We start from the raw sequence: 72,089 nt of genomic DNA on the forward strand, positions 1-72,089 counted from the left end.
TTTCCTTAAGATCTTCCAGATGAGCTTCTTCCCTCTGGCTTTTGACCAGCATGTCGTCAACATATACCTGGACGTTTCTTCCAATCTGTCGTGCAAACATCTTATTCATGAGCCTCTGATAGGTTGCGCTAGCGTTTTTCAGGCCGAAGGGCATGACCTTGTAGCAGAAGAGGCCTTGGCTTGTTACGAACGATGTTTTCTCTTGGTCAGCCTCATCCATTCGGATCTGGTTATATCCGAAAAATGCATCCATGAACCTCAGCAGCTGATGTTTGGCCGTAGAATCCACCAGGGTGTCGACCCGCGGGAGGGGATAGCTATCTTTGGGGCATGCTTTGTTTAAGTCCGTGAAGTCGACGCACATCCTCCATTTCCCGTTGTTCTTTTTTACCATCACGACGTTTGCCAACCAATCGGGGTAATACACTTCCCTGATAAATCCCGCCTCTTGCAGTTTGCAGACTTCTTCTGCTATTGCTTGATCTCTTTCTTGGGCAAAGGTTCTTTTCTTCTGTCGGATGGGCGGGAAAGATGGCGACACATTCAACCTGTGCACCATGACTGACGGGTCAATTCCTGGCATGTCTTCGTGGCTCCATGCGAATACGTCTTTGTTTTCTTTCAAGAAGGTTGCGAGTTCTTGACGTATCACCGGGTCGGCCAGGGTGCCGATTTTTGTCGTTCGCTCCGGATGGGCTTCGTCGAGAGGTACGTCTTCGAGTTTCTCGACAGGCTCTGTCGCCACCCGACGTTCCTCTATGTTCATGGCTTGAATGTGACTGTCCATCTCCATCATGGCCACGTAACATTCGCGTGCGGATACCTGATTTCCTCTTAATTCTCCAATTCCATGATCAGTAGGGAATTTCATCATCAAATGGTATGTCGAGGTTACGGCTTTCCATGAGTTGAGGGTTGGACGTCCTATGATGGCGTTGTAAGTCGACGAGCAATCGACTACCAGGAATGTTACATTCCGGGTGACCTGCTGTGGATAGTCTCCAATGGTTACCGCTAAAGTGACAACTCCAAGTGGATGTACCCTCGCCCCTCCAAAACCAACGAGCGGGGCGTTAGCCAGAATTAGTCGTTCCTTTTCAATTCCCATCTGTTGGAAAGCGGGATAATAAAGGATGTCTGCTGAACTATCGTTGTCTACGAGAACTCGGTGTATGTTATAGTCTCTTGCCCGTATGGTGACGACCAAAGCGTCGTCGTGGGGATGATGAAGGCGCCGGGCGTCTACTTTCGAAAATTCAATGTGGGGATTGTCAATCCGTGACCTTTCAAACGCGGGACTTGTCATCTGGACGTTCTGGACCGTTCTGATGTATGTCTTTCGGGCTTTCTTGGAAGACCCGGCGATCATGGTGCCTCCTACAATCATCCTTATATCTCCTACAGGTTGCCTGGGGCGATCATTGTCTCGCCGAGGGGCTTGATTTTGTGACGGGTTTGCCCTCTCCTTGTTGACGAACCTCTGCAGCCTTCCTCGCCTAATGAGAGCTTCTATTTGCTGTTTCAAGTCGTAGCAATCGGCGGTGTCACGACCGTGATCTTGATGAAAACGGCAGTATTTGTCCCTTGGTCTCCTGTTGGGATCTCCCTTCAGTTTGCCAGGAAAGGTCAAAGTTTCCTCATCTTTAATTTGCATCAACACTTGGTCGATGGGTCATCGATCATCTCGTCGCTCTCTGGTTCTTGCCCTTTTTTGTCTTCTGTCTGGTTGTGCATCTTCCTGTCTTTCCCTTTTTCTGGGCTTGTCCTCTCGAGCGAGCAAGGCATCCTCCGCATTCATGTACTTCGTCGCCCTGTAATGTACATCGGACATAGTCTTTGGGTCATTCTTGCATAGAGAGAACAAGAACTTACCATTTCGTAGCCCGTTCATGAATGCTGCCACAAGTATCTTGTCATCTGCCTCGTCTATCGAGAGGGATTCCTTGTTAAAGCGGGCTATATATGACCTCAATGTCTCGTCTTCTCGTTGCTTAATACTCAGTATACACGCAGTAAACCTCTTATGTCGGTGACTTCCAATAAAGTGTAATACGAACTGTGCGCCTAATTCCTTAAAAGTGCCGATGGAATTAGGCGTCAGCCTACTGTACCAATCCCTCGCAGGCCCTTTCAATGTGGTGAGGAAAGCCCTGCACATGATTTCGTCCGGTACGCCCTGAAGATGCATTAGGGTTCTAAAGGATTCCCGGTGGTCCAATGGGTCTTTAGATCCGTCGTAATTCTCCACGTGTGGCATGCGAAACTTTGGAGGAAGAGGGCATGAATTCACGAGCGCTGTGAAAGGCGAATCCATCCTGTGGACTAGGTCGTCCAAGTTGCTGGATACTCGTCCTCTAAGGGCGTTCACCATTACGTCCATACGTTCCCTCATCTCCTACATCTCAGCAGCGATGTGGGTCGGCAAGGTGTCCGAGGCGGATGGTCGGTTGGTTTCTTATCGATCCGGTCTAGTCGGAGCGTTGTTGCCCTCAGGTCCTTCCGCGTTCCTCCCTTCCGGACTAGCACCTTCCTGGTCTTCCTCTGGTGCACTCGGGTGTGCAGTCCTTTGTCGCAACTGTTCCTCCAAATCATGATTCTGCTTGGTGAGGCACTCAACCGCCGCTGCAAGCGTTTGGACCTGCCTCTCTAGAGCTGTGGCATGCGGTTCGTCGCCTTGGTTGTTGTTTATTGCCATCGATCGAGTGAGTACCATGCAACTTTTTGTCTTAGGAATAGAGCAAGGCTGAAATACTCGAAAATGTCTTTCCCACAGACGGCGCCAACTGATGATGCCGAAGAAATCACCAGTAAGCTGCGAGCACTCTCCAGATCGAAACAACACCTGCGTAGAGGAAATAGAAGATCGAACAGAGAGCACCGGTGTGGTGCCGGCCAAAAACCCTCCGACGATCAAGTTAGAGTCTTCTAAACAACCCTAGAGTGTCAGAGTTGAGGTAATTGTGCGTACCTTTGGGTCATGAGGGTTTTGGGGTATATATAGTGGTATGGAGCCGAAATAAACGCCTTGGTGAAGAAGTACTTTCCTTTTAGAAGAGTAATTCGTGGATCTTTGCCTATTGTATAGAGCCCTTTCCTTATAGGAGTCTTCTTGACTAAGGTTGAACGTGTGCATGCTTAAGAACTTTCCTTATATTCACGTATGTAGAAGTCAAGATAGGCTAAGAATGAAGGTTGGATTACTTCTTCGACTTTTACTCCGAAGGTCGTCGACACGCGTGCCTCCTATACTGTCGTCAGCCTATGTACATCTCCAAAAAGAACGTCAGCAAAGGAACTTCACAATCAAGGTCGTCAGCCTTGACTCGTCAGCTTGATACTTTAGCCTAACGTCGCCACGTAAGGGGTGAGGCTTCGAACGTCAAAAGGAGGCGTCCTAATGAGAATGGCTGACGGGTTATATATTCCTGTCAGCCTTCTTAATGTATTGACAGCTTGTAAAAAACGTCATTATCAGCAATCATTGTATGAACAACTAATATTGTTAGAAAATGAGTGATATATAGTGATGGTTGAATAGACGCATGCGTGATCAGTCTCGTAGTAGGTACGCAGTTTCTTTGTTCCCTGAATTAGTTGATTTCAATGCTTTTACGAGTATTGGCTACATCACAATAGCATTAATACTCAATAGTTTATAAATATATAGTGATGGTTCAATACACGCATGCGTGATCAGTCTCGTAGTAGGTACGCAGTTTCTTTGTTCCCTGAATTAGTTGATTTCAATGCTTTTACGTGTATTGGCTACATCACAATAGCATTAATACTCAATAGTTTATATATATATATATATATATGCATTCTTGTCAATGGTAGTTTAACTGAAAAGAAAGGATGAGTATTCTTTTTCTATGAAATTGGATTATAAAACATTATGCATGTTGACAGTTTATAGCAAAGACACTGATTACCATTATTGGCTTCAGGCCATGAGATGAACCACCTAAGGGAATACACAGCTCCATTAGTTTATGTCTTTATGATACAGTGATAATTACCATTTCTGAAGGGCAAAGAGTGTTTTGTATATATTTTAATTTTTTGGGTCCTTAAAGAAATGTCAAAAAGGATTGTTACTAGAAATGACAGTGTCCAATGCAGACTGAATCAAAGAACACACTTTATCCAAAAAGATGACAAAAAAGAATAAAAATCTTCTATCCCATTTTTAGTATTGCACTCTATGATCTACTAGAGCACGAAACCTTAGAGACTGGAATGGATGGATGGGCCGAATTTTCAAATCTATCTTAGGTAGCTCAATTGATCAAATTAATGGCTCGATAGATGGAAATATTAAGGTCTCGCTCAATCGACTAGCATTTTTTTTTTTTTTTTGAGAAAGTCAATCGACTAGCTATATTTAAAGGTGAGGGAAAACAAAAATCAACATCGCGGAAATATCAGCACTAAGCAAAATTCGCTAATCAATTAATCTGATACAAGTGTATAACTATAGCATTACGGAACCGAATGTGACAATAACAATGAAAATAAAACTTGTTAACAAACCATCTACACAATCTAAACAACATTATCTCGATAGTTAAATTAAGAATGATTGCTAGACAGGATTCTCACACTGGAACATTAATTTAAGAGTCTGCTAATTAATTAAGATTTTTATGCATGCATTTATGTTGACAGAACTCTTAATTAAGAAGAAGTTTAGTTTGCTGTGATGTGCCCTTAATGTGATGCACATTACGATGATGTGATATTAATATTTTTGGTTTTTTTTTTTTTTTTTACATTACAATAATATAAAATTACAAAATATATCACATCATCTTAATCTCATTACCTTCCTATAAAATGTAATATTGTATTCTTGTGTTGAGATTATATTAATGTAAGATTATAATAATGTAATATTATGGTGTAATGTAACATTACGGCAAACCAAATGCTCCTTAAGAGGTCTATCCTATGTTACAAAGAATAGAGATCCTTGTGCATTATAGGCGACCTTATTTGATTAATTTTGTTAATGTTCTCTTTGGCGTTTGATTTGATAGCCAATCCTATTTCATTTTAGGGCGTATGTTCAGGGGCGACGCTACACTTTGTTTAATGGTTCATTCAATTATATATATATATATATATATATATATATATATATATATATATATAAAATATTTTTATGTTAGTTTAATACTTTAATTTATTCTTAAAAATATTATTTTTGCACACACTGGCTTAAATTTTATACACCCTTATTACAAGTATTTTCAACTCTAAAAGTAAGAGTAAGTATTTGTGAATTGAAAGTGTCATTCTTTATTATAAATTTATTTATAGTGTGTAGTGTGTCGAATATTGATTGTGTGCATTACTTTTTGTTATAATGTAATTTGTGTAAATAATGATGTGTGTGAAAGTTTGTGTATATAGTATAAATATAAGGGAAATGTTTTGATACCACTTTCACAGGATATATAGTAATTGCCCTAAGGGCATCCATTAACATAACCCTAAATATAATATAACTTTATATAATTTAGTAATTCGGAAATAGAAAGGGTTTGTTGCATGTGTGTGTATTGTTATCATTTTTTAATAATTTTTTGTTATAAAGTCAGAAAAATTCAAGAAAAAAATTGTAAAGTTAGTGATTGTTTAAGTATTTAATTGGTTAAGTAGACACATAGTATATTATTTATATATGAATGGGTGTGGTTATGTGCATCAGTAATTAATACAAAGCCAATAAGTGTTTATTCATTCAGTTTAAAATATTTTTATAAAAACAAAGAAAAATAGATAATAACAACTGCATAAAATAAAAATAAAAATAAAAATGTTAGACAAACTTAACGAAATATAATAGTCATAACTACCCACAATGACAATGAATACTCCTAATGAACTATCATGTAGTATTTCAAAATTTGAAAACTTGTAGAGGGAAATTGTAAACTTAATTTATTTTTTGTCGATAACTTGATATATTCAAGTTCTTTTTTTATTAAAAAAATTTTCATTTAAGTTTTTCAGTGACTCCGTTAAACAAAATTCCTAGAAACGCCACTACATATGTTAAACTTTTTAATTCTGGCATGCTTGTCAGCTTGTGATGATGTACGTGTTATGGCAATCAGTACATGAATATTGTTGGCAGATGATTACATATTTATAATATTAACGCATACATGATACATGCTTTGTTTGCGCGCATTTAGTTAATTCCAACTTGGATTGTTTAATCTACTAATCATTTAGTTATCAACGCATGCGTTGTCTTATATTGTGTCAAGTTCTTTGATGTCATTGATTCTAAAAGTAGGCCAAAACTTATTTGTTTTATTCCAGCTTCTTTGTTTCTTTTGCACCATGCATGTTGTTGAATTTAGTAGCATATATAGTTTTAGTCTGGTATTTGAGGAAAGACTTCAAAATGAACTCCTTACGAGGTACTATCTCTAAGCATGTTGGCAAGTTGCTTTCAATGCTTAATGTGAGGTCACTTCCCCAATTAATCGGTTATTGTCCGTTTTGGGGAGCCAGTCCCTCACGGTTTTGTCCTCGTCCCCGAGTGCAGGCAGGATTTTCACCTCGACCAAGGGCTGGCCTTGTAATCGCAGGCTTGACACCAAGTCCCACATCGGTTAGAGAACCCTCCCACTCATGGTTTATAAGCTTCTGAAGCGACCATGAGTGTATCACTACTACACTACATCACAATATGATCAATAGTATATGCATATATGCTTGTGGGAGTTGAACTGTAAAGAAAAGATGACTATTCTTTCTGTATGAAATTGGATATTAAACATCATGATGACAGTTTTATAGCAAAGGCACTCACCATTGTGCTGTGTACATTGTTGGGTTCTGGCCATCAGCCACCTAGGGGAATACACAACTTTTGTTTATAATACTTTGATATTTACTGTTTCTAAAAAGCAATTTTTTTTATTTGGTTCTTGAAGAAATGTCAAAAATGGAATGTTACTAGAAATGACAGTCTCCAACGCAAACTGAATCAAAGAAAGAACTGTAGACAAAAAGGAGAAGAGAAATATTATTATGAACTATAGACAAAATGGAATATAATTTCTATTATGCTTTTAGTGTGGTACATTATGATCTAATACCGGAAATAATAGAGGATGTCTTTTTCATTTTAGGCTATATGTTAAAAAAAAAAATGAAGAAGAAAAAGAAGAGACGCGATACGTTCAGTAAACATATTCTAGTATTTTTAACGAAGATCAATATTCCTAGTTCAAATCTCCCTTCCAACTTAGAATTATAAAAAACCAAAGTGAAACATTAAACAAGAGACAGAAAGCCAAGCCACCAACCAATGCAATTTATAATTAGGACCAATGCAATTTATAATTAATGAGGTCCTATATATGAAATTAATGCCTATATCGACTCGGTGTTATCATCACTACATAGAAATGAAGTACCAGCTATAATTTTCTATTACATGATATATTTATAAGAAAAGGGAAAGCTTGTTTTTTTTTTTTTTTTTTTGAGCACCGAGTCTCAGCAAGTTGTTGGACCCTCGATCGATGCTAGAAAGTATAATAATAATAATATTTCTATAGACTATGCCAACCACATATCTAAATTCACAATTTGTTAATTTATGCGATTATGAGGAGTGTATATTTTCTATCTAGTGTGATCCACCACTTTACATTAACCACATATAATTATATAAGTCAATAAATTATAAAATTGAGAGCAGAAATACTTGTACACGTAGGGCGTAAGAAAATTGGTATAACAATTGGGATTGTAGAACTTCTGGATTGTTGTCGACAAAACATTCCAGAAGTTTTTTTATGACTTGGTATAATAGTTGGTGGACAACTTTTGTGCCGTAACTTTTTTCATGACTTTAAGTGATTGTAAGTGTTAGTGAAAAAGAAATAGACTCATGTGAAGATGATAAATAACTATTTACAGTATATTACGTCAGAGTAGTAATGATAAAAGTTGTAATACAAAACTTGTGGTTCTACAATAACTCAATTTCTTCTAATCTTCTAGTCAAGTGAGAATGGGTCATGCTCATGTCCAGCTAGTATCATACACTTTGCTACAATTGTGCTGCGCAACAAATTATAAATAATTGTCTAATATTACCACTTAAACCTGCAATTTTTCTTCACAATTTATAATTTGTCAAATAGAAGAGTTGTGATAATTTTTTTTACCATTCATAATTTGTCAAATAGAAGAGTTGTGATAATTTTTTTTACCATTCATAATTTGTCAAATAGAAGAGTTGTGATAATTTTTTTTACCATTCACAATTTGTCAAATAGGAGAGTTGTGACCAAGTATGCCGTGCTCATGAGGCATGCCGCCCCTCTTTTCCGCCCTTTATCAAGCTCTTGTATATATATGGTATAACACGTGAGTCATGGCATGCGAAATCCAGGTTGTAAAATTCCACTAGCCAGTAGCATGCTACCATTTTTCATTTCTTAACTTGGCAGAAAAGAGTTTCGACGTTCTGCTTTTGTTTAATAATAATAATAATACCATCATTTTCATTAATTATAATTGTTGACAGAAATTAAGATAAGAATTATAATTTTTTAATGGAATAATGATTTGATGGGTTGTGGTTAGTATCTTTATTTATAAAATTAATTCTAAAGGCCCAAAAAGTATTCGAAACATAGTGTTCAATAGAAACGGCTCTCTTAAGTCTTAACCTTAATTTGCATGTCCAAGCACACCTTAAGTCAAATTTTGGTAAAAGACTACTAAGATTTAAATAATGGAGCTCATACTACAGAAACAACCTGTCCATATACATAAAATCTTATATCTTCCAAAGCCCGAGATATTTACTTTGAATAAATACTTTTGTGTGTAAGATGAAATGGACACGTTCTAAAACTTATAATGGAGTGGTTGAAAAATCTAAAATATTTTAGTTAAAACAATCTGAGCTGCTTCGATTTCGTCTGGATGCATGTTATTGCAAAATTAATTAATATTTTTCTTCGATCAGGTTCGAAGACTTTGTATTAATTAATGTATTGATTTTCTTTCCTAGTCTCTTTAGTAGTTGGTATTAAGCTTTTAAATAAATCCTATGTACATACGACTTTCACGGGAATCATATCTAAAAACTTGGCTAATCTGAAAGTCGTCGTACCCTGAATTGTTACGTCTCTAGAGCCTAGACTTCAAATATGGCGATTAATTCAATCGATGGACCCAGGTGAAATTGATCTCCAGTCCCTTCTTTTGGGTATGGACAAATGTGTAGTTAAAAATAATAATAATTTTGAAATACAAGTTGCAGAACTGTAATTTTTTATCAAAATACTGAAGAGGGAAAAATTTCATAGATTTGAACTTTGAAATGTCATATGTAAAAATTAAAAAATAAAACTACTTTGTCGTCATTTTGGACAATGACTAACTTAGAACTAGTTGCTTGTGTTCACGAAAATGGGGAAAAAACACAGTTGTTTGGAAAAAGACAATTAGTTTTTTTTTTTGGGGTCATAACTCATGACAAAGGTTGTGCTTTACGAGTATTTGCATTATTTTGTGCAAAAACATTTATATTAGGTTATTTATTTTACATTACATTTCATTAAATTTTTTTAATTTTTTCTCTTTCTTTACACACAACAATCATCATTCACTTTCTTTCTTCCTCCTCGGAATATGTAAAGAATGAATAAAAAATTAAACGCAAAATGAATAGTGTAAGTGCAAATTTACATGGTCATTGTAGTAAGGTAGCGTTTGGGTTTTGCGTTTTTTTGTGTTTTTGTTTTTTTTTCCAGGACAGCTTCTATTGCACTATTCATTATTCATGAACAGTGATTTTAGGCTTATGAACAGTGCCAAGCGTGTGAACAGTAACTTTATTATTATTATTTTTATTGTTTTTAGTTTTCAGTTATCAATAAAATAAACGGTATCCAAACAGACTCTAAATGTGTAAATTAACACAATTATACACGAATTGATGTGGGTCACTTTTAGGCAAAACTGAATAAATTTTACACATTTTTCTATTATACACTCATTGATGTGAGTGTTTTATCAATGAGTGTTTTAATTAGCACAACAACAATTGAGCTTAGATCTGTCGTGATTATAGAGCATGAAACTCATACCAAAACTTGATTTTCAAGACAATGATACAAATCATTATGACTTAAAAACTAGATTATTAGGGCAATGATGCAAGCTGTTAATGCCCAAAACCTTGATCATCAGGAAAATGAAGTAAATCATTAAAGCCCAAAAAAACTTGATTATCAGGGCAATTAGTGAATTTTTGCGAATTAACAAGGGGTAGTGAACATTTAAACAATGTAGCATGAAAAGAACAAGTTAAGAAGGGAGAGGGTGAGATTAAGATGACATGCCAAACATATGTTGACTATGATGGTATGTTTTAGAAGCCTGATGAAAAAACAAATATTGGAGAGTTATTTATTTTCCATGAGATGCAGGGGTGCTTGATATCCCTTGTCAATTTTGAAATCATACCATACTAATTATATTGAAAGATAGTTATGGCACTGGCTATTAAGCTGGTACAAATACATTCCCTAGAACATATTAGATAAAATATCAACTTGTAACAGAGGTTTTCAAGTGTTTTGTAATTAACTTTTGTTTGGTGCAGAAAGAAAAATTAAAATTTTTTTTTTAAAAAAGTTATAAAACATACTATAGGGGCTAATATATTGGTTTTAGCCCCAATAAAAGGAGGAGAGAATCTTCATTGATGGTTCAGGATTCTCTTCTGGTAGTTGGGGTTAAATGAAGGTAGTTGAGGGAAAATTATAATGCAGCCCTATCTAATGTGGAACCACTTTTCCTGACTACTACTCTACTAGCTGGTGTTGGTGTGTCCTAAGCTGACCTGTTGACCAAGTGGGACGTTGACATGTCAGCCCCTTAAAATCCACTTGTGTATTTGTTAGAAAAATATCTACGACTGCATCATTTTATGTCACAATATTGCCATAACTATGATGTGCCTAGTTGTGAGTCGTGGCGTCGAGGACAAAATTAAAAAATAAGATTGAAGGTAAAATTAATCTAAGAAATATTAATTGATATTAATAATAAAATAAATAAATGACTATATGTCAAAGTCATTGTCATACATAATCTAATATAAAATTTTACTTCAATTCATATTTTTTTCATTTCTAATTAAATATACTCAATTGAAAAATCTACTTCAATACGAGCTTGTTTAGAATTTGACCTGGACATATTACTATGAAGTTGTATATGTTCCTCAATGCCATGAATGTTTTTAAAATGTTATGTACACATTTGAGTTTATATCAAAAACTCAGGTTTTTTTTCCTTTCTTTTAGATCAGAAAAAACTCAAGTTCAGATTGAAAATGGTTGATTACAAGAGAAAAAAATTGTAAATAAGAGGCGGACTGGTGAGGTGCTACAGTTTGGTATCACTATATTTTTTTTCCCAGTCCTATTTAGCGAAGTTGTGTGCAAAATCAATGTACTAGTAGGTGGGACCCATTATTTAATAAAAGTGTTGCTTCAATGCTTTGTGAATGTAAAATTGTCTTCTTGTTGACAAGTTAGCTATACATATATAGTAAAAACTAAAAAGTTGTTTCAGTCAGAAGGGGCATATATCCTTTTACTACGTTTATTACTAATTTACTACTAATACATAGAGAATTTTTGAGAAGGTCAAGTGGGGCAGCTGCCCTCCCTCGACCCCTTCTCCCTCCGCCCTTGGTAGTGAGTAGTAGAGAAAAAAAGAAGTACGGTAATTTTAGGAACACACCATTTTACATGGAAAACTCTGATTAGTTATCTATCACTTTCACATTGACCAAAATTTTTTTTCTACCACTCACAACTGGACACATCATAGTTATAGCAATGCTGTGACAATTGATTAGACTCTTAGAGTTTTCCGATGTAAGACCGTATCTTCCTAAAAAAAAGCTTATTATATTATTGTTTCTCAAAAAAAAAAAAAAAAAAATTTATAGAGTTGGGCCATGAGCTACATTTGGTGTAAAGAATTTTGATGTGTTTGTTACCATTCGTATTTGGTAGCACTGACAAATTAAGCATAAGGATGGCCCATTGAGTACTTGGGCTTATAAAAGTAAATGTGACCTTGTAAAAACAGTCCCAAATTGGTTTAGCCCAAAAATAAACTTCACATTCTTGAACAATACCATTTACGATTGGCCCAATTTTACTAAAAATTTTGCCCACCTTTTTTTTTTTCATTTTCTTCTTCTTATCCTTTCCAGCAATGTGTTCTCTCTCTCTCATCTTGCATTTGCCCATTTTTGGATTTTGAAGTCTTTGAGAAGTTTTGCTAAGATAGGTATAATTTGAAAGAGATTTCTCATACTAGTACTGATTATTAGGTATTTTAAGTTCTCAAATACCAGAGTTTCTAGTAGCCCATTCTACCATACATTATATATATATATATATATATATATATATATATATATATATATATATATAAAAGTCTTTGAGAAGTTTTGCAAAGATATGAATAATTTGGAAGAGAATTCTCATACTGGTACAGATTATTAGGTATTTTAAGTTCTCAAATACCAGAGTTCCTAGTAGCCCATTCTACCATACATTATATATATATATATGTGTGTGTGTGTGTGTGTGTGTGTGTGTGTTGAATCCTTAAAACTTAAAATTATAAAACAAAATAACATCATTGTGCAGTAATTTCCAATTACCATACAAGCGAACGAATGACTTAAAAGTCAAATGGAATGAGGCGCACCTAGAGACTTCACTTGAAAAATGGAAGAGATGACTTGTTCGTGTATATATATATATATTCGAACCAAAAATTTATTCGGTTAAAAATTTAATTAGTCCAAACCCATCTGGAGACCCAACCCACTCGGAGAATCCGACTAGAACCGATTCGACACCAGCTGACCCGATTACTCCGGTAGTCAGTGACAAGTCTTCTCCACTAGAAACCGACTTCGGCGGGTTGGTTTCAGTTTCTCTCCCCCCAAAACCTGAAAAACCCAAACCGAACGGCAAAAACCCCATAATTCGACGAAAAACCTAGATTTCGGCGAGAAACCCAGATTCCGGTGAAAAAAACCTAGATTCTGACGAAAAATTTCTAGATTTCGGCAAAAAAACCTAGATTCAAGCGATATTTCACGTAGATTTGACGAGATTTTGATCGGATCTAGCAAAATCTCATCGAATCCGGTGAGATTACTGCCAAATCTGGTGAAATCTCATAAATTCCAATGAGATTTTCGCTAGATTTGGGTTTTTTCTCACTTTTTCTTGTAATTTCCCCGCCGTTTTCTTATCGTTTTCTCAGATCTATAACACTGACCAACCCGTCTGCCACCCGTTGAAGTCTAATTCGCCTAACTCGTCTACTATGACTGTCGGCAATGGGTGAGTTTTACCAAAACCCGATTCCATTGGGTCGATTTTGGGTTGGGCACAAACCCGACCCGGACTCACCTGTGGACAACCCTAACCTTTCTTAATATTTACCATTGGGTTACATTTTCTTCTTATACCTTACATGCTTGCAAAATTTCTAGAAAATTAAAAATCAATAGCTATGTCATCAATAAATTGCTTAAATTGCAATTTTTTGTAATTTAAAATTATGTATATTATATAATCTTACAAACTATATTGTAAATAATATCTTATTGACACAAAATTTGACATGTGTATTAAAAGTTTAAAGAACATACAACCCAACAGTTAGATTTTTAAAATACGTAATAATGTTAATGATATTGAGTAAGGTTGTAATCTTAGGTTACAACCAATTTTGTAACTAAATTTTGTCCATATTTTTAAACTTTGATCTTAATGTATAACGTTAGTTAACATTTTTATATTAGCCTCATTTAGAGTTGCAAGTTAATTAAGCACTAAGCCAAATTTCTTAAGGAAGGATATTCTTAGGTGGAAACCTTGGAATCAAGATCCATTAAAGCATCCCTAAGTAAATAAATATTTGGCTAAATTATTGATGGGGAATATTTGCATAGTCCCAAAAAAATTGTCTAGCACTAAAGAGTCTTCGGTCACTAAAGCGTCTTTCTTCACTAAAGCCTCTTCGGTCACTAAAGAAGTGCAACACCACATTGGCTCCATCTGGATCCTCTTGTATGGTCAGGCTTATTGACATCATTAGCTTTCAAGGCATCATCAAGTCCCCATGCCTCTGATAAGGGTCAAGATGGCTGTCAGACGCCCAATCATCGGGCATCTTGTATGGCCGACTAAGGGTCACAGACCAACAACCCTTTATACTTAGCTCCACACCTTTGCATGCTCTATTCACTCAAATAAAAAAGCTTATTATATTATTGTTTCTCCAAGAAAAAAAAAACGTATAGAGTTGGGCCATGAGCTACATTTGGTGTAAAGAATTTTAATGTGTTTGTTACCATTCATATTTGGTAGCACTAACAAATTAAGCTTCCGGATGGCCCATTGAGTACTTGGGCATATAAAAGTAAATGTGACCTTGCAAATAGAGTCCCAAATTAGTTTGGCTCAAAAATAAACTTCACATTCTTGAACAATGGTGAAAATAGCCAAATACCACTTTTTGGCAAAATTTGTGACAAACTAGCACTATTTCGAAAATGTTTAGCAATCTATTACTTTTTTAGTGCTTGAGTTTCACAAAATCGAGTTTTAAATAGTACTCAAGTTCAGTAAACTCGAGTTCCTAATGAGTTGCCAGTGTCTCACTGCTGACTTGGAATTAGTGTAATTAAATAAATAATGTGGTACTCGATATTACTGAAATTGAGTACTTCTTTATAGTATTCGAGCTTCATATAGTTGAATACCTTGTTTTTTTTTTTTTCCTTTTTCTCTCAAATTCATCGTCTATTTATAGCCAAAGTTCAACTAAAATATCAATAGTTACACCAACATGAAGCTTGTCAAGTCAAAGAAAATGGCAAGCATTTATGGCCAAAGTGTCATCCATTTTAGCCAAAAGAAAAGAAGCATGAATTTGTTTTGCATGTCAAGTGTTGTTCTTGGCCATCTTCTTTGACAATTCATGAAGAACATTTAATGCAAGCTCTTGCATTTCTTCACGCATGAAACTTCTTGAATATCATGCATCTTCCTGACATGGGCATGCAGGCCATTTAATTATTTGTTGGCTAATGTCAAGCCACTAAGTTTGACTATTCAAGCCATTCCAACATAAACAAAAAGTAGAAAAAAAGAAAGAAAAGAAAAACAAGGTACTCGATTGCGCTAAGCTCGAGTATTATAAAGAGATACTCAATTTCAACAATATCGAGTACTAGATTATTTTTTTTCATTACACAAATCCCAGGTCAGTAGTGCCACACTGGCGACTCACTCGAAACTCGAGTTCACTGAACTCGAGTACTATTTAGAACTCAATTTTGTGGAACTTGAGTACTAAAAAAGTGGTACTTTGCTAAATATTTTCGAAACAATGCTAGTTTGCCACAAATTTTGCTAAAATGTGGTATTGGGCTATTTTCATTCTTGAACAATACCATTTACAGTTGGCCCAATCTTACTAAAATTTTTGCGCCAACCACTCCCCCCCCCCCCTCTTTCTTTTTTTTTTTTTAAAATTTTTTCCTTTTCCTTTTCCGCTTTCTTCTTCTTATCCTTTCAGGCAATGTGTTCTCTCTCTCACCTTGCATTTGCCCATTTTTGGATTTTGAAGTCTTTGAGAAGTTTTGCAAAGATGGGTACAATCTGAAAGAGATTTCTGATACTGGTACAGATTATTAGGTATTTTAAGTTCTCAAATACCAAAGTTCCTAGCAGCCCATTCTACCATACATGCGATATATATATGAGGAAGACTTAAGTACAGTGTTTGGGTGCTTTTCCTTAGGTTTCCCTTTTAAGATTCTGCCATGTGGACTTTTTTCTAATGGGATGGAAGTATATTTTTTAGTTAAGTAGTCACATGACTGAATTTTAAGAGGGAAACCTAAGAAACAACACCTATGATACTGTACATAAATTTTGTCCTCTCTCTCTCTCTCTCTCTTTATATATATTCTAACCAAAAATTTATTGGGTTAAAAATTTAATTAGTAATTGTCGAGGACGTTTTTGCGACAAAGACCCAAAAATGCAAGATTAGCCTAAATCTCGCCATGGGTTCTTTAGAAGTGCTTATTTGTGGGTACAGGGAAGGTTCCCTTATACCCATATTTCCATCCCCAAACTTTAGAATTGTGAGAATATCTCCTAGCTGAGTGAGCTTTTGCTTCCAAGTTTCAGCTCTATGAGAAAAACGTAGTTGGTTGATTTTTGTGCTGAAGAGAGAGTATTATATAGAGTTTGGTGTGTTGCTAATGACTAGATTTTTGGTAGTAGAAGAGGTCTTTATCCCCCATAACACTAATTTGGTGTCTTGGCTTGGGTTGCTTTTGTTTAGGGAAGTGTTTGGCATGCTTTTAACATGATTTGGGAAATGCTTGACTAAACCCTCATTGACTCCCCTTTTCAATTGTTTCAGACCATTGGGAGGCTCACCTGAATGAGAGCTAACAACTGAAGTTGGCCAATGTGAGCCAACCATTTATAAAGGAAAAAAAATTTCGGGAATAATCTTTGGGCCACAGTCAGCCAGAGCATAAAAGTTGTTTTAGGATGAAAATTTTGGGTACAAGACCTCTTCCATGAGCCTAGGGTGCTACCGGTGTCCCTTACCCACTTAGTAGCACACATGTGTTGGGCTCATGTAAAAGGTCCAAAAGGAACCAACCCATATCCTCCAAATCACACTTCCTCAATTTCCCTAATAAGTTGCATGGGCTTGGGCCATGCTTAAAAGAATAAAATATAATATAATACATAAATTGAGCCCACAAGGAAGGCGGGCTTGGATGAATCGGGCTTGTAGAAAATATGTCGTGAAAATGGGTATCAATAGTAATTAAATTATGGCCAATGAGTATAATTTTAGTACAAAATTTAGCTACAAAATTTGTTGTAGTTTAAGATTACAACCTTACTCAATATCTTTTTATTGTAGGTGACAAATCCACTATTGAATTACGTTTTCTTCTTATACCTTACGTGCTTGCAAAATTTCTAGAAAAATAAAGATTAATAGCTATGTCATCAATAAATCGCTTAAATTGCAAGTTTTTGTAGTTTAAAATTATGCATGAAATATAATGTTATAGATGATATAGTAAATAATATCTAATTGAGAGACTACTGTGTGTAGTGTTTGAAATGAGATTGAGAAATTAATGGTTCAAGAGGAAATCATGTGGGCACAAAAGGCTCGAAGCAATTGGATTATTCAAGTAGATAGGAACACTAGATATTTTCAAACTGTGGTAAAGCAAAGAAGAGCTAGGAATAGAATAATCAATCTGAAGGGAGTTGATGGAAGTTGTATGGAGGATATGGTGGAGATAGAGCATCATTTGGTAGAAAATTTTAAGGAGCAGTACCATGAATCAGATGCCAGAAATGTCCAATCCCTTATAAAGGACTTGGAATCATTATCAATTCCAAAACTTGATCAAAATCAGCAACATCAGTTGAATAAACCTATTACTGATACTAAAATAGAATGGGTTGTACATCAACTAACCCTCAAAAGGCTCTTGGACCAGATGGAATTCCAACCTTCTTCTACCAGGACTTTTAGAGCTTGGTTAGGCAGGACATTCTAAGCTATGTTCATGCCTTTTTCCATTCTGGTGCTTTTCTCAAATCCCTTAACCAAACCTATCTTACTCTCATTCCTAAAACCAACTTCCTTGAGGAGGTAAACCATTTTAGACTCATTAGTCTATGCAATGTCACTTACAAGATTATATCCAAAATCATGGTATCTAAATTTAAACCTTTTGTGGATAGACTTATAACCCTCTATCAAAATGCCTTTATCCAGGGTAGGAGCATCACTGAGAACATTCTGATTGCTCATGAGATTTTTGACATCCTTAGGAAGAAGAAGGGTAGGAAAAAAGGTTTTGGAGTTTTAAAAGTTGATATGTGTAAAGCCTAAGACAAGGTTAATTGGAACTTTCCCAAAGCTGTCCTACTGTCTATGAACTTTAATAGTTCTTGGGTGAACTGGATTATGGAGTGTGTCACCTTAGTCCAATACTATTTTCTAGTCAATAGTAGCCCAACTCAACATTTTAACCCTTCTAGAGGCTTAAGACAGGGAGGTCAGTCCTATATCACCCTATCTTTTCTTGTTCTGTGCCAACATCCTGTCCTTAGCACTTTCAAAAGAAGAAGAGAAGAAAAAGATTAAAGGAATTAGAGTAGGAAGGAGCAGTGTGTCCTTCATTCATCTTTTGTTTGTTGATAACTCCTTATGTTTCTTTCAAAATGACAAGACTTCCCTTCATAATCTTAGGAAAAACTATTCAATGGTACTGTTCTTGATAGGTCAAGAATGTATTGACTCCTTTTGATGAATTAATCAATTAATTAGCCAAGTTGATTAATTAATTAGATTAACATACAATATGCCTGGCAGCACAAACAAATTACCAACTAAAATAAAATGCAGCTAAAAATAAAGTTGACACGGTGATTTGTTTACGAATGGGGAAAACCTCCAAGGCAAAAACCTCACCGGGTGATTTTAAGGTCACCATTCCCAAGAATTCACTATTATCACAACAAGCGGTTACAAGTAAAGAAATCCTAGTACCTTATACCAACCTAGAGTTGAACTCTTACCCTAATACACAATTGGACTTGTTCTGTAGTGACAATCTCTCCTTTTAATGCACAGCTCCTAGTACGTGACTAATTAATAGATGCGCGGATCCTAATACATGACTTAATCACCAACTTGAGAAAGATGTTTGTTGCAAAGTTCATCAGTTTATTAATATGATGAAGGTCAGGAAGCTACTTGGTCACAAAATCCAACGGCGTACAAACGCAGTAGTTTCTTCAAGAGAAATAAGAATTATGACAAATTAGGTTTCCAGTCACAATTTGCATGAACAACTCTTTGCTTCACACTTGTGCAACTGTGCAACCTGTGACGACCCTTAAAATAATCCTTATATATATTTAGGGTTGTGAGAAAAGAAAGCCCAAACATCTATTTACAGATTGGATGAAAATCAGAACTAAAAATCTGTTTTTCATAAACCTCGATAGATATCCTATCTATCGAGCAGCTGTCAAGCATCGAGCTAAAACAGTTTTTTAAACCTTGATAGATATTAGCTGTCAAGATTTAAAAACCAACACTTCATCACTTGTTTCTTGGATAGATTTGCATGGCTTTAACAATTGATCTTGAAACTTTGTTCCTTAAAGTATTAAACACATCCTAGATCTACCCAATTACAAGTAAAGTGCGTTTTGTCAAAAGATTAGCCAATACATAATGACATATGTTCCTAACATGAAACACATATCCTAACAGTTCTGTTTCGGGTCAAAGCATCAACTCCAACAAATCTGAGCTCTTCTGCTCCCCAAACATCCCTCAAAGTGATCAGGAATCCCTTGCTTTCTCCTTTCAGGTGAATCTTGTTCAGAATCCAAGCAAATACCTGGGTATGAACTTCAAACTTAGAGGGAGAAGAGTGGCTGACTTTCAAGATATCATTGATAGGATTCAACAAAAATTCCAAGGTTGGAAGGCTAAACTTCTTTCCCAAGCTGGCAGAACCACTTTGATCTCCTCTATCCTACATGCCTTGCCTTTGTATACCTTTTCTTGTATGAGAATTCCTGAGACAATATGTACCAAACTAGATGCTATAGCTAGAAGTTTTTGGTAGGGTCATAATTTGGGACATAGAAAATTACACTTGCTTAATTGGGAAAAGATTTGTCAACCAAGGGATAAGGGAGGGCTTAGGCTAAAAAAGTTCCACCTCATTAACCAACCTATGATTGCTAAGCAGTTCTAAGGAATACAACATTATCCCAACTTCTTGTTAGCAAGAACATATAAGGCAAAATACTTCCGTAGGACTTCCATACAAGAATATAGACGAAAACCCCACCATTCATGGACTTGGAAAAACATTGCTGTCCCACAATCCTCATTCTTACATCAAAGTAGATGGCTTGTAGGAAGAGGTTACCATATCCCTCTCACTCACCCTGACTATTTTCAAGCCACACATTAGGCTCTAAGTGACAATAACCTACTCAATGGAACTGTTGCAGATTTAATAGACCAGAACACTAGATCATGGAAAGTGGATTTGAGGAAATCATACAAATTCCTATCTTCAAAATTGCTGATATGAAGGATAAACTTATATGGAAGCACTCAAATTCTAGAGATTACAAAGTCAACAAAGCATATTATATGCTTCAACAGAATCTATCACCATCCCCACAAGACCAAAGAGCCTATGATATCCATAAAACCGTCTGAAGATTGCTTTAAAAAGTGAAACTGCCTATGAAAGTTCTTAACTTCATTTGGAAAATTTTACATGACAGTTTACCTATCTTTGAGATGCTAACGAACAGGGGTATCACAATCACCAGTAAATGCCTCATGTGCATCAAAGAAGAGGAATCAGTCAACCACTTGTTCATTAAGTGCCCTCTTGCTAGAGCTATCTGGCACGGATCCAATTTAGAGATTAGAACCTCTAACCTAAGTCACAATTCAGTTAAACAATGGGTGGAGGCCGCTGTTTTAGAGAATGTTACCAGGGACAATAGCAGGATGCTCTTTTTACAATCCATGTTTGCTATCCAATGGTCAATTTGGAATCATAGGAATTTGGTTCTTCATCAAAGGAGAATGCCTAATCCTATGGAAGTAATTCTAATTGCACATTCTCTTATCTGCAGGTACCAAGAAGCATTTCAAACGAATAGGCAACAGAGTATCACACCCAGACATCAACATATGCAGAACCTTACTAATCAAAATTGGCAGGTAATTCTCAAAGTGGCAGCCTTCAAGAACAAAAGATCCAAGAGGAGTGGTTTTTCCTTTAAAGCTTTGAACTAGGAGGGAGTCAACCTATTCTCAAGAGGCAGCAGCTGTGGGAAGAAGAATCATTACCTTGCTATCCAGGATGCTGTGAGTGAAGTTGTTTTTAAGGCCAAGGAGCTGGGTTTCAATAGAATTCTAATTTTGAGCAATAGTAAGGGACTTGATTAGGTTTGCAACCAATCTAGGAAGCCTACTTGGCTGGAGCAGACCTTCTTTTCTGATCTTCATCATTTACATCTTCAAGGTCTCATTGTAAACCACCTTTTTGTTCCTAAAATTGTAATCTCTCATGTTTTAGATTTGGCTTATATTACTACTTCTTTTCCTGTACATCACTATAGGCTAAATCCAGTCTATGTATAAGCTTGGTAGACTTTTGTTGTAATGTCTCCTTTTATTCAATGCATGTTTCTCTGGTATAAAAAAAAATGATTGGTACAAAATTTGACGTGTATTAAGAGTATAAAGAACATACAAACCAACGATTAGATTTTTGAAATATGTAATAATATTAATGATATTAAGTAAGGTTGTAACCTTAAGTTATAACCAATTTTGTAGCTAAACAATGTCCATATTTTTAAACTTTAATCCCAATGTATAATGTTAGTTAACTTTTTTATATTAGCCTCATTTAGAGTTGCAAGTTAATTAAGTACAAACCCGAATTTCTTAAGGGCAGGATATTCTCAAGTGGAAACTTTGGAATCAAGATCAATTAAAGCATCCCTAAGTAAATAAATATTTGAATAAATTATTGATGGGGAATATTTTCACCATCCCAAAAAATTTGGGTAACACTAGAGAGTCTATAGTCACTAAAGAAGTGCAACACCACATTGGCTTTGTCCAGATCCTCTTGCATTGTCAAACTTATTGACATCGTCAACTCTCAAGGCATCATCAAGTCCCCATGCCTCTAATAATGCTTAAGACGACTGTTAGTCTCCTAGTCGTCGAGCATCTAGTATGGTGATAACGCCTTAAAATGTATATTTGTTATATATTTATGTGGGAATTATCTCCTTATTTCTATACTTAACTTGTATGATTAAGCCATGATTTTCATTTGTCCCTATTATTTATCTTTACATAATTTCTTGAATAAGATATCATTCATTATTTGTAATTTTCTACTTTCAAGAAATTATGTGAAAAAGATAAGTTTACAGGAGTTTGTGAGAGAATGGAGGTCAAACTAGAATTAAAAAGGAGCTAAATGACCATGCTTAAATGTCTAAGGAGGTGCAGTTGGAGTGCTTGGATTGTCTACCATGTTTGGAAGCTTCAAATAAGGAAAGAAATCAAAGAGGTAGAATTTGAAAAGGAAAAATAAGATTTGAGCAATGATCAGCATTTTGGGCGTATCTCTCTCCTAAAAAATCCAATTGACACAAGATTAGATGGGTTGGAACCGTGACTTAAATATCTACAACTTTTTAGTTTTGAGTTTTTGGAAATTCACAATATTTGAAGACCGAAATTAAAATAGTAAAAATTTTATTTTCTTTGGACACTAGGACGTGAGGGTTTGAAAGGGAGGCTGTGGAGAACAAATTTTGGGGGAGAAAGACCTTGTATTTTCCTTTCTCTAATGGCAGCCTAAACTCTTTGCTAGGGATAGGGGTTATGTTTCTTCTATACGGTATGAATATTCTATGTAATTCTTTCTAAGATTTTAGACAACATATTTGATTGTTCAATTAGATTTCTTTTAATGTATTAGTTCTTTCATGCTTTCAATAAATTCAATCATATTTTTCTTATTGTTTAGATGAATTTCTAATAATTTCAAATAGAAATAACGTTTTAAAGTGAAGGTGTTTTTCTGAAAATTATTCTAACTGCATTATTAATCAAGGTTATCATGCGTTCTTGAATTGTCTCAGTTCTTGAATATATATTTTCTTAGGTCACAAATAATTTCATATCGATATAGGAAAACACTCTAATACCTTGGTATTTACAATATTGATTTAAATCAGTTTTTATTATTATTCTTATTAACAATCACCAAGCAAAAGTGTTTTTCTTCTTCACCCAATTTGTTGTTTAATTATATTGTCTTTGAATTTACCCTACTCCTTATGGTTCGACCTCAATACTCCGAAAATTATATTTCTAGAATCTCCTGCACTTGGGAGTGAGCAAGCAATTTCAGCGTCGTTGCTAGGGGAACTGCTATGTATTCAGGGGCAAAAAAAAAAAAAAAAAAGAAGAAGCAAAGTATAACTGGTGGAAATTCTTCTATTGGTAACTTCGTTCCATTTTTCCCTTATTTTTTCTATTATATATATAATGTTTAATTTGATTGATTTGATTGTGCATTCACTGTTGCATGAGCATTTGGGTTAGAAACGAGAGGGGCAGATTAGAAATTTTTGAAACTTATTTGGTAATCTTTTTGACACACCTTCACCTTCACCTTCTTCATCAATCATGGGTGATGAAACACGTAATAATCATGATGAGAATAGAAGAACTACTATTGCATCTCACACAAAATTTTGTTCCTTCATGCATCATGTTTCCATCTAATGCATCACATGTAGAAGTGAAACAAGGTTTATTAGCAATACTTCCTAACTTTAGGGGACAAGAAAATGAAAATCATTATGTCCATGTTAGAGCTTTTGAAGAGATAATTAGTAGTTTCTATGCATAAAATGGTTTTGAGATTGCTAAGTTACGTTTCTTTCCTTTTTCTCTAAAGGATAAGGCAAGAAGTTGGCTTTACACCTTGAAACCTAGGTCTATAGGTAATTGGGGGGAGATGGCCCAAGAGTTTTTTAAGAAACATTTTTCTCCCCACAAAGTCCAGCAAGTAAAAAGAAGGATAGCTAGTTTTGTCCAAGGAGAGAATGAGACCTAATACCAAGCTTGGGAAAGGTACAAAGATCTTTTCAATTTCTGCCCAACTCATGAGTATGAAGATTAGAAGTTGGTTAGCTATTTTTATGAAGGACTTACACCCAGGGATCTTCAATTTGTTCAACTCTTATGCGGAGGGGACTATTTACAAAGAGAACCCGAAGATGCAATGGATTATCTTGATGAGATAGCTGAAAACTCTAACACATGGGTTGGACCTAGCCCTATGGACTCTACTAATAGGATTAGAACTAACACTACCACTTCTAGTGGAAGTGTTTTCAAGTTGAGGGAAGATGATAACATGAGTGCCAAAATCAGCATGTTAACTAAAGAAATAGAGACACTCAAAATGAAAGGAAGTAAGAATGTTGGTACTGGCTTTAGAGAGGACCTAATGGAGGTGTGTAAAATCTGTCATGAGATAAACCATGCTACAAATGAATGTGCGTCACTCTCATCGTTCTTAAATGTGCCAAAAGAACAAATACATGCATTTAATTCATATTGGCCAAATAATTCTTCATGTTCTAACAATTATAACCCAAACATGCAAAACCATCCGTATTTGAGTTATAAGAGTGACAATGTGTTGAATCCTCCTGCTCCAAGGAATTTTAATTCACCACATGCATCATCATCATCTAGACCTTCCTTGGAGGATGCACTTAGTACTTTCATTCAAAGCAAAGTGAGCAAAATCAAAGTTTGAATCCATGCTCACTAGGCTTGATGAAGAGCTAAGAGAGACCAAGAGTCATATAACTAGGCTTACAAATTCATTGAGTGGGATAGAGAGGGGGAAGCTTCCTTCCCAAACTCAACCTAATCCCATCAATCAAAATCTAAAAATTGGCTCTAAGGATAAACACGAGGAAGTAAAAGCTGTGACCATTTTGAGGAGTGGTAGAGAGATTGATAAAAGTTCTCCTTAAGTAAAAGCTTCCTTCCATGCTTTCAATAAGTTCAATCATGTTTTTCTTATTGTTTAGATGAATTTTTATAGTTTCAAATAGAAATCATGTTTTCAAGTGAATGGGTTTTTCTAAAAACTATTCTAACTGTATTATTAATTAAGGTTATCATGCATTCTTGAATTGTCCCAGTTCAACCGAATCATAGGTTTTTAATTGTCTAAGAACAATCAATTATGAAATATATATTTTCTTAGGTCACAAAGAATTTCCTATCAATATAGGGAAACACCCTAATGTCCTGGTATTTACATTATAGATTTAAATAAGCTTTTATTATTATTATTTTTGTTAACAATCACCAAGCAAAAATACTTTTCTTCTTCACCCAAATTGTTGTTTAATTATATTGTCTTTGAATTTACCCTGCTCCATGTGGTTCGACCTTGGTATTCCGGGAATTATATTGCTACGATCTCTTGCACTTAGGAGTGAACAAGCATATGGCCGACTAAGGGTTGCAGATTGACGACCCTTTATACTTAGCTCCACACCATTTGCGTGCTCTCCACTCAAATATCTCCGTATGGAAAGAACTTGCACGCCACACTAAGATATCGTTCTATATATTCGTATCCTCCAAATATGGAAAGTTAGGCCCGAAGATCTCGGAGTCTTAACTCTATGCTCTCCCTATGAGGGAAGAATCTACAATCATGGGATCTTAGTCAGCCCTACACCACTATATAAGCGCCAAGCTCCCTCTTCTCCACAGTGCGTGAATTTTCTAACTCTCATACTTTTAGAGTTATTGGAGATCCTTTAATCACTGACTTAACCTTTGGAGGATTTTTGGTTGACACCCCATCGATGCTCTCTGTAGGTTCTTCACATTTTATTCTTCAGGGTATCTCCAGTCGTTGCGTGCATGGACAATTGATTCACTATCGATTTTGTGCATCATCAATTATAAACTACACTTTTTCAATTTTGAAATGTTTTTAGCTCAATTTTTTAACTTTACTATGTTTTCAATTTAGTCGTTCCATATAGTTCCATCTAATATCACTATTACTTAAGTAATTTAGTTTCCAAAATGACGTGAATTTGGTGGACCTAAAAGAAAGAAAGAAAGAAAAAAAAAATCCCTTAATAATAATGAATTGAAAACAAGTCAAAGTTAGAAGTTGTAATTTGTAATTTTGCTTAAAAATTTTCGAATATTTTTTATATTTTCAAAACTTCATAGTGTAGGGTTTTAGAATTTGGGAATTGTTCATAATTAGAAGGATTTAAGCCAATTGAATGTGAATACCTTCATACTTTGATGAAATTTTGGGTTTTAGGATTAGATTATTGATTAGAGGACGTTAATATCTTGATTTTTGGAGGAGATTAGAGAGTAAATTAGCCCCAAACTTGATCTTAAGATCAAAATTTCATAATTAGAAGGATTAGTGACTCTTTTACACATGTAAGTACGACATATGTTGTTAAGTGTGTGTGTTGTGATGATGAGGATGTTTATGTTGATATGAACTACCATCGCTTTTAAAGTCAACGTTTCTATATACTTTCCTCAAACTTGTCAAAAATTGTTTTTCAGATCAATTTGTGTTTTTCATAGGGGGGAGAGAATGTTTTTTAATATCAAACTGTCTTATTGTTGCTTATGACTCGAGCAATATAAGAGGTTACAATAAGTTTGTTTCCCCATGTGTTTACTTAAGAAAGAGATGGATGACACCAGCCTGTGTTGCAAATGGCACCTAAATCTCACTGTTTTTAAGCTGGAAGAGCCAAGGAGGACTATTTAACTTATAACCTTGATATCCACGAACATACAAGCCCTGATTATTTAATCAATTCAAAAATATATGAATTAAATACACATACACAGAGGAATTGACAAAAATTATGTGACACTGCATTTGAAATCAGTGACACATTAATTCATCTCTAAATTTCTCACCAAAATTCAATGACAATGTATGTCAAATTGTTTTTCTAACACACGGAAAACCATAAACTAGCCAACAAAAAAGATAATCTCAAAGTAAAATAAAAAGAAACTTGGAAAGAAAATCTACTGCTGCAAAATTCTAGTACCCTTAACCAACAGACTGGCCTCTGAAAATCACTCAACAGTACAGATCTTGATCATGGAATCAGTGTCAAGTCCATGCAACACCACGACCGAGTCTCCAGTATTGCAAAGTGCCTGACCCTTTGCATTTTGAATGGCCAATTCTATAGCTTCTTCGCTTGCCAATTCTGGGCATATATCAGGCACCAGACCCCTATAAATAAGGCTATGCCTTAATGGAGCTATAAAAGACCATGACAAGTCAATTACATCACTTGTTATCTGTGGAACCACCAGAGAAATTATTGGCACACTTGGCCTGTACTTAGCTACTAGCTTTGCTGTGTTTCCACCCTTGCTAATGACCAAAATCAGAGTTGCTTTCATGCAATGGGCTGTGTGCACTGCTGAAGCAGCCAAACTCTCTAATGAACTCTTAAGCATTGGTGCAGTTTCTATTGTTCTTTTAAAAAGGTCTCCATAATTTATGAAATTCTCTGCCTCTGCACAGATTTTGGCCATAGTTTGAACAGCAATTTCAGGATAGGCGCCAGCGGCAGTTTCTCCACTGAGCATCACACAGTCAGTTCCATCAAGAACAGCATTGGCAACATCAGTGGCTTCAGCACGCGTAGGCCTGGGAGATTTGGTCATGGACTCCAGCATCTGAGTGGCTGTTATTACTGGTTTTCCTTGTATGTTGGCACTTCGGATCATCATTTTCTGAGCCCAGAATATCTTTTCAATTGGAATTTCCATTCCTAGGTCACCCCTTGCCACCATGAATCCATCCGAGTTTGCAAGAATTTCATCAAAATTATCAATCCCTTCTTGATTTTCAACCTACCAGAAATAGAATGCCAAAAATCAGTCAGTAGAAAATTCTGAACTACAAAAACAATGCCTACTTGAAGTATATGTCTTTGTCAATCTCCAGAAAAGAAGTCATCCAGCTTATAAAAAATAATGGGATAAGAATAACGAGAACTAATTTTTTTTGTTTTGTTGATTTCAACAATTGAAGTAATATTATATGAGAAAGACATGTTTGTATTTAATTGGATAACCTTACGTACTAAGTTTTTCCATATCAGATAACATACCTTTGAAATAAGAAGGATATTGTTTGCATGCTTTCCCAGTAGTTTCCGGACCTCAACAAGGTCTGAACCTTTCCGAACGAAAGACAAAGCAATCATGTCAATCTCATTTGGAATTCCCCAGTTCAGTATATCATCTATGTCCTTGTCTGTTAAGGTTGGGAGATCAACAACAACCCCAGGGAGATTGACATTCTTCTTTTCACCAAGTACTGCAGAGTTTTCACAACGACACCTAACCAAACCCAATTCCTTGTCACAGTCAAGAACTGTGAGACTAATTGACCCGTCAGCGCACAGAATAACGCTTTGTGGCTTCAAATCTTTAGCTAGCTTCTCATAGCTCATAGATATCATAGTTTCATCACACTTTGTGTTGTAGTCTGTTGTGATGAGAATTTCCTGACCCTGCTGGAGTTCAACGGGCTTTGAATCTTTTAGAAACCCAGTTCGAATCTCTGGACCCTGTTATATAATTCGCAATTTTCAAAATTCAATTGTTAATCAAATTCCTTATAATAGGGTAACATTCAAAACACTACAAACTGATGACTTATTGAAGTGGGAGACTAAATCCATTATATTTCAAGACTGGAGCTAATTTTTTGCTGCAGAATGAGAACTTTCATGAGGAACCAAATAAAATTTGTTTACAGAATCTTGGAGAGCTTTTTATGTGCAACTCTCCTTTTAAGAATTTTTATCAAAATTAAATTTGTGTGTTACCGAGGTTTTCATTCCAATTTTAATTTTGATTCATAAAAGAAAGAAGAAAAAAGAGAGGTGATTTTAACCAAAAGTCAAGATCTGTGCATGCTTTTCAAAATTGAAAGTTTTTAATTAATCAATTTAACTATGAAACACCTTTTGTTTCTTAAAACTCAATACAGTTGCTCTCAAATCAGCGCACTCTATTTTAAGCATCAATTTGAGAACTTAGGAGAAATGAAAAAAACAATACATATATTAACTGAAGACCATATAGATCACCAACAAGCAACTACTCAATTCTTAGATTTGAAGCTATGGGATTTGGTTCGTGATATTTACTCTTTATTACAGCCCCAAGACCAGGGCCGGCCTAAGGCCTAGGCAACTTAGGCCTAGGCTTAAGGCCCCAACCACAAAAAACATTGTAAAATGCTCAAAATTTTTTATAAAAAAATATAAATTTGTTCAAATGGTTGTGCACTTTATATTATTAGTGATGTTAAGAACATCACAAATTTTACTATACATTTACAAACTAATATGTTACCAATCACCAAAAAAAAAAAAAGTATTTTAAATATTCATTAATTGTATTATTGAAGCTCATCAATCATTGCTTTGTCACAATATATTATATACATTTTGTAATACCTTTAATATTTTCCTTTTTTATTTCTAACAAGGCTTTAAAAAAAATTACAAATTTGTTAGATCATCAATGATGATTAATCTCTCCTAATAATTTGAAACTTTATTATTTGTAAACTAATGTACTACAAAGTCACACACCAAGATAAATTAATTTTCTTTTAAATTTTTTTTTCTTTTTGTTAAATTTATTTTTCAACTATAATATTCAATTCTCTATGTGAAATTAACCTTAGCTTAGTTAGTATTATTCATTAAATTATATATTTAATACATCAAATTAACCTCAATTTGATTAGTATTAAATAATTTTATTTAATTAATATTTATATATAAAAGGCCCTATGTAAATCTTTTGCCTTAAGTCCCAAATTAAGTTGGGTCAGCCTTGCCAAGACACCAATTGGGTTTTTTGTAGTTGAAATTCAAATTCAAGATAAGGAACCTTTCTAGTTCCGCTAATAACCCAATACTAAAAATCCCCAACCTACGTGACATCGTTATTGCTCACAATCTACAACAAGAAACTAAAAGGATCTAACTCCTAGCACCCGGCACATAGCACATATTTACCTATTCCTAAAACTAGTTTAAGATAGAAGGAGATATAGGGAACAAAGAAACAAACACATACACAAAACTAAGACTAATTAAAGAACCAAAGAAGAGTATAAACATTAAGAAACAAAACCCAGTAAAAATTTAGCCATAAAAAACCCAAAAAGACAAATATTTATTGAACAAAGAAGCAAGATAATGATAGTCATGTTTATACCTTAGTGTCCAACATGACAGCACAGTGAGCGCCAGTGTTGCGCATGGCAGTCCTGAGATTATCAAGGGTGTGTTGATGGTAAGCATGAGTGCCATGAGAGAAGTTGAAGCGAGCAACATTCATCCCTGCCCTAAGAAGTCTCTCTAACATGTCCACTGACCGCGATGATGGTCCCAAAGTGCACACAATCTTTGTCTTTGGCCTGCCCTGGGCTGCAGCACCAAGTAACTTCTCCATTGCACTATAACACTACTGTTTTCACGTAACAGGAACAGCCAAAAAACACACACACAAAGGCACCCAAGAGACTGTTGAGACAAATAGACAATGAAGCCGTTTGACTTGTTGGGTTTTTATAGGGTTTTGACGCTCGAAAACTAATCCCTTTTCTACTAGTGCTAGGAATAGTTAGGACCAAAATTTCGGTGATTTTCTACTTTTCTTGACACCGAAACAAACTATTCGGCGTATCATGCAAGAAATTTGGCTCCACTGTTGATTTTGGTGACCTATTGATAAAGGAGTCACGTGATCAGTTCTAGTTGTACTTAGTCAATATTATTATTATTCTTATTTGAGGAAGTGAATGAATAAATAAATAAATAAGTTGCAACATCAATAAATATTAACAGTATTAAATCATTGATATATCATATTATGATTCTAAAATTAATCATAATTTTTGTTAATTATTAATGTTTGCTGGAAAGATATTACCTCAAGCACTAGTAACCTCCAACTAAGTGTCTTTTTAATTCTACTCTAATTTGCTGCTAAGTGTCTTTATATTCTAAATAGTCTAATTTTATGCATGTTCTAATTGTATTGTAATATTCTATCAATTATATTTATATGCAAATTTATGCACCTACTATTTTTTATAATAATAAAAAATTCAATTCTAATTGTGGTTGTTCTTTCCTACATTGTGTATTTGTCTTTATACAAGAGTTATAACCTAGTTATCATTTACTTTGGAATTATATTCGTTGCACTTCTTAGAAAACTACTAGTTACAAACTTTATTGCTTGACAAGCTTTAGATTAAATCTGTATAATTGGTGCATGGTTTTGGAGACTTCAAACTTGCAAGCTAGGTAAAATTATTATATGAAACAACACATTGTGAATGATGGATTATTAAGCTTCACGCTTTTATCTGTGGACCAATTCCTTAATGCTTCATGCTCCTCTAATCTTTTGTTTAGTCCAATTGTGAATGAGTTAGGAACAGATGCGAGAGCCATCAACGAAGAAGACCCAGAATATTTTTTCTTTTTTTTTTTTTTTGAGGGGCAAAACCATGAACTTTCATTAATGAGAACTTTCATTAATGAAAACTTTCATATCGGACAACAGAAAACAAAGGTAGCGGAACATCCTCCATCCACAAAATAAAGTTTGTAATTCCTAAAGCATATCTAGCTAAAGAATGAAGAACATTATTACATTCTCTCCTTACATGAGAGTAACATGATTGATAAAATAAATTAGCATCAGACAAATATCATCCATCAGCAATCTAACAGTAGATAAAAAAATGATCATCCTCCTTAAGAAGGCCCAAAACTTGAGCAACCAATTTTCTTACTTTCCCCCATACATACATACATACATACATACATACATACATACATATATATATATATATATATATATATATATCAATTGATATTAATAATGAATTAAATAAACAATTGTAATTATCATGCAAAATCTAATATAAAAGCATGCTATAATTTATTTTTTAATACTTAGTTTAATTTATTCAATAACCCTCCACGTTTTTCATATTTTGAACTCATTATTAAGTTCAAGATTCTTCTTAATCTTAATTAACACACTCTCTCTCTCTCTCTCTCTCTCTCTCTATATATATATATATATATATATATATGCTAGGCTACTATTTTAAAGTAGAGGACTGTACTATTAGGGCGGTTACCCAAAAAAAATCTCAGCATCCAGTATGAATCAAAGCACCCGATACGTGCTGATCCCCTTGATAACAGTGGTAACCCTTTATCAATTACTTTTGTTTATAGTCAACCTGATCAGGCCAAAAGGGAAGAAGTTTGGTCTGAACTCAAACAACTTAAAATCACTGCTCATCCAAATTAGTTATGTATTGGAGATTTTAAACAAATCTTATCGCATGAGGAAAAATTCTCCTTTAATAATGGAAACATTGTAGGAGCTAAACTTTTTCAACAAACTTTGTCTGATCTGGAACTCTATGAGCTTGAGGCTAAGGGTCAAAGATTTACATGGATGAACAAAAGAGAAGATGAAGCCTTTGTTATGGAAAGATTGGACAAAGCTTTTGCCTCTGTAGAATGGATAAACTCCTATACACACTGTGCGCTTAAGATTCAACCTATCTCAAGATTTGATCGATTTTGAGATGCAACAACCATTCAAAGGAGGCCTTTTAAGTTTAAAAGAATGTGACTTACGCATGATGCTTGTAAGGATATGATTCAAAATGCTTGGAATGTCCATACTGAAGGTTCTCGAGCTTTCAAATTGGGCGAAAATAGAAAATTAGCAATAATATTCAAAAAATATAATTAATAGTTACAGTTTATAAACTATATTTTTTACTAGCATCTCGAGTCTTAAGGGCTCGATTTTGAGTCTAAAAATCGACTTTTTGAGGGTCGATTTTTAATGTTTGATGCGGCATTTTTTCCACGTAGAGTCTACCTGAAAATCGAGTCTCTAAGACTCGATTTACAAGCCCAAAAAAAAAAAAAAAAATCTAAGTCTTTTACCATTCGTTCCCTGAAATACACAACAACCACCAAAACCACCTATCCCACATCAAAATCCATCCATCACCATGGGAAGATCATGACTGAGTAGAACCCACCACACACAAAAAAAAAAAAAAAAAACCAATGTCCCCAGATCCGTGACTGCCTGGGTCGCGCGACCTAAGCGCGCAGCGGCCTAGGTCTCGCAACCTGGGTCACGTAGCCTAGGTCACACGGACCTAGGTCGTGCGGCCTGGGTCGCACGGATCTGGGTCGCGTGAATTGGGTTGCGCAACCTGGGCGCGGTGGCATGGGTCAGCGTGGGTCGGTGGCGATGGGTCTGTGGCGGCTAGGCTTGTGCAGATCAACATGGAGGAGGAAGAAACAAGCAGATGGAGAGGTAGTGATAAGAGAGACATGATGACCAGACGTGAAACGCAGAAAAAATAAGGAGAAAATAAGAATAGATATAAGATATAAATTGAGTCTTAGAGACTCGATTTCCAACTAGACGCCACGTGGAAAATATGTCACATCAGACGAAATTAGACCATAAATATCGACCCTCAAAGACTCGATTTATAGGCCCAAAATTGATTCTATTAGACTCGAGATGCTAGTAAAAAATATAGTTTGTAAACAGTAACTGCTAACTATGTAGTTGGAAAGTAATGGCTAATTTGCTATTTTCGCCTTCAAATTGCAACACAAAATTACTAATGTGAAGAAATAATTCATTGAATGGAACAAGCGAGTGTTTGGAAAGGTGAAAAAGGAAGTTAAAGACAAGCAAAAGAAACTCCAAGATCCCCAAGAGTCCATTCAAACCTTTGCTGATGTCAAAAAGGAAAGAGCACTTAGAGAAGAGATTGAAAATTTAATGACACGGGGGGAAATTATGTGGGCTCAGAAGGCAAGGAGTGACTGGATTATTCAAGGGGACGGAAACACTAGATATTTCCACCAAAGAAGAGCTCGAAGTAGAATCCTACACCTTAAAACTGCAAATGGAAATAAAATTGAGGAATTAGAGGAAATTGAGAGTACTTTGGTGGAGCATTTCAAAAATCAATATGCTGAGACAGACACCAAATAAATCCAAAACCTTTTGGAGGAACTAGCAGCTTTTCCTATCCGAAAGATTGATCAACACCAACAAACTTACCTGGACAGCCAAATAATAGATGTTGAAGTTGAACTGGCAGTTTATAAACTTGGTCCACATAAAGCACCTGGGCCAAATTGGATCCCAGCTTTCTTTCAGGATTTTTGGAGCATTGTCAAACATGATATACTCAACCCTGTTCATGCTTTCTTCCATTTAGCTTCTCTCCTCAAATCCTTTAACCAAACATTTCTTATTTTCATTTGAAAGGTCAATATTCCTGAGGATGGATCTCATTTTAGACCTATTTGTTTTGCAATGATATCTACAAAATTATTTCCAAAATTCTAGTGTCTAGACTTAAACCTTTTATGGATACATTTCCAAAATGCTTTTATACAAGGTAGAAACATTCCTGATAACATTCTCTTAGCTCATGAAATTTTTGATACTTAAGGAAAAAGACAGAAAGAAAGAAAGGTTGAAAATTGATATGTGTAAGGCTTATGATAAGGTTAATTAGAATTTCCCAAGGGCTATTTTACTTTCTATGAACTTCAGTCATACTTAGGTGAATTGGATCATGGAATGTGTCACTGCAATCTAATAAACCTTACTGGTTAATGGTAGCCCTACACAATCCTTTTGTCCATATAGAGGCATAAGACAAGATGATCTTATCTCCCCATAAAAGGCATCAAAGTGGGAAGGAATGGTGTCTCTTTCACACACCTATTTTTTGCAGATAATTATTGCGAGAGACTGCACCCCGGCCCGTTTTGGTGTTGGTCTAAACCCATGTGAATAGGTGAAGTCGTGTTATTACCTTTGAAAATGGAGGTTTGACTGATTATATTTTCCCCTTTAAATTAAGCGTTTTATAATGAAGTTACCACTTATTTAATTATTGGAAAAAATAAGAAAACCATAACTGAAAATTTTATCATTCTATTAATTTGAATTGAATTTACATTGATCATTGGAAATTACATGACTTTGGTCCTAGATACAATCTAAAATAAAGTACATGGCTTTGTTTCCTAATTACAATCTAGAAATTGAAAATTACAAGGATAAACATTGATCTATTAACCCTTGATATCTCTAAGTTCAGAGGCTATGTTACAAGATGAGAAGGTGTTAGACATCTACCTTCCCCGATAAAACCGGTCTTCTAGACTAAGGTGGCCAACATTCATGTCACATCATCCAACATGTTATCAATCAATTGCATGTTCATTGTTTTGCGTAAATTTAATGTGTGTGCATGTGATAAATCCTAATTCCATTTATTAAGCATTGCATTTCGATTGAAAAAATAAATTCTAATAAATATGTGTGGATGGTGACACCCTAGTTCCACTTTTGCAGATGATTCTTTATTTTTCTTCCAAAATGATAGCCGCTCCCTCACTAATCTGGAAAAAAACAAAAACAAAAACAAAAACAAAAACAAACAAACAAACAGTTCTATGGTATTGTTCAATCTCAAGACAAAGTATCAATTTTAACAAGTTGATAGAGTTCAGGTCAAACTCCAAGGTTGGAAAGCCAAGCTTTTATACCAAGTTGGCGGGACTACTCTTATTTCCTCAATTTTACAGGTCATGCCTTTGTATACTTTCTTCTGCTTTAGAGCTCTTGAAACAGTTTGTAACAAGCTAGACTCTATCACCAAAGCCTTCTGGTGGGGTCATGAGCCTGGAGTTAGGAAATTACATTTGACCAATTGGGATACAATATTTCAACCAAAAAATATGGGTGGACTTGGACTCAAAAAATTCATTCTTATTAATCAAGCAATGATTTCTAAGCAATATTGGAGAATCCAAAGCTCCCCCCATTCCCTTTTAGCAAAAACTTTCAAGGCCAAATAGTTCCCTAGATCTTCCTTACAGGATTATAAACCAAAATCCCATCATTCTTGGATTTGGAAAAATGTTACAACACCATAATTTTCTTCTTTATACCATGGTCAATGGCTAATAGGAAATGGACATCAAATCCCTCTCACTCACCCATCTTGGTTCCATTGTCCAAACCATATCTTAATGGAGAATGGACTCCCTAAAGGCACAGTGGATGACCTCATTGATGCAAATACAAAATCCTGGAAATATGACCTCATCCAAAAATTATACTCATACCCCAGTTGTATGGAAAAATCGTGTATCTTCCAATCTCAAAAACTGATGGCATCTTTGATAGAATCTTATGGAAGCATTCATCTTCAGGAGAATACACAGTTAGTGCGGCCTACTCTCTACTTCACCAAAACCACAACTCCACTCACTTGCTAAATTAGAGAATCTCTAATATCCCTCAAGTAGTTTGGAAGCTGATTTGAAAAGTTAAGCTACCTCTGAAAATAATCACTTTCATTTGGAAAATTCTATATGACAGTAATCCTATTTTGTAATTTTAAAAAGTAGAGGATCCCAGCTACTAACAAAGGTCTTATGTGTAATGAGGTAGAAGAAACAACCACTCATCTTTTCTTACATTGTCCCTTTACAAGAGCTGTTTGGCATGGTTTTATCCTAGGTTGCCCCGGCACTCCATTTTTGGCAAAGTATCGGTGTCTGACACGTGTCAAACACCAATACTGGGTAAAACTCGCCGGACTCCGGTGTCCGAGCGGTGTTTTTTTTTTTTTTTTTTTTTTTTTTTTTTTTTTTTTTTTTTTTTTTTTTTTTTTTTTTTTTTTTTCGCTTCTCTGACACAGCGTTGACATGCCAACAATGAAAAAAAAATTCATAGATTTTGACAGATGGACACAGTGTAGTCAAAGGCGTTTCAAGCGAGCGCCTAGGCACTCAAGCAAGGCGAGACAGCGTAAAAGCGCCTCAAGGTCACTAAAGTGAGGCGTCTTTAGTGAGGCGAGTGCCTCTGTCAACTAGTTGCTTGCTTTGAACAATTTTTCCAAGCGTAAGGCGATAGCCTCCGTCGCCTTTGTTTTCTTTCCGTCACTTTTGTTTTCTTTCTGGTGCAGAGGATTTGGTTTCCTTAAAAACAAGATGACTAGCTTTTTTATTTTATTTTATAACTCAATTTTGTCTTTTAGTAACATTAGTGGGGTTTGAGTTGACAACTACTAATATTTAATAAAAAGCACAACAAACTTCAGCTTTTTAGAACCACAAATAAATAATAAAATATAATATAAGTACATGGACCTTCAAGCCACTACAACAATTGCCCAACAATACCCTAACTCACCAGGTTTTATTTCTACTTTTAAATTTTATAACATTATTTTATTCCTATTTCCTACATGTAATTTTAATTTAAAAAGCTCTCTTTTTAACTCTTACTTCTCATTCTCTGAACCTCTTTTCTCTCTTTTAATTTAAATTCTAGACATAAATGTATTTTATGTCTAAAAATATTAAAAAATATGCTTAAATATAAAATTTAATTAATTATTTAATTGTCATACCCATGCCGTGTCGTATTCTTATTTTTCAAAAATTGTCGTACCCCCGTATCTGTACTCGTGTCTGTGTCGATGCAACTTAGGTTTTATCTTAGAAATCAGAACCTCTGATCTAAATCAGATTTCAGCTAAGCAATGGATAGTAGATTGTATCATTGCAAACAAATTCATGGAACAAAACAGGATGAATTTTCTACAACCCCTCTTTACCATCTTTTGGTCAATGTGGAACCACAAAAATCTAGTTCTACACCAAGGGAAACTACCTAACCCTACGGAAGTTATTCTAACCTCTCAAACTCTCATTTGCAGGTACCAAGAAGCCTTCTAGGAAAATCAAAACTTCTTACTCACCATGACTGGCAAATTCTTATCAAGGTGGCAGCTTACAAGAACAGAAGATCCAAATTAAAAGAAGTGGTTATGCATATGAAGCTATAAAGATGGATGGGAGAACTATCTTCAAGGGAGGAGCTAGTTGTGGAAGGAAACCTTACTACCTTGCAGTCCAGGATGCTCTAGTTGAGGCCATCCTCAGGGACAAAGAATAAGGATTCAGCTGAATACTAACTCTTAGCAATAGCAGAAGATTAGAGCATGTTTGCAATCACCTAAGAACTCCCTCGTGGCAGGAACAAACCTTCACATTTGACCTTAATCGACTACAACAACAAGGATTGGTCATGCACTCCATTTTTGTACCCCAAAAAAACAGTGGTCTCACATGTAATAAAACTAGCTACTTTGACCACTAGTTTCCCTGTTCACCACTGTAGACTAAATCCAGACCATATGTAAGCCAACTAGCTATATTTGGTACTCTCCTTTTATGAACATATGTTTATTTGGCATTAAAAAAAAAAAAGGTAAAAGACTGTAGGAGGATAGGTTTTTGTCTATTTCCCTGCCAGTTTGGTTATTGTAGAAATGTTCTCTTAAAAAAAAAAATTTCTCATGTTAAGAGGGTCAAGACCTTTACTTGCTCTTCATTGGTAAGAATTTAAAAGATTTTTAAGGGGAAGGGGGGGGGGGGGGGGGGGACTTGCCCCCTCTTGCCCGCCTTGGCTCCGTAAATAAATAAATATAAAAGTTGAGGCACCAAATTAGAAGGAAAAAAAGAATCAAAATTTTAGGGATGAAAATACAAAAAATAAAAACTTGGAGGGTGTAATTTGTAACTAAGCTTCTTTTTTTAATTAATCTAATTATTAATTAAACTTGTTTCCAACAAGTGGTAGAAATCATGCAATAATTTTCCTTTCTATCATGCAATAGTGGTATCACTTATCATGTAAGTTTGGCCTATCTTGTTTTTACAATTTATCCTATAAAAAGGTAAGGGGATTTTGTGATTGAAAATTTTATGTATAGAGAGGAAAAGAAAGAAGCATTATTTTGTTATCTCAAACGCATCACTTATATTGTAGATTAGATGTTATATGTTTTTTTTTCCAAAACTAATTATTAAAGAATTGTGATATTGGTGGAAACTAAATACATTATATATTGGCGCCAAAAATCTTGGGTCAGGTAGGGTTAGAATTCTTGAAATCATGAACAGTTCTTTTTATGTGATATAGATTTAATTTTTCTAAGGGTATAAGAAAATGAGCAAGAGAAATAGTGACATATAGAAAGTACCAAAACAAAAAATTTTATCTCCAAATATAAGAAAAAATAAAATAGTAAATTTGTATAGTAATGATAAATAAATAGACTTTTTTTTTCATAATTTATTAGTGTAGTAAGTTATAATTGAATAACATTACTTTTACATGTGTATACCAATATATAAATTTTTCTGTTATCACTTTTTTGTGTTTTATTTTATATTCCACTAATTGTGGTATGTAATTCTCTTTTGAAAAAAAAAATTATTATTATTACTATTATTATTATTACTAGCCACGAACCCGCGCGTTATGCGTGATAATTATTTTTATGGTGGTTTTATTAAAAAACATTTTCACAATTTAAACTAATCTAATAATGAGTAATGTTTTTTGCAATTATATTTTCATTTATTATAGGAACAATCATAAATGTAATTTATGAACAATCCAAAACACCAAAAAAACTAAACTAAAACAAATTAATAAAACTTAACAATGATTAATTGAACCAATATTAGGATAAAATTTTGTTTTTGATAATCTATTAAGATTATTTTCTTTGTAGAAATTATAATTTCGGCCCCCCAAAACATATTATCAAATAAACAATTATTAGAAAAATCGAAGAATTAAATTTCTATACATGCATTGTTATAAAATAATAATAATAAAAATAAAATTGCAAAAGTTAAAATTTGTCACCTATTCGATTATTTTCCTTTGGCTAACCTTTACTTTTCTTTAAATGAATGACATTATAGAGTACTTCTAATACAACTATTAAGAGTACTTTATCCACCACAAAGGATTAGAAAATAAACAAAAATTAGTAAAGTCTCATAGTTTAACATCTAAATTGAGCACTATAAAAAATCATGATATGTAACAAAATAAATATCAAATTATCCAAATTATACTATGTAATAGAATAAAATTATATTTTTATATGCTATATTTAATTCTTTAGAACGCAATAGGATAACATTTAACAATCAAAGAGAATAAAAAAAAATTTAAAAAAAACAAAACTAAATTGCATTAACCCAAAATAGAGTTTTAAAGAATATAACAAATTATCAACCTAAAGTAGAGATGCAAGAAAAATAAAAAAATCCACCAAAAACTTTAGAGAGAGGGAAAGAGAGAGAACCGTTTTTTTTGTGAGGGAAAACTATGCATAGAATAGAATAGATAGTGACAAATTTATAGTAAGAGAGTGTGAATAAGAAGAGACAAAAATAAAGGAAGATGGAGGGAAAGAGGAAGAATGATATTAATGTGGAGGGTAGTGGGGAGATGAAAAGGTAAGGGAAGGAGAAAAATTAAAGAAGTAGTGGGAAGATGAAGTGGTAAGGGGGAGAGAAAGGTTTGGGAAAGTGAAAATATTAAAAATAAATAAATGTTAAAAACAATTATAGGAAAATTGGAAAAAAAAAGAAAAGAAAAAAAAAAGACCCTAATGGCCTGTTTGGAAGTTTAGAGAAGGAGGAGAGTAGAGGAGAGGAGAGTAGAGTGAAATAATTACCCTCCACCTTGTTTGGATGTTTTTAAAATTAGTAAGGGAGAAGGGAGTAATTAACCCTTCCTCTTGTTTGGATGTTTTTAAAATTGAGATGGAGAGGAGAGGAAATGATTAAATAGACAAATTTACCCATATTTGAAAATAAATTGCAACATTGGTCTATGATTAATTGGTTTGTAATTTTGTTAATTTAAAAAGGGTAAATTGGAGAATTCATTTGATCAATAATTTATCTCTCTACTCTCCCTCCAAATCTCTCCAATTTGGGAGAATTAAAAATGAGGGGTTAGAGGTAGTTGAAACCCCCCCAAACCCCTCCAAATCTCTCCCCCTCCTTCCTTAAAAAACTTCCAAACAAGGGATTTAAATTACTCTCCCTCCCTCTACTCTACTCTCCCTCTTTTTTTAAACATCCAAACATGCCATAAAGCTTGAAAGGCTTCAACGTTGTTGTTGTTGTTGTTGTTTTTTTTTTTTTTTTTTTTTTTTTTTTTGTTCCTTTAAGCTGAAAAAGCCCACACAAAACCCTAAAGATGAACTGAAAAGACTTTGGGTTGGACTTGATAGTGGAACTAAGTAAATAAGAGGTGGGCTAGATTAATTATACAGATTTATTATAAGGTGATAGTGGAAGTAAATAAATAAGTAGTGGGCTGGATTTATTATAGGGGGATAGTGGGAGTAAATAAATAAGTAGTGGGTTGCATTTATAGAGTTGAAAATTGTAAAAACTATTTTAAAATTGTAGGACAAATTATATATATTTTTTAAATGACGTGGCAGCTGATGTGGCGCAACGTAAGAGTAGCAGCAGCATTAAACGCTACGCTTCAGCTTTTAGTAATATATAGCTATAGATTATTATTTCCCATTTTAGACTTTATTTATATTAATAATGCAATGTTATTATTAAAAAAGATTAATGCAATATTGGTGTCTTTTGAATACAAGGCCAAGATATTTTTCTTGACTTTAATGCATTTCACACTAGACAATTTGTGGTAAAACTTATCGAATACATGTTTTCAAAAAATATATATGAAGAGTTTGTTTGGAAACCGCTTTTTGCTAAAAATTAAAAATTGAAAACTGAAAATATTGTAACAAAATAATTTTTAAATGTGTGAATAGTACCGTGACATTCAATTTTAAATTTATTTTTTAAAAAAATAATTTGCAAGTTCTATGCAACTACAAAAAAAATGCACCGTTGAAAATCGCAAAATGCGCTTCCCAAATGGAGGGGGAAAAAATGTACGTCAACCAGCCGTCCAAAACTGTTTGCCGTGTCTAGCTGACATGTCAGCTCCTTAAAATCCATTTGTGTACTTGTTAAGCCATTTCTACCTTTATTTCGTTCGTATTTAAATTTCATGGACTCATAAAGATGATTCTCAAAAAAAAAATTCATGGACTTGGGCCGACTCATGAGCTACATTTTGTGTAAAGCAGTTTAAATTGTTCGTTACGATTGGTAGCGCTAACAAATTAAGCATTCAGATGACCCATTGAGCTCTTGGGCATATATGATATTAAATATAGTCTGGTAAATAGAGGCAATGTGGTTTGACCCCAAAACTCATAAGATTCTTGAGCAACACTAGTTACGATTGGCTCAATAATATAACTTTTTTTTTCTTGTTCTTTCTATCCTTTTAGGCAATATGTTCTGTCACCTTGCATTCTCCCTTTTTTGGATTTTGAAGTCTAACAGAAGTTTGCAAAGATGGGTTAAATTTAAAGAGGTTTCTCATACTGGTACAGATTATTAAAGATTTTAAGTTCTCAAATCCCTGAGTTCTTAGCAGCCCATTCTTCTATACATGCAATAGATATGTTAAAATTTTAATTAGTAATTAAATTGGGGTCAATGAGTAAATTTTTAAAATTTTAGACAATCCTATTGTATAATGTTAGTTAACTTTTTATATTAGCCTCATTTGGAGTTGCACATTAAGCACAAACCCAAATTTCTTAAGGGAATAATATTCAGGTAGAAACTTTAGAGTCAAGATCAATTAAAGCATCCCTAAGATAATAAATATTTGGCTAAATAACAATGGCTAGAGTGCAAACTTTTGCATCAGTAAAACTCATTCATCCATATTTTTTGATAAAATGATGCTACATGGCATAATCAAAATGACGTGACATAATGATTAATGACAATGACATGACATTATTTTATTAGACGAACTAAACACAGGTGGTAAGTTTATATGGTAATTAATGAAAAATATGAATGAAGGAAAAATAATTTGAGGGGCTAAAATCTAAATTCTAAAATTTCAGGATATAAAATTCAAATATTCTCAAACTTTAGTGATATAATTTGCACTTTAGCCAATTACAAACTACACTCAAATTTTGACATGTTTGTTATTCAGTCATTTAAATTTATATGTTTTTAATTTAGTCATTCCATATAGTGCCATCCAATTGGTTCAGTAATTTTCAATGTCCAAAATGACGTTGATTTGGTGGACCTAACGGTTCAGTAAAAAATAAAACCTTAATATAATGAGTTGAAAACAAGTCCAACTTACATGGTGTAATTTGTAATTTTTCCCTAAAGTTTTTCAAATATTTTCAATAATTTCAAATTTTCATAACCTAGGGTTTTGAAACTTGGAAATTTTTTTATAATTAGAAGGATTTAAGCCAATTGAATGTGAATAACTTCATACTTTGAGGAAATTTTGGGTCTAATGATTAGATTATTAATTATAAGAGGTAAAAATATTTTTCGGCTCCCTGTATGTTTGTTAATTTCTCATGTGTCTTGGGAACCAAAAAAAGGATCATTAGAAAGAGATGGCTGTCACCAGCCTGTGTTGCAAATGACACCTAAACCTCACTGGTTTTGTGCTGGAAGAGGAAAATGTAAGTTGTAACCTAGATAACCACAAATATACCAGCCCTGGTTATTTAATCAATTCAAAAAATAAAATAAAAATTTTGAATGGCATGCACCTACACAAAGAAAATGTTTGTTGCACTTAAAATAAAGTTCATAGCATTGACAAAACTTACGTGACACTGCATTTGAAATCAGTTACACATTAATTCCTCTCTAAAGTTCTCACCGAAATTCAATGACCAAGTATGTCAAATTGTTTTTTTAACACTGGGAAAACCATAAACTAGCCAACAAAAAAGATAACCTGAAGTAAAATAAAAAGAAACTTGGAAAGAAATTCTACTACTGCAAAATTTTAGTACCCTTAACCTGCAGACTTGCCTCTGAAACATCACTTAACAGTACAGATCTTGATCATGGAATCAGTGTCAAGTCCATGCAACACAACGACCGAGTCTCCAGTCTTGCAAAGTGTCTGACTCTTTGCATTTTGAATGGCCAATTCTATAGCTTCTTCGCTTGCCAATTCTGGGCATAAATCAGGCACCAGACCCCTATAAATAAGGCTATGCCTTAATGGAGCGTTAACGGACCATGACAAGTCAATTACATCACTTCTTGTCTGTGGAACCACCAGAGAAATTATTGGCACACTTGGCCTGTACTTAGCTACCAGCTTTGCTGTGTTTCCACCCTTGCTAATGACCAAAATCAGAGTTGCTTTCATGCAATGGGCTGTGTGCACCGCTGAAGCAGCCAAATTCTCTAATGAACTCATAGGCATTGGTGCAGTTTCCATTGTTCTCTTGAAAAGGTCTCCATAATTTATGAAATTCTCTGCCTCTGCACAGATTTTGGCCATAGTTTGAACAGCAATTTCAGGATAGGCACCAGCGGCAGTTTCTCCACTGAGCATCACACAGTCAGTTCCATCAAGAACAGCATTGGCAACATCAGTGGCTTCAGCACGTGTAGGCCTGGGAGATTTGGTCATGGACTCCAGCATCTGAGTGGCTGTTATTACCGGCTTTCCTCGTATGTTGGCGCTTTGGATCATCATTTTCTGAGCCCAGAATATCTTTTCAATTGGAATTTCCATTCCTAGGTCACCCCTTGCCACCATGAATCCATCCGAGTTTGCAAGAATTTCATCAAAATTATCAATCCCTTCTTGATTTTCAACCTATCAGAATGCCAAAAATTAGTCAGTAGAAAGTTCAGAACTACGAAAAAATGCCTACTTGGAGTATGTGTCTTTGTCAAGCAATGCCAGACCTGCAATTCAGCGTGTGTGTGTGTGTGTGTGTGTGTGTCGAAGACATGATCAATCTCCTGAAAAGAAGTCATCCAGCTTATACAAGATCATGGGACAAGTATAAAAGAAAACTAATTTTTTGTTTTGCTAACTTCAACAATTGATATAATATTATATGTGAAGACGAGTTTGTATTTAATTGGAGAAACTATACTAAATTCTTTCATATTAGATAACATACCTTTGAAATGAGAAGGATATTGTTTGCATGCTTTCCCAGCAGTTTCCGGACCTCAACAAGGTCTGAACCTTTGCGAACGAAAGACAAAGCAATCATGTCAATCTTATTTGGAATTCCCCAGTTCAGAATATCATCTACGTCCTTGTCTGTTAAGGTTGGAAGATCAACAACAACCCCAGGGAGATTGACATTCTTCTTTTCACCAAGAACTGCAGAGTTTTCACAACGACACCTAACCAAACCCCATTCCTTGTCACAATCAAGAACTTTGAGACTAATTGACCCATCAGCGCACAGAATAACGCTTTGCGGCTTCAAATCTTTAGCTAGCTTCTCATAGCTCATAGAGATCATAGTTTCATCACACTTTACGTTGTAGTCTGTTGTGATGAGAATCTCCTGACCCTGCTGGAGTTCAATGGGCTTTGAATCTTTTAGAAACCCAGTTCGAATTTCTGGCCCCTGTTATATAATTCGCAATTTTCAAAATACAATTCTCAGTCAAAATCCTTATAATAGGGTAACATTTAAAACACTAAAAACTGATGACTTATTGAAGTGGGACTGGAGCTAATATATAGAATCATCGTCATCATCATCAAACACAAATAAATTGGTGGGGAATTTTGGTTGCAGAATGAGAACTTTCAAGTGGAACAAAATAAAATTTGTTTATAGAATCCTGAAGAGCTTTTCTGCGCAACTCTCTATGATGTATCTTTATCAAAATAAAATTTGTGAGTGGTACTAGTACTACAAAGGTTTTCATTTGAATTTCAGGTGATAAATTTGTTAGTGCATCTTGTTTCACTAATCTAGAAAAATTAATGATTTTGATTCATAAAAAAATATATATGGTTTTGATCCAAAAGACAAGATCTATGAAAGCTTTTCGAAATTGAACTTTTTCTCATTGTTGGGACAATCAAACCCATTATTTTTCTAAAAACTCGTACAATTGCTTTTCAAAGATTGAAAAGTAGATACTGGCCAAGAAGTAACGATCAACACTCTTTTTTTTGGTCTGCTTCTCCTTCTCACAAAAAAATCTAAAATATCAATTGGTTTTTGGTATAGGTGAAATTCAATTCAAGTCTCTTATTTAAAAACAAGGAACTTTAGCTAACAACCCAATACTAAAACCAACAAAAAAAACCCAGCCTACTTTTACATGACATCGTTATTGCTCACAATCTACGTCAAGAAATTAAAAAGATCCAACCCTAGCACCAATCACCAACTTACCTATTCCTAAACGCTAATTTAAGATTGGAGATGGCGGGAACAAAGACACAAACACACACAAAACAAAGACTTAAGAACTAAGAAGAGTATAAGCTTCAATAAACAAAACCCAGCAAGATTTAGCCATAAAAAACTCAGACACAAACATTGTTGAACAGATAAGCAAGATATATGGTGATAGTCATGTATGTACCTTAGTGTCCAACATGACAGCACAGGGAATGCCAGTGTTGTGCATGGCAATCCTGAGATTATCAAGGGTATGTTGATGGTAAGCATGAGTACCATGAGAGAAGTTGAAGCGAGCAACATTCATCCCTGCCCTTAAAAGCTTCTCTAGCATGTCCACTGACCGTGATGATGGTCCCAAAGTGCACACAATCTTTGTCTTTGGCCTGCCCTGGGCTGCAACACCAAGCAACTTCTCCATTGCGCTGTTATACTACTGTTTTCACGTAACAGAAACAGCAAAATTAAATACACAGAGAGGGAAGAGACTGGTTGAGTCTTGAGACAATGAAGCCGCTTGACCTATTGGGCTTTTATAGGGTTTTGAAAGTGTTTTTTTTTTTTTTTTTCTCGTAAATTAAACCCTTTTCAACTTGTACTAGGAATACCAAGTTCGGTGGTTTTCTACTTTTCTTGACACCCAAACGACGATTCGGAGTATCATGCAAGAAATTTGGCTCAGCCGTTGATCTAGGTGACCTATTGATAAAAGGACTCACTTGATTAATTCAATCAGTCCTAGACTCCTAGTTGTTCTTGGTCAACATTATTGTTATTCTTATTTGAGGAAGTGAATAAATAAATATAAATAAGCAGCAACAACAATGATAATAAAAATATAAAATCATCCATATTATTATTATGATATTATTTTTAAAACTAATCATAATTTTAGGTGATTAATGTTTTATAGAAATTTTAAATAAATGCTCTGAAAAGAATATTCCCTTAAAGTGTTTTTCCCATGTTTATCTAAGAATTGTACTTTTAAACCCACGACATCATATCATCAAAGAATCCAAGTTAGGTTTTAATTGTACTCAAATTTCCTGCCTAGTGTCCTTTTAATTCTGTTATAATTTGATGTTTAAGTGTCTTTATATCTTGTGAGTTTCAATTAACTCAATTGGTAAAGCTTCTAAAAAAAAGTGCATTTATATTCTAAGTACTCTAATATTATGCTTCTTAATTGTATTATAATGTTGTATCAATTATAGTTATATGCAAATTTATGCACCTAAATTTAGTATTTTTTTTAAAGTTAATTTTAATTGTGGTTCATCTTACTTGCATCATGTGTATATGCAAGAGTCATAAGGTAGTTATCATTTATTTTGTAATTAGATCCGTTGCACTTCTTAGAATTTAGAAAAATACTAGTTACTTAACAAACTTTATTGCTTGACAAGCTTTAGCTTAAATCTGTATTATTGCTGCATGATTTTGGAGACTTCAATCTAGGTAAATTATTATATGAAGCAATACATTGTGAATGATAGGTTGAGCTTCATGCTTTATCCGTAGACCAATTCTTTTATGCTTCATGCTTGTCTAATCTTTTGTTTAGTCCAATTGTGAATGACTTAGGAACAAATGCTAGAGCCATTGATGAAGAAGACCACTTTTTTTTAATACAAGATAGGTTTACTTTAGTCTAATTTAAGTGTATATGTGTGTGAAGCTCTTTAGAAACTTTAACTCCGTGTTTGCCCCACCCCACTCTATAAGGTTGAGTAACCAAAGGGTGCGTAGTGGTTGAAGAAGAAGAAAACTACCTAAAACTAGGGAAACCAATTTTCTTACTTTCCTCCCCATTAAATAAATAAACATACATGTATGTATGTATAAACCTAATATAACTTCACAAGAGTTACAAATTTTTTGAACTATTGATTATTATTAGATCTAAGGGTGAAAAAACACATATGATAATATCATTATTATTCTCTAGAAATTACTCAATTAGGCATTAACTCTTCTCAATAAAGGAAAAAAATAAAATAAAATAAAATAATAAATAAATAAAACACAACTCCACCCTCCTCTTCTTCCTCTCTTCCTCTCTCACATCGTCTTTTTGCTCTTGTGCAAACAAATCGTAATTCATAAGGGAGCAAGACAGATGTTGGCTGTATTTTTAGCTACTTAGGTTTGCTGTGACTTTGTACTGTAGAGGTTAGAAATTAAATTGTTATTTTAGAGCGTGTCAAGCATGGGAGGAGACTGTGGAGGCCATAACATGAAGGACATTGAGCTTCAGCTCCAAGGTAGTGGTCCTTAATGTTGCTATTGATTATCCAAAGACAAATAACGCCACGAAATTAAGTACTAGTTTATCTTAAAAAAGATGGGCTTTCTTCCATTAATATATGCAAAGCATCATGCATATATTAATGGAAGAAAGCCCATCTTTTTTAAGATCTTTCAAAGACCATGGTGGGTGATGACGACATGCCTGAGAGATAATGTTGTTATTGCACTAATTTTTTAAATTGACTTTGGCCATGTGTGTTTTTTATCCTTAGAAATATTCAACCTCAACAATCGTTCTCTAAAAATATTGTGACTTTGGCCATATATTTCTAAAATTTTCCAGTACTTTAAAACAATATTGTAAAAAAAAAATTTCAATGATGGAGGCCTAAAAGTACATAGTGCAAAAAAAAGATGCGAATGAGGATGAGTGGAAGAAGATGATAACACAGAGAAGAGTGGAGAGTTAATGTTGTTTTTTTTCCCCCTTTAATAAGAAGAATTAATATCTAAATCACTCTTGTATCAAAAAAAAATCTAAATCACTCATTTCTAGAGAACAATAGTAACATTACCATAAGGGTTTTTTTACCCTTAAATCTAATAGTAATTGCCCTTGTGTTTTTCACTTAGTCCTGTATAAGACCACACCCGTGCATTCCCACGAAAAAGAACATATTGTCAGGTTGATTTGTACCTTGTCACAAAATCTCCCAAACTTTACTTACTAAGAAATTTCTGAAACTCAAAACATGTGACAATAAAATGTTTATTCCAACACAGATCTTATAAAGAAATTAGATCTTAAAATATAAAATAAAAATGAACTTGATGATGACTAAAATGAATATATGCATTGGTTTAGTGAGTTTTGGGAAACTTTTGCCAATTTGAATTCAGTTCTGTCTGAGGTATGAAATGGTAGTTTTAGGATGCTGGGTTTTGAGAAAATTTTGGTGTATTTGTAGATTTCGATTGGTCAAATGATGTTGCCTCATTTGGAAAATTATAGGGTTGAAAACTGGTTATTGTGGTTACATTTTTCGTGGGGTTTGCCGGTTTCGTATTTGGGGGAGGGGGGTGGTGGTGGTGGTGAAGGGTTTTGGCCTAAAACTTTTTTCTTTTTCTTTTTTTTTTTGGGTATCTTGGGGTGGTTGATAGGTGCTCCATGCTTTAGAGTTTGAAGCGAAGACATAATCACTGGCTAAAAAAAAAGTAAAAAATATTTGAAGGTAAAATGGAAAAGAAAAATAATTATTGGTTTAACAAAAATCCACAAGATAAAAGTTAACGAAAGGACCACATTGAAACCAAAATAAAAGTTGAGGCACCAAATTGGAAGAAAAAAAAAATACTTCAGGGATGAAAATGTAAACAATATAAATTTAGGGGGTGTAATTTGTAACTAAGCCCCTTTTTCTTTTTTAATTAATCTAATTATTTATAAACTTGTCCCCAAGTTCCTGATGGTTAAATCATGTAATGATTTTCCTTTCTATCATGCAATAGTGGTATCATTTATCACGTAAGTTTGGCCTATCTTATTTTTACAACGTACCCTATATAAAAAGTTAAGGATTTTGTGATTGAACACCATATGCATAGAGGAAAAGAAACAAGCATTATTTTGATATCCCAAAATTATCACTTATACTGTAGAGATGTTATATTTTTTTTTTCCCAAAAATAATTAATAAAAAAATTGTGATATTGGTGGAAACTAAATTCATTCACTGCAAAAAAATTAGGCCTATAGTGGCGTCCAGAGAGTCCTATAGTAGCGTTTTAAAACAATGGGTCTATAGCAGCGTTTTTAAAACGCCACTATAGGCACTTTTTATTTTATTTTATTTTTTCGGTTGGGTTTTGTTAATAAGGGCTAGAGAAGGAAAAAAGACCTATAGTGGCATTTGACAAATGCCACTATGGTCCCTTGTAAGAGTAGAATCTATAGTGACATTTGATAATTGCTACTATAGGCACTTTTTATTTCAGTTTTTTTTTTCCGGTTGGGTTTTTTTTAATGAAGGCTAGAGGAGGAAAAAAGACCTATAGTGGCGTTTGACAACTACCATTATAGGAACTTTTTATTTCAGTTTTTTTACTTTCCGGTTGGGTTTTTTTTTTTATTAAGGGCTAGAGGAGAAAGAAGACCTATAGCAGCATAAAAAAAAAAACTTGTGAAACATAAATTTTTGAAGAAAAAAGTCATTATAAATTAACAAATTCAATTAACTTAGGGAAGACAAAATCAACCTACATCCATTTGCCCACCCAATTAATTGGATTAAATGGATATTAACCCAGTTAAACCTAATTAACATTAATGTTTATTGGGTTTTAACTAGGTACCCAATTAGACCTAATTATGATCCAACTATCATAATTACAAATCACCTAACTCTAAAATACCCCAAAACCACTGAAAATTACCAAAATACCCCCTAAACGTAAAAAATGACCGAAATATCCCCGAAGCCAAAATACCACCTAAACCTAAAAATGAACGAAATACCCTCGAAACCTAAAATAAGCAAAATAACCCTGAAACCTAAAAATTGACCAAAAAACTCCCTAAACCTAAAAAATGACCAAAACACCTACTAAATCTAAAAATTACCAAAATACCCCCCCTAAACGTAAAGATGGGCAATAAATGGGTAAATGAGTTTTATGTACCCAACCTAATTATGCCCACCTTAAACCCACCCTAACCCACCCATTTGACACCCCTACAAAATATGTAGCTCTTTTTTATGCAACTTAAAAACAAAGTCTACAAAATATGAATTTAATACATTAAAAAAAGTTTTATATCCCTAAACCTATAGCATGGAAATATAGCTCATATTGAAATATACTACGCAACCACCTTGGAGATACAGGACGAAGCAACATACCAATTGGGACTCTAATTCATGAAGGGATTGGCTTGGGGTGTAGGTAGCGAATGTATAGAGAGTTGAGAGGAAAGCAACAACCTTTATTCTTAGAACTCTAATTCATGGTGAAGCGATTGGCATGTAAGAAAGAGGAGTCTCGTGAAGAAAGGTAATTCAATTATGAATTGTGAAAACTAGTCCAAGAAAGTGCATCTTTCTAGTAATTCAAGTTTGACATTTTTGTTTTTATTTTTTAATACACTACTTCTTCTTTATATCCTTAGAACTAAGAGCCCTTAAAAATATGAGAATGGTCTAGTCTGGAAAAAGAGCCGTAGGTATTTATTTTCCTTAAGCACTAGTATTATGCCCATGTGATGTATGGCTTAATCAAGTGTTGAATGTGTTCTACACTTTTATTATATAACTAGTATTATGCCAGTGCAATGCACGGCTTAGTAAAAAAATTATATATAAATTTAAAATATATATTTTTTGATAATATAATCAAATTTAATAGCAAATAAATGGTAAATATATTTTTAAAAATTAAGTACATAGAAAAAGTATTTTATGTAAGTATATTTTTTTTTTTGCAAAAAAGATATTATAAAATATTTTTAAAAAATTATGGCAAGTTTTAAATTTCTAAAAGATCTTAGTGGTAAAATTGTAATTTGATTTTGTGTGTGTGTGTGTGGCACTTAAAAATCTTCCCATTCTAATCATATATAAATTTCTTGCATATATAGCCCAAAAAAAATTCCATAAATTACAAAAAATGTAAGTATTTAGATTGCAATATAAATGTAAAACTTTACCTATAAATTACCAATCATAACCACTTTAATGTTTCCATAAGTGGGGAAATAATCTGCATAATCAATTAAGAACACCAAATCAAAAAATAGCATCAATAATTAAGATAAATTGCGTTATCTATTTTTTTTTAAATCATATTATTTAAGCAATAATTGAACTATTTTAATAGAAAAATAAAAACCCAAAAAAAAAAAATATAGCTCTTCACACGTAAATCTCCTAATTTCATATTGTAGATGAACTCCATCCTAAATAGATTTAGTGATAACATTTTGACCGAAACAAATATTCCATAAATTATTATATATATATATATAAAAGTATCTAGACCTTCTAGGGTACCACAATCAAAATAATTTCAAAAATAGATAAATAAATGTACATAAAAGAAAAAAAACAAAAATTGTATTGCTATGTAAATGTGTAAAAGTTTACATATAAATTACCTATGTCTAGCTATTTTGATATTGTCATTTGTGTCTAGCCATTTTGATATTCCTATAAGTGAGGAAATAATCTACAAAATCAATTAAGAACACTAAATCAAAAAATAAATCAATAATTTAGATGAATTGCGTTCTGTAAAATATTTATAAAAAAAATCATTGAATTTAAGCAATAATTGAGCTACGTTAATAGAAAAATAGAAATGCAAAAAATAAAAAGTAAAAAGAAGATAGCTCTTCACACTGAAAAAGCCAAATCTTTCATTTAGAAGTTCTTCACTCAATTTTGGTTTTTTTTTTTCAATTTATTGATTTTAGCATTCTTAAATAGTAAAGTAGAGTAGATTTAGTAGAGTTGTAGTAGAGTTTGAGTTCAACTCAATTTCTCTTGGATTCAAACTTCATTTGTAGAGCTGTTTTCTTTTTACGTGTATTATTATATGTTTTTTTTTATTGGTTGTTTTCTTTTTAAGTGTAGTTATATCGATTTCTTTTTTTAAAATCATATAAACGTGCACTATTTTGCGTTATTGGAGGAAAATGTAGGTGCTTGGAATGAGCGAAGTATACTGTTCACATTGCCTTATTGTAGGGATCACAAGTTGCGTCACAATCTTGATGTTATGCACATAGAGAAGAATGTGATAGACAATATAATAGGCACGTTGTTGAGTTTGAAGGGCAAGACAAAGGATAATCCTGAGGCACGCCTTGACTTACAGGCCATGGGTATACGGAGTGCTCTTCACCTAAAATCAAGCGTCGGCGATAAATATACGATGCCTCATGCATGTTTTAATATGAATGCAAGAGAGAAAGATGGGTTCCTGCAAGTTTTGAAAGATGTAAGAGTTCCCAATGGGTATGCTTCCAATATTTCACGACATGTCAATCTCAAAGATCACATGATTTTAGAGCTAAAGAGTCACGATAATCACATATTGATGTAGCAACTCCTCCCAATAGCATTACGTGGATCATTGCCGGCTTCAATAACTAGGCCCTTGATGAAGTTATCCTATTTCTTCAGGGAAATTTGTTCGAAGACGTTGAAGGTTTCCGAGATTGAGAATCTTGAAAAGGACGTTGCAGTGACGTTGTGTGAATTTGAAAAGATATTTCCTCCATCATTCTTCACAATTATGGTACATTTGGTGATACATTTGGCCACTAAGGACAAGATGTGTGGGCCAGTTCACTATCGTTGGATGTATCCTATTGAGAGATTAGAAATATGTAAAATAGTATATTCTTAATGGTTTCATTCAAATTCAATGTTCAATTTTTAATATTCTTATTCCAATTAGGTACCTCTCCCGACTTAAGTCCAACATGCGAAATAGAGCTGCTCCTGAGGGATCTATTGTTGAAGGGTACTATGTAAAGGAGTGCTTAACATTTTGTGCACGGTACATGGAAGGAGTTGAAACTATATTCAATCGACCGACTAGGTTGATTAAGAGATCTATAGGGGCAATGTTGAGCATGCAATTAATGAATATCGAATTAACCCAAGCTCATCAATACATTCTATTCAATAGCAAAGAAATTACCAAGTTCATTGAGTAAGTAATAGAGAAGTATACCAATATTGCTACATGTCAATCCGATAACGCTAGCTCATCATAAGACTAACATAATTTCATTCACAAGATACGCAGAAAATTGTTGGAGGAAGAACTCCAAAATGCCCACTGTCGTATATCCGAGAATGTTATAAATAAGCACCACATGGAGCAGTTCTGTAGTTGGCTTAGACGTCACGTACGTTTCAAACATGCAACTTAATTATTAATAATACTGTAATAATTAGTATTGTCTTACTAATAATTAATGTGTTTGATTCTGTTAGGTGGTGACAATGACTGATGCTGATAGGGCAAGATTGAGTGATACAATAATAACTCTATCTAGATGGCCATATGAGACAGTAAAGTGGATGAAGCATTATGTAATAAATGGATTGAAATTCAGATATAAGGATGATGAGGCACATAGGAAAACTTAAAATAGTGGAGTTAGTGTTATCACGAAAGGTGGCGTAACGTACTATGGTGTCTTAACTGATATTATTGAGTTAAATTATAGTGACCGTATAAGACACATCTTATTCAAATGTAGATGGGTTGATATTCATAGTATTAGGGGATATAAGGTTGATGAGTTTGGGTTTCCTATGGTAAATTTGACCCGCTTGATACATCGTGGGGATAAAATGACTGATGAACCATTTATCTTGGCATCTGAAGCTTTACAAGTTTTTTATGTTGCAGACAAAAGTGAGAAAGATTGGTATGTTATTGTTAAAACTAAAGCAAGAGATGTGTTTGATGCTAGTACTGGTCCACAGTGTGATGATGATGATGATGCATATACATATTGTGAGCACGTTCCTTACAATATAAGTACGAACGATTATTTAGGTGGTGCCAATGATAACCAAGGTTGGGCTCAAAGATGATATAGAGGGCATGACAATTGACGCCTCAATCATTGGGGACTTAGTCGTTTCCTGATGGGACGACATAGACGAGAATGATGTTATTGACAACAAAGAAGATTATGAGGACACTAGTGATCAGTAGATATTATTTATTACTTGTATGTATAGTTTACTAACCCACGCGTTCCTAAGTTGTTAATAGCATGTCCCTTTCTGCTCAAACCTTTAAATCTAGCGCATGGTATTTTGTAATGATTGTCTTCCTCCAATGGTAGACAATTACTTGCTTGAAGTATATCCGAAATAAGTACATGGTATTGATTGTTACTATAAGTATTGTAGCCTTCGCAGTTCCTTTCAATGCAATTATTGTTGTATAGCTATTATTATGTTTGTGTTTTTCAGGTTTTAGAGGGAGGAATGGGTAGAAAAGAACAGGTAGAAAACGGCGACTACAGTTAGTGGAAAGTGGGCAGTGCTCTTCTCATGCAATAGGGAGCCAACAAGAAGAGACACGTGATGCTACATTGAAGGAAGACATTCCACATGGTGCTACACATGATGATGATGCCACAAAACCTCCAGGTATGAACTCTACTTTTCAAATTCTTGCTTCCATGTGGGTGCTAGTTGTGATGTAAATATTGGAAAGTAGTTTCTCATTGTGGTTCACTATATACAAAGGACGTGATAGCAACCCCTGTTAATGTTGGACCACGTGTAAAACGTGGTAGTACACTAATGCGAGACATTTGGAATCTGCCCCCAAGAACAAAACATGTATTGCATTTGAATGGTCAAGGCCAACCAATTGGGAGTAACGGGGCAACATTTAAGAGGTGGGTAGGCACTATTACGAGAAAGTACTATATGTGTCCAGTGGTGCCTATTGATTGGCAGGAACTGCCTATCCAGTATAAACAAGAGTGTTGGGGGGAGATTGAGGTAATAGTGACAACAACTTTGGCATGTTGCATTAATATTATCAAATTATAAGTATGGTTATGTGTAGTTATGCTAGATGATGTAATATAGACTAGAGTATCATTATGAGTAGCTATATAATTATAATTTCGATAAGGATCAACTTTGACATGTATGTTGACTAAGTGTGTTCTTTCTAGAGACGATGGGCCATCCCTGTAGACAAAATCCCATTAGCGAAACAAGAGGACTGGGCAATGCAACTATTGGGGAACTTGAGAAGGGTGCACGAGTTCTTGTTAAAGAAGGAACATTGTTTGGAAGGTATGAGTCCACAACAAGTTGAGGACAATATACCAAAAAATTGTGATGAAGAACAATGGAAGAAGTTGGTGGAATACTGGTTTACAAAGGAAGTACAGGTACTAACATTTTTTGCCTATTGAAATTATTTGCGGTAACAATAGGTTGATATTATTGGACTTTACGTACTATATTAGATTGATGATGTTGTTTGGTGGTGATTTGTGTGACTGCATACAGGACAAGGCTTTGCAGAACAAGGCCAGTCGTGGACTCAAAGAAGAAATACCTACAACTAGATCAAGAAGTTCAACCCAACTAGTTGCTATCATGGTATGATGTTTACCTCTTACATTACTTCCATAGAAAAACAAAAACCAATATGCTAAATAGGCTATTGATTTAAATATGAGATTTAGTGCTACAAATTATATATATTAAAAAGAAAATATATAATTATATATTTCTTACGCTATTCTCACAATTCAGTTTTCTACCATAATAAGCATATCAAAAAGCAAATATATTAAAGAGGTTACTTTTATTGAAAAATCCATGTGCTACATTATTTGTGGTCTTGCTCTAAAGCTATATCATGGTTCATCACTCATAAGCCTTATCTTGGGCTAAGCATATTATGAATAGAGCTACTATAGTTTGTGTAGCGTTAGTTGATACAAGTTCATCTATTAGAGATTGGTTTGTGAAATTCCAAATTTAATTTCAAAAAGAAACTTCTTAGCAACCATAGTTGCAAATTTGATTTATTAATCATAGATTACTTAATACATTAGGAAATTATAGACAACATAAGCTCTAAATCATAAGGCCTTGATCTCCTCGACTCCTCCGTAATTACTTAGCAAATAATTTTCTTTTAAAGAAAATAATTTTTACTTATTCCCTTGGAAAAAATTTGGGAATTAGTCCATACATGACATATAGTCACACTTTTAGGATCAATTTGCGAAATTGTCAACAATTCTTTTGGGGAGATTGTTTAGAATTTATCATTGAAGTTAATATTACATTGGTTGTTGATTTTTATAAACTATGTTTACTAACAAATAACTTATCAATACCTATTTCTAATTATTATTTGCCCTATACAAGGGCTTAAATTTCATTTAAAGTGCTAAAGGGAGCTGGGAGGGGATATTTGTATCAAGAGATCCTAGTGAAGGTTCTTAAAGTATTGATGATATAACTTTTTGCTCTCTTTCAAATTTTCTCCCAAGTATGGCAAAATTTATATTTTAATGTTTTCTGCAATGCCAAGCCAAAGTCATTAAATTATTATTCAACCATGTTGCATAATTGCATGGTAACCTTGACACCATGCAATTATTCAACCATGTATTAGCTCAGAACCAATATATAAGCATTGCAATTTGCATCACGTATTTGTTTCCTAAAAATTTCAGATTTGTGGCATATAGAAATAAGGTGGCTTGTCTTGTTTTGTGTTTGTTTGTTTTTATTTTTTTTTGTTGTCTTACTTGTTAAGAGTGTTACTTAGCACAATAATTAATGGATATAATGAACGTGTTCTAGGAAAACGAAACAGGCGGGCCGGTGGAGCATACTGTAGTATATAACAAAGCTTATAGACATAAAGATGGAACACCTGTAACAAATAGAGCTACTGAAAACATTGTAAGTATTTTCTCTATTAATCATTTGTGACTTGCTTATTTTTTAAACTGTCAAGGAAATTGATGTTTATAAATACACTTATTTTTTTGCACTATTTGTAGAATCTAATAAGTCATTTGGTTAAATTATGAAAAAAGAGGAGGATGCAAGAACTACTGAATGTTGGAACCCAATTAACTAGAGAGAGTAGTCATGGTGGAGGCATTCTTTGGGCACCAAATGATGCCTATGCTCAAGTGATGGGGCAAGAGCGTCATGGATGCATACGTGGAGTAGGGTTTGGACCAACCCCATCCGGTAGAAAGGTGAAAGACATTCTGCCAGACAGTACAACTCCGCAACAATCTTATGCTAGTGACCAGAGGGTTGTGGAGTTCGAGGATCAAATAGCGACACTGACCCAAGCTCAAGTGGAGGATGCAAATAAAATAGAGGCACTGGCCCAATTAGTAACACTTGAGAGAACTCAAAAGATAGAACGAGATGCCTAATTCCAGAAAATGATGGATTCATTTAGCGAGCATGTGCGTGCATTGCAAAGTCAGGTATAGCTTTTTAATTTATTAATATCGTTTCATGTATTAGTCATTGGTACTCTTTGATACAAATGCATACAAAGACAAGATAGGTCATTTCAGCACTTGACTTGGGCTTTTAAGTTGAAAAATGGCTTAAAAATAGGTTATTGTATTATGTATGTGTTAGTGGGAGGTTGTGAGCAGTTAGAGAAATATGAGTGGGAGTTATTCAAAGGTAGATCTAGGTATGTAGATAGGGAAAAATATATTGCAGGCTTATTTTGGTCATTTTACCAAAAATTACTTTTATACTCAATTGCTTTGTGATGTGCTTCTAAAATTTTAGGGGCAATTTAGGAATTAGAAAAGACAATAACATACTTTGTGAATCCTCTTAATATATAGAGATATATATGTATCAAGATTAAATTGATATAATATTTGGTTTTGTTTGTTCATTTGTTATAATGTTGCCTCCATCTTATTCAAAGTGAAGAAGATGCTCATGCTGATGTTGATGATGGGGATGAACTTGATGATGGGGATGCACTTGATGATGGTGATGACAGATTTTTTTGATGGAGTTGTGAGTATTGTCCTTCTGCTCCATGTGTTTATATTGATTATGTAATTTAATTTAATGCATGACATATATATATATATATATGTGTGTGTGTGTGTGTGTGTGTGTGTGTGTGTGTGTGTCAGGTTTAGTTGATACAATATTTGGCTTTGTTTGTTTCTTTGTTATAATGCTACCTCCATCTTATCCAGGGTGAAGATGATGCTCATGCTGATGTTGACAATGGGGATGCACTTTGGGATACACTTGATGATGAGGACACTCTTGATGATGGTGATGCCATTTTTTTTTTTGATGGAGTTATGATTATTGTCCTGCTGCTCCATATGTAGTTAATTGAATGCACACACACACACACACACACACACACACACACACACACACACACACACACACATATTGGGGCCTATTTTATGTATCCTTAGAAAGGGTGAATATTAGGGCCTATTTTGTGTATCCTTAGAAAGGGTGATATGTTTTGTGTACCCTATGCTTATGATTTTCCTAGGACAATTGAAATATGTGTGCATGTATATATAGCGGCATTTGTGACTATTGATATATGCTTGTTATTTGCTCAGGACAAGTGAAATATGTGTGCATATATATGTGTGTGTGTGTATATATATATGTGTGTGTATGTATGTATATATAGCGGCGTTTGTGGACCTAGCTAGCTATTTTTGTTTTAGAAAAAAATTACTATAGTGGCATTTGTAAAACGCCAATATAGACGATTGGTTAGAAATCAATTCTTGACCTATAATGGCGGTTGCAAACGCTACTATAGGTCCATCCCTATAGTGGCATCTGTAAAACACCATTATAGGTCACTCCTATAGTGGCGTTTACAAACACTACTGTAGGTAAAAAAAAAATTAATTAATTTGGCTATAGTGGCATTTCAGAAATGCCACTATAGGTCATACCCTATGGTGGCATTGTGAAACACTACTATAGCATTTTTTTTTTTTTTTAAAAACAATTTCAGCCTATAGTAAATTGGTCCAATGGACCTTTTTCTCATTTCGAGTCTGCCCTCACCAATACTTTGCTAGGACTGATTTGAAACCATCACAAATTTTCTTTGGGAACTTGAACATGCTTATAGAGTAAATTGGTATTGTTTGTGCTACGGTTTTGATTAACACTTCTCTACCTGCCTTTGAGATGTGCTTTTCCTTCCATCCCATCACCCTTTTGGTTACCCGCCCTTGGATCTCCCTAAAGGTGCTCACTTTTGATTTGCCCTCCATCATTGGCAATCCAAGGTATTTTTCACAATTGGTCATAATTTGTGCCCCCAACATGTTCTGAATTACTTGCTTTATTCCATGGTTGGTATTGGGGCTGAAGAAAAGTGTAGTTTTTTGCCTATTGATAGCTTGTCCAGAGGCTCCTTCATACAATGCTAGTATATCCAGGAGGTTTTGGCATTCCCTAGTTGTTGTTTCACAAAATAGTAGGCTGTCATCCGCAAAAAGTAGATTTGAGAGCTTGACCCCTTCATTGCAAGATACCACACCCTTCAAGTGGTGATTGTCTATGGCCTTTCAGATACGAGAGGAGAAACCTTCCGCACACAGTAGGAACAGGTAGGGAGATAGTGGATCTCCTTGCTTAATGCCACAGGATGGGGTGATGAAACCTGTAGGCTTACCATTGATGAGAATGGAGTAGGATGTTGTGCACACCGTTTCCATGGCTAAGTGGACCCATTGGTTTGGAAGGCCAATTTTGAGCATGATTCGGCGGAGGAACTCCCACTTCACTCTATCATATGCCTTGCTAATGTCGAGCTTTACTGCCATGTGACCTGTTTTCCCTTTCCTTCTATTCCTCATACGGTGCAGCATTTCAAAAGCAACTGTGGTATTATCTGTTATGTTTCTATCAGGCACGAAAGCACTTTGAGAGTCAGATATTACATTGGGTAAAATAAGTTTTATTCGGTTTGCAAGGACCTTAGAGATGATCTTTGATACAACATTACCCAAGCTAATAGGGCGGAACTCCGTAATATATTTTGGATCATTTTTTTTGGGGATGAGTACAATATGTGTGAAATTCATTTTCCGTGAGTATCTTCCTGAGTGTAAAAAAGATAATATAGCAGCGGTAACATCATGCCCAACAATATGCCAGAATTTTTGAAAGAAGAAATGTGACATACCATCAAGTCCTAGTGATTTGGATGGGTGCATCTGAAAAAGAGCAGTCCTTACTTCTTCTGTGTAAGGAAGAACCAAGGATTGTGCCATCTCCTTCGTTACCGCATGGTCCACTAACTCAGTCACCCTTTCCATGTCCAAACGGTTGGAGGAAGTGAACAAATTTTTATAGTACTCCTATGCAATGTTGGCTACTCTATCCACTCTTGTTTGCCATACTACATCCCTATCATATAGCCCCTCTATATTGTTCTTCCTTCTTCTTTGACTAGCCCTTTGGTGGAAAAATTTTGTGTTTTTATCCACCACCGGTAGCCAAATAGATCTTGATCTTTGTCGCCAAAAAACTTCTTCATGGTGTAAGAGTTCCCTTATCTCCTTTCTCACCCCATTTATTCTTTCCACATTCTGCCCATACCCTTCCTGCACTAAGGCAGCCAACTCTCCCTGCTTGGCATCCAACATGGTTCTAGTATTACCAATATTTTGCCTACTCCATGCTATTAGATTCGATCGACTTTTTTTATTTTCTCAAAGAGGCAATACATGGGGCTGCCTCGTGGTTGTGCTTGACTCCATGACTCCTGAATTATATTTTTGCAATCAAAATGTGTTACCCACTTCTCTTCAAAACATTGGATTTGGCGTCGTCGACGTTGAGGGTGGTTGGATGGCACCATGTCCAATAAAACTGGATCATGTTCAGAATAAGACACGGCAAGATGGTGCACCATAGCTCTCGGAAACATGTCTTTCCACTCCAGTGTTGCAACAAACCTATCCAATCTCTCTTCCACAAATGCCGCCCCAACCCGACCATTTCTCCACGTGAACCGATAGCCCCTGAAACGAAGATCAACTAGCCCACAATGAAGAAGAGTGTGCAAAAATGCAAGCATAGGTGTTACTTGTCTAGGAATGCCGCCATTTTTTTCATCGGAGGAAAAAATTTCATTAAAATCGCCTAAACACACCCATGGCAGTGTCCCACGTGCATGGAGGTGTCGCATGAGTCTCCAAGTTTCTGCCTTCCTCTCCTCCTATGAATGTCCATTTATCCCAGTTAATCTCCATGGAGGTGAGTCTTGTGTGCAGATATTGGCATCTATATGGTTCAGGGAGTAAGTTTGTGTGTCAACAACCACCTCCGCAGTCCATAACAATGCAAACCCTCCTTTTCTACCTTCACTAGATACAGCAAGCATGGAAGGGTAGCCCAACTCATTCTTGATAGGTTTCATCTCTCGAACAAACAACTTTGTTTCCATGAGAAACAAAATTGTGGGAGCTTTCTGCCTCACCAACTCAGTGAGAACCTCAACTGCTTGGCTGTTCCCAAGCCTCCGGCAGTTCCAGCTTATGATGATCACTGTGTTCGGCGGGGCTGAGCATCAGCCTCCACCGTTTGTAATATGGTTTTTGAAGTGTCATCCATGGTCTTGAACTGCTTGCTTCCCGCATCGTTCTGTTTCCTATCTCTATGTTCATTACAATCATACTGTCACTTGGCACCCATTGTTTTCTGACCCTTGCATGTAGTCATGCATGGTGTAGAGGGAGGGCGTAATTTTGTATCTTACGCCATAATTTTGTATCTTTCATTATTAGGAGATCATCAAATGTGATGTAAGTAATAAATTTGTATTACTAATGTGATATTGGTTCCATTGAATGTGACAATAATATGAAGGGACTACCAAATGTGACAAAAGATATTATCATAAGTGTTATTTGTACTATCCAATGTAACTAAAAAATAATAGTACAAAATTTAATTGTTTAATTTAGGCTTAAAGTAGCATTCAGTAGACATGTGGATAAATATCAAATTTAATTGGATATTAAGATTACAGTCACGTAAAATTCTGCAAAACTCTCTAAATAAAACTCTCTCTCTTATTGATTGATAAATTGGAATTCTGAGCAGTTGAAACTTGATTGGCATTAGAATTTCCCTTTCCTTTATGGCTTATATTTAAGTGGATATCCATGCAATAACACTTATCCACTGTGTAACCAGGGATGTTACAATGGGTGCAAAAGGGTCTCTTTTTACGAATTCCATTCTTGTTTCCAAAGTTCGAGTTTCCAGAATTTGTCTTAGGATTAGCATATAGAGTAGTAGCATCATTCTGAGATTGGAAAGATCAATGACTAATATCTTTCTGAGTTTCTACTTGAAGAACCAAAGAATAGACCTTGCTAATTGGTGGAATAGGATCTGACATCAGAATTTGACTGCGAATAGTGCTGAAAATCTCATTGAGCCCCATCAAGAACCTTATTACATAGGCCCTATCATGTGAATCATTCAAGGCTTTCATTACTCCACAAGAACACTCTGGGAGTGAATCATAGTTGAGCAATTGATCCCAAAGACACTTGAACTTTGTAAAGTAATCAGTTGCTGTTAAAAGTATGTAGTTAAATGATTAAATCACCGATTGTCACAAAATCTTGTATCAATTTGTATAAATACATCAAATAGAATCCCAACATTTATAGTGTGGGAAAAACCAAACAATTCCAAGTCATTTTTCTGGTTTGTTAATCTTCAATCAAGAGAGATAATACTTGAGATGTTGGTTTCCCAATGTTTCACTTTAACTTATGCCGCAAATTGCCATCACTCAATTTATTCCCGTTGATTGCCAAATGCTCATGATTGCTACCGCAGAACAAGTCTTTCTATGAGATGTCCCTACATCACCCTTATTAACTTTATGAATGTAAAATTATTTGCGAAACTAAGGGTCTGTTTGATTGGAGGGATGGAAAAGTGAGAGGATAAAAAATGGTGGGAGAATAGAAAAGATTTTAATTTCCCTCATTTTTGTTTGGTTGAGAGTGAAAAAGTGAAGAGATGGAAAAAGTAAGTTTGTATAAATTTACTCATATACACTTGTTAAAGAATGATGCCCAATTAAAACCAAAAAGGTGATAAACAACCAAAAAGAAATCACCTAAATTTATTAAAAAATAAATATCATGTCCAGGAAAAAAAATCACATCTAAAAAAAAAAACACAAAAGAAAGCAAAAGAAAAAAAAATATGAGTAACGAAAGCCTGCCAGTAAAATAAAAAAAGCCTGCCCACTAAATCCAGTGGCAGCACCACGTTATGCTTAGGGTGTTCCCAAGAGCACTCTGACTTGAAAAAAAAATTTATATATATAATAATTAATTTTTTTTTTTTTGTACCCTTAAAAAAATAGGAACACCCTCAATCAAAATTAAGAACACCCTCAACTTTTAAAAAAAAAATTATTTGTTCTACTTTCAAGCCAAAAAAAAAAAAATTTCAACTGAAATCTAAAAATAAAAAAATAAAAAAATTGTAACAGAGCAAAACAACGAACGGCAACTGGCAAGCCCAACATCAAGTCCACGGCAAGCCCAACAAATTTCAGAGGAAGCAAACCCACGGTTTCTCAAAAAAAAAAAAAAAAAAAACCCAATATAGATCAAAACCTCAAAATTAGTAGTTCAGTACATCAGACATATCAAAATCACTAAAGCTAAAGCAAACCTAAAAAGAAAAAACAAAGCAACGGCGCCTCCCCTTAGAAGTTAGATCGGTCCAGTCGCCCCTCATCGCATCGGAGATCAACCCAGCTCCAGCGCAATCGCTCGTCGGACATCGTCACCCCTCATTGCATTGGAGACGGAGATCGGTCCAGCTTCAGTCCAGTCGCAGTCGCTCAGCCTCATCGGACATCGTCACCCCTGGCCTCATCGCATCGGAGACGGAGATCGGCCCAGTTCCAGTCGCTGTGTCACAGTCGCTCAGTCATCGTCACTGTCGCAGTTCGCACTCGCCCATCGGAGACAGAGATCGGCCCAGGTATTTCTCTCTCTCTCTCTCTCTCTCTCTCTCTCAAATATGAAATGAAATAATGAAATAATCTTATGGGTCTCTCTCTCTTTATTAACTTTAGTCTTTATTTGAACACTGTGAATTGTGATTGGCTGAAGCACCTTTCAAAAAAAAAAAAAAAAAGTGATTGGCTGAAGCACTCAGTGAGTGAGTGGAGCTTCAACTTTAATAATTTTTTGACTTATTGAATTTGGCATTTTGGCTTTATCTTCATTCTTATCCGTTGGTTGGTGTGTGTTGGTGTTGGTGTTGGACTGTTTGGTGAGATATTAATTGTCTTTTAGTGTAATGTTATTGTGATTGTGAAATTTTTTGATTGGCAGGCTTGTCTGTTGAGTAGTGTAATGTGCACATCAACACATGGAATGTGTAATGTGCACATGACTTACTCTTTTAGTGTAATGTGCAACTAATAAATAATAATTTAATTAATCAATAATTAATTGGGAAAAAATTAATAAACAATAATTAATAATTTAATTAACCAATGCATTATAAAAGACAAACAAATTAAATTATGTTAGGCTAAACAACAATTAATAATTTTATAATTAATGAAACAATAATATAACAAATTATAGTTTATAAAAGACAAACAAATTAATGAAACAACTAAACAATAATAATTAATAATTTTATTAATATTTCAAATAAACTTATAGTTTATTGTTTATTCTTTTACTAGAATTATGGACAAATATTTGATGAGAAAACCACGTATCCAAAAAAAATATTTCTGGGAAAAATTTTTAGAAACACCCTGAAAAAAATTCCTGGAGCCGTCACTGACTAAATCAAAAGAAAAAAAAAAGTGAAGAAACCTCATTTCGTATAAATGTTGATAGATTCGATTAAGCAGCCTATGTCGATAAATGTTGATGGAATGAAAAATACAAAAATATTCTTTAATTGCACATGGGCATTTTTGTCCATTAAGTAGCATCATTTTCTTCATTCAGTTTTCTCTCCATTTAGATAATGGAGAGAAAACTTTTTTGATAGGCCCGGCCACTACAAAACACGCGGGTCTTAGGCCGCATTTTTTTTGGCCGCGTTTTTAAAAACGCGGCTACAGATGAGATAAAGCTGCGTTTTTAAAAAACGCAGCTTAAGTTATTCATATGTAGCCGCGTTTTGTACATGCGGCTATAGCCCATGTCTGGAGCCACGTTTTTTAGTGTGTATAGCCGCATTTTTGGGGGTGGAGCTATTGCCGCGTTTAAAAAACGCGGCCATAGGACCTTCCTATTTATTTTTTTATTTTTTAAATCTTAACCTTGGCCATGTTTAAAAAACCCCAGCTCTAGCTTGTCTAAAGCCGCGTTTTATAGACGCGGCTTTAAATTTAGTCTGAAGCCGCGTGTTTAAAACACGGCTTTAGTTTGGGATGGGGCCACGTTTCTTAAACGTGGCTTCAGATTTTGCCTATAGCCGCAAGTTAAAAATGCGGCTTTAGGCTTTGTATAAATAGTATACTAAAAAATTTCCAACCCTCTCCCATCGCACATCATCAGCCTCCATCTCTTAAGCTCTTACCCTCCATCTCCGATCTCAACCCTCACCCTCCATCTCTCCAATCTCAAGCCCTTAACCATCGCATATCTATCACTCTCACTCCCCACAGGTAAATTTAAACCCAGTTTATATTGATCACTTGCTAAATTTCTCTTGTTTTTCGTTTCTCACAGGCTTTCTCTTCTTCAACGCAGAGAACACTCCGCCCTCCGATCCCAACGTCCCTTTCCTCCAGATCCACTGGTGAAGGTACATGATTTCTGAGCTTAGCCTTAAATTTTTTGAGTTAGGGTTTGTGTTTGTAAATAAATTTTCTGATTTTTATTTTTATTTTTATATTTTATATTTATTTCTATTTTTGGATAGGTTGTGGTGAGAATTGCTCTCCTTTGATCGGACCACACAAGCTTTTGAGGGATTTTGAATATTGGGTTATGAAAAAGTAATGAAATTAATCATCGTTTGTTGTTAGTGATTGGGTATTACTAAATTTGATGAGATGTTTTTGGGGTTTTGGTGAAGGTGGCAATGGCAAGGTTTGCATTGGGTCCTTGGTTCCATGAGACGGTCGTCAATCCTCTCATCCAAATCCTACGCAGGTACTCTCTCTCTCTCTCTTTTAATTTGTTTTTGAAGTGGGTTTTGTTTTTAGTGTAATTGAATTGGAAATTGATGAGATTTTAATGGGTTTGTGCTTAATTGCTCATTACTGTAATTCTTTTATTGTTATTGTACATTTCACATGCTTAAACTTAGTAATTTCTGGGACAACAAACATTGAATTTTCGGTTGAAACAGCTCAGAGATCTTTTAAAACAAAAATAAAAAATTATTATCGAAAGTTAATTTCTTTTTTGTGCATTCTAATTTTCCACGTTTGGGCAATGATAAATCAGACATAAAGAAATAAGTTTTGAATTGATCTAAGTTTTAGTACTACTATTGTTTGATTATTTCAAGGTTATGTATTTGATCAGTTTATTTATTAGATCTATTTAGCATTAGAAAATTAATTTGAAGTCATTTTGAGTAAATTTTACCTCTTTTTTATTTATTTTTTTCTCAGGGGTGCTGAGCCGAAGCAATTGGCAATATTTTTGGTTTGAATATGATCAAAGGTTTGTAGGTATGTTGTTGGTGATTTAATTAGTTCCTTGTGGTAGCAAAATGTTTGATGTGTGTTAGATGATTCAGTGGTAATTGCTTGGTTGATGGTGCACGCTTAAAAATGGAATCATCCATGAATAGTTATAGACATGATTTTTGGTAAGCATTGTGTCCTTTGTTATGTGTCTACATGTTGCAGTTGTATTAGCAAATTGACTCCTTTCTTTTTTCCCTTATATCATTTTGGCTCTTTCCCTTGCCTAAACTTGGTCTCAAATTTTCATGGAACCTAAGTGTGGTAATCAGAAAGTTGACTACCACTTTCCTGATAATGTTTAACCATCTAAGAACCAGAATGGTGTACTTCTGCTCAAAATTTTCTATATTTAATCTTCTAAATGAATTTTTTGATACATTCTTAATCACTTACTGTATATTTGGTAAGGAATTTGCAAACTGAATTTAGGCACATTGCAGAATTTTAAATTCTATCATAAAAAGTTCTTTGTTTGGGTGTTCACAAGAAGAAATTTTAGTTTCAAGCAGGAATGCTAACTCAGATTTGAGGGCTCAAAATACTATTTGTGGCTTCCCTTGAAATATCTGGCTTCAACCTCTTTGGTACACTTCTCCCTATCTTACCCACCTCCTCTTCCTAACCCCTCCATTGCTTACTTACGGCAAACCAACTCTCCAACCCCATCCTCTTGACCTCTTCTCTCTCTCTCTCTCTCTCTCTTTGCCCTGCACTGTTGATGCAGAGTTATATTTAAAAAAATTATTAAATTGATGCTACTACATGGCTAAGTTCCAGCCCTTAGAAGGTGGCTAGTTCAATGTAGCTTGAGACCTTTGGAAGATTTTGGTGCACTTAAAACCTGGGATGCACAGACGCGGCACCGGAGGTGCCGCACCCGCGTCCGACGCGGCGGGACTCGCCGACGCACGAGGGACGCCGCTGCTCACGCGTCAGTGCGGCATTCGGCCACGTGGCATCTTATTTTTCCCGCCGACTCGCGCCGACGCGGCGCCGATTCGAGCAGATTCGGGCCGATTCGGCCAGAATCGGACTGTTTCGGCCGTATCGGCCGTTGACGAAAACGGCCGAAACAGGCCTCGAATCATGCTGCAACAATCGAAATCGGCTCTAAATGAGACCCAAAAACCCTAAATCTATCCTTCCTTAATTTTATTTTGAATACTTGTTGCTTCTTTTGTGTTTTCTTTTTGGTTTTGTGTTGTGTTTTGTGTTTCTTGCTTTTTTCTTTCTTTGTTTTGTGAATCAAGGCATAGTAAATTAGTAATATGTTTTTTAAGAATATTTTAATAGTAAAAATATATAGAAAATATAAATAAAAATATTTTTAATAATTTTTTAATTGCCGAGTCCCGCCGCACCCGCACCCACTTTTTTCAAAAATTGCCGAGTCCCGCACCCGTACCCGCACCCGTACCCGTACCCGCACCCGCACCCGCACCCGTGCTTCATAGCTTAAAACTAGAGTAAATTGAAAGCCTACTTAGTTTGAAGAATGAAGGGGCTCACTAATTAGTTATTGTTGTTGTTTATGGAATTTTGTTGGTTTAGATGAATTGAATTTCCTTAGTGTACATTATATTCAAAAAATGAAATTAGTAAATTGATGGGATTTTAAATCATGGAATTATTAATTCCATTGATATAGATTTTCCATGTAATATCATTTACTTCTTCCAAAAGCACAAGATCAATCTTTTCCCTAAATCTCTGCAGGAACCTTGGAAGTCCCATATAGGTTCAATTTGCAGCAGGGAGGGATCTAAAGCCTGGTCAACTTGGGAGCATGATACAAACATTGTCGAACTGGTAACATCCCTTGTTCAAATTTATTTGAGAAACTTCTATGCTCATTTTGGTTGCTTGTTTGATTGCTAAATCATTCTCCATTTCTTGAACAATTTATTTATTTATTTATTTTTAATACTTATCAAGTGATGAAAATGCTATTTGAAAACACTAGAGTAGGGTTGCATAGGTTGACGATCAGTGTAAAATTTAATCACATTCAAATTTGGACATAAAACTGCAAGACTCTAATTCATATGTACTAGAGTTTGGCTGGACTCATTATAGGTCTACTGCTTAATGCAGCATGCTTGCTTCCATGCTGCACATGCCAAGGTGTTTCTCTCCTCTGTCTTCGAAATTGCCCTTGCATGGGTGTAGCCTTGGTGTTAGTTGATCCAAGCATTGTTTTTTAGCTCATTTTCCACTTTTCTTGCCAATATCTTGACTCCCTTGCACATTGAGTGTTGTGAAGTATTCAGGGTTATAGCTGCGTTCAAAACGCAGCCATAATTGTAGGCTAAAGCCGCGTTTTTAAAACGTGGCCATAGTGATGGGCTGAAGCCGCGTTTTAAAAACGCGGCTTTACGTCACAACTATGGCCGCGTTTTAAAAAAATGTGGCCCTACGCCTATAGTTACGTATTTTAGGCCACGGTTGAAAACGTGGCCTAAAAAAACGCGGCTATAGACCAAACCATCCTGAAGCCACGTTTTTCTGAGCTATAGCCACGTTTTTAAAACGCGGCTATAGAAAACACCTGAGCCCCACCATTTATTTTTCTTCCTCTTCACCCAATTAAACACACTCCAAAAAAAAATTCTTTCATTTTCTCTCCAAATAATTAAGTTTTTCATTCACCCTATTTCACCCCAAACAAACACACTATTAGTAATCGAACCCTAACTTAAATCCTACTCGGTGACAGCCTGAGGAATGGAGATTGTAAAGAAAAATAAATAAATTTGGCTCATTTTGGAAACATAGGTTTTTTTAAAAATGGGAATGTAAGGAAAGTTATTTATAGGGTTTAAGTACGTTTTGGCTGGAGAGAAAAGTTTTTGTATAGAAATGAGTAACTGTTACCACATCCACACCACAGTATGTTACAATTCATACATTACTAACTTTCCCAACCAATGTTGTTACCTAAATTGAATTTCACTTGTTGTCTAATTTTGCGTCACGTGTCCTATTTAAATTTTTTTTTAAATTTTTTTTTTTTTAGGTGAGTTAAATTGTGCAAAAGACGAAAAGTTTAATATAAATAAACTATCAAAAACAAAAAAGAAAGAGTAAACTCATGTATATCAAAAAAACTAAATAAAAATTACAGAGAGAGAGAGAGTGTGTGTAAAACTTGTCTATAACTTAATAAACAAAAATAAAGAATAAAGAAAGAGAGAGTAAATTCATGTATATATTAAAAAACTAAAATAAAAAATAAAGAGAGAGAGAAAGAGAGTAAAACTCATCTATAATTTAAAAAATGTGTAATTCTGGAGGACTATCAGCGTCTTGCAGCATCCCAAAATACTATAACAGTAGTACCATAAGACCCTGGGGCTGTCTCCCTCTAAAGAATAGTTTCTGCATGGCATGTGAGACCACTACGTGGGGTAGGGAGATATGTAATAGATGTGGGGGTGAGTGTTGGTGGGTACACAAGCCAAAGATAAAAACTCCCTACAATATTGTTCTTTTGTTTTCTCAGTCAATAATATATACTTTTATCGTTATCTTAAAAAAAAATTGTGTAATTCTTACATTAAGTAAAAATTTAAACTCATAATGTGTGTAATTGTAATTTTTTTTTTAATTATACTGTACATATGTATTAGTTATAAAATAGTTGATATAATATGTTCCTATCTCAATTCTCAAGGAGTACTTTTTTTTTTTATACCTTGATTTGCTCCCCACTCCATATACTTTTTCTAATGAATTCAAAATCATCATGTTGTTAATGTTTTGTAACAGTGGACTATTTGATTGACAAAAAATTTTGTTCTTTCTTCTTTCAGGATACTTCGGTGTTGTAAGAGTGGTATGTTTGATTGTGGGACAATTACACCCTTTTTTTTTTTGAAACAAACACATACATAAAAGGGAGTGGGAACTGTCAGTTAAACTTATAAATTCACTTTTATAATTTTAAACACCCAAAACCTCCAAAATAAACCTTGAAAGTTTGTGTGTGTGTGTGACTTTTAAAAGTTTTGAGGTGATTCTCGAAATGTTGAGGCATATATTGTGATTATTTAGAGATTTCAAGGCTGATTTCCTCGTTTCAATGCATATGAGGTATTAATGTCATTTTGTGGTTTTAGAAGGTATTTCAATCGTATTTAGAGATTTTAAAGATATTTTCGTTGTTTTGGAGGTTGAGATGGTAATTTGATATTTTTTAGCTAGAGTTTAGGGTATTCTAGGGTAATTATAGAATACTCTCAGAGTATTCCTTCTTCTCACATAATTGTGGATCCCACTAATTAAATTTATAGTAAAACCCACAATTCATATGAGAGATGAAAGTATGCATTTATAGAACTCCCAGAATACTCAATAATTTTCCAAGTATTCTATCAGTTTCCAAGTATTCTATCATATAGGTTGGTTTGAATTTATTGCATGT

At 34.6% G+C, this 72,089-nt stretch overlaps 2 protein-coding genes across 2 annotated transcripts; both read right to left on the bottom strand.

The window, feature by feature from the left end:
- Positions 1-26,904: 26,904 nt before the first annotated feature.
- On the bottom strand, positions 26,905-30,324 carry LOC142609403 (pyruvate kinase, cytosolic isozyme-like). Its single transcript, XM_075780983.1, has 3 exons — positions 30,088-30,324; positions 27,957-28,418; positions 26,905-27,696 (listed from the first exon to the last, which is right to left on the bottom strand). The coding sequence occupies exons 1-3, from the start codon at positions 30,322-30,324 to the stop codon at positions 26,905-26,907; spliced, it is 1,491 nt and encodes a 496-aa protein (XP_075637098.1).
- Positions 30,325-43,770: 13,446 nt separating this feature from the next.
- On the bottom strand, positions 43,771-46,550 carry LOC142609408 (pyruvate kinase, cytosolic isozyme-like). The gene is made up of 3 exons (XM_075780991.1): positions 46,314-46,550; positions 44,876-45,337; positions 43,771-44,562 (listed from the first exon to the last, which is right to left on the bottom strand). Exons 1-3 carry the CDS (start codon positions 46,548-46,550, stop codon positions 43,771-43,773), a joined length of 1,491 nt encoding a protein of 496 aa, XP_075637106.1.
- Positions 46,551-72,089: the final 25,539 nt, after the last annotated feature.

This window comes from Castanea sativa, chromosome 9 (assembly GCF_040712315.1).
Source record: "Castanea sativa cultivar Marrone di Chiusa Pesio chromosome 9, ASM4071231v1".
NCBI lineage: Eukaryota > Viridiplantae > Streptophyta > Magnoliopsida > Fagales > Fagaceae > Castanea > Castanea sativa.

Coding starts and splice junctions, on each gene's coding strand:
- LOC142609403 (XM_075780983.1), bottom strand. CDS start 30,324: ATGGAGAAGTTACTTGGTGCTGCAGCCCAGGGCAGGCCAAAGACAAAG. Junction 28,419..30,087: donor CTGTCATGTTGGACACTAAG/GTATAAACATGA, acceptor ATTATATAACAG/GGTCCAGAGATTCGAACTGG. Junction 27,697..27,956: donor ATATCCTTCTTATTTCAAAG/GTATGTTATCTG, acceptor TATTTCTGGTAG/GTTGAAAATCAAGAAGGGAT.
- LOC142609408 (XM_075780991.1), bottom strand. CDS start 46,550: ATGGAGAAGTTGCTTGGTGTTGCAGCCCAGGGCAGGCCAAAGACAAAG. Junction 45,338..46,313: donor CTGTCATGTTGGACACTAAG/GTACATACATGA, acceptor ATTATATAACAG/GGGCCAGAAATTCGAACTGG. Junction 44,563..44,875: donor ATATCCTTCTCATTTCAAAG/GTATGTTATCTA, acceptor GCATTCTGATAG/GTTGAAAATCAAGAAGGGAT.